Source organism: Chelmon rostratus, chromosome 7, assembly GCF_017976325.1.
Source record: "Chelmon rostratus isolate fCheRos1 chromosome 7, fCheRos1.pri, whole genome shotgun sequence".
NCBI lineage: Eukaryota > Metazoa > Chordata > Actinopteri > Chaetodontiformes > Chaetodontidae > Chelmon > Chelmon rostratus.
The window spans coordinates 6,357,537-6,427,550 of record NC_055664.1 but is presented as its reverse complement, the minus strand read 5'-3'; the positions used below and the strand labels follow the sequence as shown (position 1 = coordinate 6,427,550).

The following is a 70,014-nucleotide window of genomic DNA, read 5'->3' as shown; positions in this document are numbered from 1 at the left end:
AAGCAGAGTAGATTATTAATAATATAGGACCTGAGTGTGACACTGAATTAACTGTGTGTCTCATGTGATGGAAAATGTTTTAAACTTTACGTTTAGGATCATAAATCATAGCCAGACTGCATATTATGTGCTAGCAATAAAATCATCTTCTTCTTTTAGGTTGTGGACCTGGAGTCTCTAAGCGGCAGACATGATGGTGGGTGTAAATTCACTAAATGATTGGAAAGTCCTTCCTTCTGTCCTTTAGGGTGTGAACAACATCCTTTGTGACGAGAGAGGAAATATTGCCCTCCCACAGTTGCACAGCAACACTCACAACTGTCTCCTATCAGCAGATTTTTCTATGAAGACTCTGGTTTGATGTTTTGTAAAATGAACTAAGTGAAATATTTTCATACATTACCGATTTCTACAAACACTTTTCACGCTCCAGGATAATTTCTCAACAATATCTTGGTCTTTTAAAGAATTCTCATGTGAAATAAAGTGATGACATTAATATCTGGATCCGGTCCTGCACCTTTCCTCTGAACCAGGCCGACAGAGCTCCAGAGTACGAGCCTCCAAAGCTGATCCAGGTGTTCCTGTGGCTCAGGTTGAAGCTTTGGCTGATGTACTGGTGGAATACAGCCAAGTCAGCAAGCCTGGACAAAAAACACACACACACACACACACAAAAAAAAACCCTGTTTAACTATTTTCACCAAGTTTGGAAACTTCTGACACACACACTGTAGATTAGTGTTGTACAGTATGTTCAGTTGTACCAAGGTTGTACCAAGGCAAGGCCTGATGCAAGATGACACATGCAACGATGGCGTGAAAGGCACACATTTTCAATGATACATGTATACACACACACAAACACACACACACACAGACACTGACGCTTGCTGGCTGCTCAGGTCTGCCAGGTTCTCCGTTTTCAGGCCGTCAGGGTTGATGCTGTCACCATAGAAACGATGCTCCAGAGCCAATAGCAGAGCCCCATGCTCTTCAGCCATTTCAACATGGTGACCTGGGAAAGCATGGTCAGAGCAGATATGATTCAGTGTGTACCAAAGTCTAATACTTTTTAACAAGAAATACCAGCACAGTATGAGGGATTAAACGTTTTAAATGAGGTCAAACGTGTGAACACTATCAACCTGCTACAGGTATGTAAAAGTCATTTTTCCCCATTTGGACAGAGAGTTGTAAATAGTTTTCATTGATAATCTGACTGTAATGTTGTTACAAAAAGTGATTTCTGAGTGTATATAATTATGCTGCACTACAGGCTAGAAATCTTGCAGAGCACAAAAATGGCATGAAGACGTATGAAGCACTTATCCGGCAGGAAGACTGTGAAGAAAGCAAGCGCTGCAGTTCAAAACTGAAAACATGAAAAAGATGTGAGGATGATGAAGATGGTGTGAGATTTGATATTTAGTACCAGCAGAGCACAGCACAGTGCAGGAATGATAAAGTAAAGGTGAAAAATATGCTGGCAAACAAGAGTCATCTTACTGACACACAATATGATGCTTCGCTCATTATTTCCACTTTCACTCAAACATTTCATTTGTTTGACCAATCTGCTGTTTGACGGTGTGTGAAGAAGGTGAGGACATGTGATGCATACTACTGTACCTGCCAGAACATCAAAGTCAAAGATGGGCCCTTCTCCTCCGATGAAGAGGAACACTGGTCCATCAGGCGGCTGCCAGTACACCTCGTTCACAAAGAACCTCTGCAAGAAAGTCAGGCAGGCAGTTTTTTTAATGCTGCAAGTTGGACACATTAGCACACTAACCTCCTCAGATGAGCTAAACGGAGCTGAACATTTTAATACATGTTGTCAGGAAACGTCGCCTCGTCAGTGCCTGGTCGAGCTGCTCAGTTTAGTTTTTGTCTTTCGACTTTTGCTCCACAGCAGCACAGGTCAGTGGGACAGCTGTAGCTCTATTTTCTGATTCATGCTGACAAGACCGCTGTTTTATTAGCTTTGCTGCTTTGGATAAACATTGACTAATTCTCGGAAATAGCACATGATGGCATCTTATTTGATTCATAGAATAGAACATTTGTAGTCGTATGCTTTACTGTATTAGAAATATAATAATAATAATAATAATAATAATAATAATAATAATAATAAACTAACAACTAATTCTGCAATACTTAAAGTGGTATATCAAAGTACTTATGAAAAGTCTACTTTATTGTGTGTATTAAGTGTACTTTTAAAAAGTGTACTAAATAACAGATACATTTGATAGTAATAAAATATATAAATAAATAGTAAAGAATACTTATTTTAAAGTCCTTTACACTATTAGCCTGCTTAATTAAAGAACACTTTAATTTCACTTTATTTTAAGTACATTTAAGTATATTTCCAACACATTGGTGATATCTTACAGTTGTACAGCAATTGTGTTCTGAATGCTCGTGAATCCTGATTGTCTCTGGTAAACTTCAGAACACTTAAAAAAGTTTGCAACTGTTTACACATCAAGTACACTCAAGCATTACTCCAGTGGTGCTCAAGGACTACATGAGTACACTTAAATATACTTGAAGGTGACAAAAATAGCAAGCGTAAACTTTGTAAACTTAGTACACTCTTCAAAAAGTATTATTGAAATATCATACTTTCTCACCTGGGCAGACTTATAAATGTGTGAATATTTAATGCATTGTCTGCTCTTTCTCTACCTGAGGGAAGCTGCTAACATCTTGCCGGCTAAAGTGGTCCAGCTGCTGGTGAATCCTGCCCTCCCTCACGTGTTGGAGAGGCTGACGACCGCTGGCTACGCGCGTCAGGAGATGCAGCTTGGCTTTCTGCAGCTGGAGATTACGCACACGCTCCTTGATCTTCGACAGAATCCGTCCTGACGTTCAAGAAAGAAACCGAGTGGCAGGGAAAAGAGAGAAAGACACTTGAGCACAGTCATTTTCTGATGAATTGCTCAGGCTGAACAGCAATCTTAATCCTGTGTGATGAGGCCATTACAGCAGCCCGGCTGACCTGCTGGCCTTCATGCAGTACCAGAGCTGAGGCGATCCAACCTGCTCAAAGAAGCCTCCTCTGTGGCTCTATCAGCCGTAGTTAATCTGTTAACATTTCACCTCTGTGTTTTTGTTCATGTCACTGATGTGATGGGCGACAAAAATACTTAAAACTCTACCAACAAACTCTGTGATCTATTTCAGGAACAGTCCAAATTAGTTTCTCAAAGGATTCACTGTCATCACCAGCATCTCTTTTGTTTGTAATTGCAGCCCAAATCCGACAACTGCAAGCATCAATATACTCTCCCCGCAATGATGAGCAAAGAATCACCTTGATCACCTCAGCTTTCTAATATTTGAGCTAGAAGTATCATTTCCGGGCAAACCTGAAATATCTGAATCACTGTAATTTTGTCTATCATCAGACTGTCAAGTCATACGACAGTGAATAAAATCAAAGATAGATAGATGGAGTAAACCCATTATCACATTCAGTGGCACATTCAGCAACTCACCAGCATGAATGAAACTCAGTAGAAGTAGAAGGATGAGACAGCGGGCTGGTGAAAAAAGCATTGTCAATACCAGATCACTATTTATAAAGCTAAATTGAATGCGTGTCCACTCCAACAGGGCTCAGGAGGATCTCCACCAATCATCAGCTCCCTATATAGACCCTGGAGGAGGCTGCAGAGATGAGGTGATCCCTGAAAAAAGACTGTGGAAACGGTGATTTGACCTGTGCATTATTATGATCTGCATTTATCATGAGAACACAGTGTGTGAGAGTGTGTGTCTGTGTGTGTGTGTGTGTGTGTGTGTGTGTGTGTGTGAGTGTGTGAGTGTGTGTATCTGCCATATATAAACTGCTCAGCAAAATAGAGCGTCAGCTCAGTGATGTAATGAGAGATGTTTGCCTTGTAATGGCATTTTTTGGAGTGGTTGAGTTATAGGAGCGCAACACACACACACACACACACACACATACACACACATACACACACACACACTCTGACATGCACACGTTAGGTTTCCATCAATTTATAGATTTATATTAATTTCCTGGAGACTTACTGTAATTATAACCATAACCACTACTTGCCTAACCGTAGCCCAAATCTTCACTCTGAAACTGTATAACTTACTTTATGGGAACATGCATTTTGTCCCCACACGTAAGGCAAGTGCCCACAATGTAAACAGATTTGTGTCCCAACAACACTGTCATCAAGTGTTTACACACAAATACTGGTACTGGAGACACAATGACCACAACATGAAACTCATGCAAAACACTACAAACAATTCTCTGCATTTGGCACAATTTTCATAAAGAAAATCTCTTTTTTTCACAAGGAACAAACTGTCAATCAAATTTCTAAAGTTAATAGCCCTACTATGCACACTAACTCATCACATGGGCAAACACCTGTACAATTAGCAATCAGAGCTTTAGCATAAAAGAGCAACAGGTGAGCGCTTTTGTTTTGGAGCAATGGAGGCCAGCATTGGAAACAGAGCCAGAGCCAGAGGAGTGAGAGTAAGAGGACAAGGGCGAGGACGAGGAAGGCCAAAACATTTTAGCTGGTATTTGAGCAAAACACTTGCTTAAATCTCAAATAAATAATATAAAGCTATAATAAACTCTTTATTATCTCAGTAATCTCACAGCTGAACGTTTTGGCTAATTTAGCATAGTGGATCATTTAGCTGCTAAAGAGGCAGATGCTATTCTCAGGAGTGGTGGGAAGCAAAGGAGAGCTAAAACATGTCTCCAAAAAATCTGCTGGATTTGTCTGGAAACTGTTCCCTGAAAAGTTTGCCATAGAGTGATAATATGTCAGTGTTGTGTTTACAGCTTGTTTTCGCTGCTCCAACGTTGCCAAAAAACATATTTGACACATCACCTCATAAAGTTGTTCTGGTGAATGTGTTTGCAAACAGCTGCCTGTTTACACATTCAGCAGACGTCTGCACATAGAGCAACATTAGGATTCTATGTCATGTGATCCATTATTGAGATAAAAATATTGATAAATCCAGCCAGCGTATACCAATAATAATAATAAAAAAAATACAGCGTGTTGATTAGGGAACTTTGGAGATGTGGGCTGTCAGAGCTTAATGCTATGCTAAGCTATGCTATTCTGGACTGTAGCTTCATTTGTAGTGCACAACCAGGAGACTGTCTCTCCTCAAGAAAACGAACAATTTCACAAAAACTCAACTGAAAACAGTACAAAGACAATATATGTAATGTTTCATCTCATCGGCTTCACTGATTTGTGCAAATATCTGCTTATTCTGAGTTTGATGCAACATGTTTCAAACAAAAGACTGGGAAAGTTGTGGAACGCTCCAAAAACACCTGTTTGGAACATCCCACAGGTAGCTGGTATTTGAGCAAAACACTTGTTTAAATCTCAAATAAATAATATAAAACTATAATAAACTCTTTATTATCTCAGTAATCTCACAGCTGAACGTTTTGGCTAATTTAGCATAGTGGATCATTTAGCTGCTAAAGAGGCAGATGCTATTCTCAGGAGTGGTGGGAAGCAAAGGAGAGCTAAAACATGTCTCCAAAAAATCTGCTGGATTTGTCTGGAAACTGTTCCCTGAAAAGTTTGCCATAGAGTGATAATATGTCAGTGTTGTGTTTACAGCTTGTTTTCGCTGCTCCAACGTTGCCAAAAAACATATTTGACACATCACCTCATAAAGTTGTTCTGGTGAATGTGTTTGCAAACAGCTGCCTGTTTACACATTCAGCAGACGTCTGCACATAGAGCAACATTAGGATTCTATGTCATGTGATCCATTATTGAGATAAAAATATTGATAAATCCAGCCAGCGTATACCAATAATAATAATAAAAAAAATACAGCGTGTTGATTAGGGAACTTTGGAGATGTGGGCTGTCAGAGCTTAATGCTATGCTAAGCTATGCTATTCTGGACTGTAGCTTCATTTGTAGTGCACAACCAGGAGACTGTCTCTCCTCAAGAAAACGAACAATTTCACAAAAACTCAACTGAAAACAGTACAAAGACAATATATGTAATGTTTCATCTCATCGGCTTCACTGATTTGTGCAAATATCTGCTTATTCTGAGTTTGATGCAACATGTTTCAAACAAAAGACTGGGAAAGTTGTGGAACGCTCCAAAAACACCTGTTTGGAACATCCCACAGGTAAGCAGGTTGATCGGTAACAGGTGATAGTATCATGATTGGGTATGAAAGGAGCATCCTGGAAAGGCTCAGTCGCTCACAAGCGAGGATGGAGCGAAGTTCACCACTTTGTGAACACATGATTGTATAAAGGATGTTACCACGTGGGCTCAGGAACACTTTGCATATGATTGCATTCTGTTCTTATACATGTTTTACACAGCGTCCCATTTCTCAGCAATCTGGGTTGTAGCGTCATCCCTTTCTCATCATATTGTTTGTTTTATGTAATAGCACCGTTTGACTCATATGCATTCTGTATGTTATAAATATTTTGGTGAGACGCTAGCTTCTGTCGTCTTTAGCTTCTCAGTCACGCAGCCAGCAGCTCTGGAGTCCTAAGCCTCACCAGATGGAAGGGTATCAGTATAAGCCTATAGCAGACCGCAAGGATCTAGATGAAGTCATCTAGAGATTAGAAATGATCCAGAAGTGATAGCTGCAAATGCAATAAGCCAGTCGGAACTGGCAGTGGTCTACACCAACTGGCTTTGTTTCAATATAATATTACACACTACCCTGTCAAACGAGGCAACTGATGAAACACAAGCTTATCTGTTTAATATCCAACCCTGTCACATATCAAGAGTGGAAATCCATAAAATAATTATCTCAATATCATAATTTCTTGTTGCCTCTGCAGCAGATGAGTGTGATGCAAGAGCTTACATTTTTTTACGATTGCTTAAGCACGATTTTGAAAACAGTGTTCATTTTTTCAAAACACTACACACAATTCACAAAACCACACTCAAGCAGCAGAACGCCTCAGGTCTTTTGCAAAATTAAAACACTTCAATCAAAACTACAATAATAACTGAATACTAATCATAATTTATAAAAACCCAATTTGTCACCATATGGCACACACATGGTTTATATGATGTGATTCTGTTTGAACCAGTTTCACACTGCTGTGATAAATCTAAAACAATTTGAACATTTCTACTTTTCTTATAATTTAGTCTGGGTTTGAGTTTTTTCAGAGATATTGTCAGAGTGAAGTACATGAACATATTGACCAAACACAACACACACATCCAGCACTGCACACTGATGAAAATGTGTATTTCTCTCCACATTGTAAAATCAGTCAGTACATTCATGCATTTCCAAAGGCTGGAAATCAGAACAGAACAGATTCTAAATGCAGTAGAATAAAGTGCACAAACACAGCAAAAACATTTGTGGAGACAAAATGAAAACCCTCAGCATCATCTCTTGGCCCAGCTGGGTCTGACCAAAGCACTTCGTCCACATCACAGCGACAGCGAGGGAAGAGTCCTCCTGGATGGTGAATCTAGCCTTGCACAGATCTGCATCACTTTGGTCACAGGCCTCCACCATGGCTTGAAGTGGGTTTAAGGAGGGAGGGTATGGTGGGAGGTGTTAGAGTGAAAAATGTGGATGCTGAAGAAACCAGTTTTGGATCAGAGCAGATCAGTGGAAAGATATATTGTCCCAGGTGACAACGTATCTCATCTGCTCTGCATCCATTTGGCCTTCTGCTGTGACATCTAAAAATGTGAGTAGGTGGGCTGTGTTGTTAGGACCTAAGTTGGCATGGCGGTGGAGGACCCCATTCTGCGTGATTGCACATTGTGATGTTACCACCACGCTGACCCGGGACGTTCAAAATAGCTCTGTGGCCAATGAGGTTTCTCCCTCTTACTGCAAGGTTGCATCCATTTTTGTCGAAGACAGGTGTACCCACCTGTTACCTTTGTATAGTGCTTATGGTGGTTGGTGTGTTTAAAATTAAGCGCCTGAGCATCCGTACACCTGACAGCTGTGTTTGATCAGCTGGTTCATAGGTGTGGTATAGGAAGTGCCTTCATGTTAGATTTCAGTGTCTAATGTAGAGAAGTGTGTGTCGTGTTTTGCAAAGTGTGATGCTGAGAATGAGCTTATATTTGTGCAGATCTGGGCTGAGGTTCTGCTCTTTGACTGTCAGGTTTCATGAACTGTGTTATTTTTCATTTTAGCGTGTAAGCAATTGTAAAAAAAAAAAAAAAACTGTAAAAGGCTGGAAGATGGTAAATTTCACCACAGCTCTGCTAGTGGCCCACTTGCCTGCTGGTGATACAGGCCCCTCTACAGCGCCGGCTCCAGTGCGGTTGCTCACACTGCACTGTCTTTAGCTGTGCTCGTGCTCCCAACAAAATCCTCTGTGCCAGTCATTCCCAACCAGGGTGACATGAGGGGATTCTGCTGCCATTGCCTGCGGCTGCAGCTTCACTAATTACGTTTAACTCAACTAAAAATCAAAATCAAAGTCGTGAAGCAACTTAATGAGATTAAGACAGCTCAGTTTCGCCCTTTGACTCTGTTGCTGCTCAAATCTCACGTGCTTCAAGGAGGTTTAAGTTAGAATGTAGCCAGGAGGTAAAAAGCTGCATCACATGATCCTTTTTTCTGTATTTGTAAGGAACCATGTGCAGTATGAAACAGAAATGTTGCTGTTTAAATTAATGTAATAATAAGTGAAATCTTGTAATGAGTCAGGCTTTGGGTCACGAGGTGGAGGTTACTCAGGCCTCTAAGATGATGATGATGATGGTGTCTTTTAGCCCACCGCATAATTTCCAACATGCTCTGATCAAAGGATTCACGCCAACATGTGCTGACCGATGTTACTGTAAATAAAACCACTGCCAAATCATCAAATCATGAGGTCATCCAGTGCACTAAGGCATGTTCGAGTGTTTTATAACGCTTGTGACTGCAGCAAATGATGCTGATACTGTAGGTCTGTGGATTTTTATCTATGTATTTATTTTTTGCACAACCCTGAAATGTCAGCAGTGATCAATGTGGGCATGTTGCAGATATCAAACTTCGAAAAGTCAAAAAACATCAGTGCAGAAATGCCAAAAATTGACAGGTTTCTTTTTATTGAACTGTAGGATGTTCTGCTCATTGCATGTCTTGGTTACATTTCTTTGGAGAATGCAGTTTCACCAAAAACCAAACACAAACAGTGTTTCATATCTGTGTAGAATCCAGTGTGGGCTCGTCTCTAACGGTGACATTAAATACCTGGCTACAGCGCCAACAGGAATTCACTTCAATAAAATCTATTTTAACAACAATGATCACATGTATTTACCAAACTGGCCTGTTTTGGGACACGACTGGGTCACTTGCACACGTGTCTTGAATGTGGCACCAGATGAGCTCATTTGATTGGACCAACAAAGTGGTAAAGTCATCAGTAATGACCTTTGGGAAGAAGCCTCAGAGCCTCCCAGTTCTGCTCTGGAGCTGAATGTAAGTGCAAGAAGAAGGTCGAAAGGCTGAAACAACTTTATAACCGTCATTGATTCACATTCATTTCTTCATATACTGTTTTCAATTGAGACACTTTTTTAAAACATTGTCATCAAAGCAATGGAGTGCAATGATGTCACAGCATCCCATCTGTATGGGTATATCGCAGAGAGCTGCAAGAAACCCTGAACGCCTCTTTTCATCCGAGTCTTCACACGTTCAACCTGATCACTTTCAGAGATGGAACCAATGAGCGACTTTAGTGAAGCAATGGCATGTAAATTGACTTTGTTTTGTCAAGTCTAGTCTTAATAGCAAGTCATCCTTAAATGTTGACTGACAGTTCATTTGCAAAAGAGCTCAATCAACGATCAAGCAGCCGTTGGATTGATGCACCAAAACAAAGGGACTGTGGAAAAAAATCCAAAAGGAGAAATGTTTTTGAAAATGAAGCCCTCAGTTTTAGCCAGCTCTAAAACTGAGGGCTTGAGCCTAGCCTGCTTCCATTTCAGTCACATGTATTGACAGAAACAATACGAGTGGAAATACACATGGACGTTTTTTTTTTTTTTTAGCTTTAATTCAACTGTCATCTCCATATATTTTATACAGTGATAAAATTTATTTTCTTTATTTGGTTTTTGCAAATATTTCAATATTATCTAGCTTTATTTCATTGTTTAAGGTGAAATGACAAGTCATTCAAATATCCAAACCTTTTCTTTTCTAAGGAGGGGGAAAGAAGTTACTGCTGTGATGCCAGCAACGTCCACCTGTGTGTGCAAAACCCAATAAGTACATCCCAACACCCACACCGGACACTGTGAGACCGTGACTCCGATGTGATACAGGTGAGTCCAGCAGACAGAGTGCACCAAAAAAACATTCATCCTTAAGGAACAAATAACAAAGAAAATTATTTCTATGGAATACATCAATCTATCTGTCTATATAAATAGATATAAGTGTGTGTGTGTGTGTGTGTGTGTGTGTGTGTAAACATGCAAACAACACCCAACAAAAATTCGTCATCGTCTTAAATAGCTGATTTTTCTACAGTTGTGTGGTTATATATTTGTGATAGATGGGCAGATAGCATCAGTGTAACTTCATGTGTGGCAGAAGTCGGCTGCATCATCGAGCAGGTGCTTACAATGTCCAGTCGCCGGCAACACGACGGAAAATGTCACATCTGCAAAAACAAAAGTGTCTTTTTAGTGAGAAGGAAGTTCTCACTATACTGACATGTATGATTCCAGTGAATAACTTTTAGTGGAAAACAAGCTGTCTTCACGTAGAGACTATATTTCCAGACGAGTACAGTGGACTGATAGAGAGCTTCATCACATGGTGCAACGACAATCACCTGACGCTCAATATCAGCAGAACCAATAAGCTTGTGGTGGACTACAATGCTTCAAATATGGATGCTGCTGCAGAGAAGCTACACATTTTAAAACGTCACCAATTCAGTATCTGACCAAATGTGAAATATTGTCACAATCTATCCTTCTGCTCCTGAGTTATGATGTTGAATAATGGCCAGAAAGGTGTCTCTGCAGAACATTATGACGTCACAGTGAAGCTGACCTTTGGGATGTAAAATATCATGACTTCATATCATGATCATTTTATCCTGAGAGACATCTGTGTGAGGTTTTGTTACAATGAGTGTATGAATTCTTGAATCCCAGTGACATTTGACCACCAAAATCAAATCATTCAAGTTCACCCTTGAGTATAAGTGAACATTTGTGCCGAATTTGAGGAAATTCCCTCTGGGTGTTCCTGAGATGTCATATTCGTGAGAATGGGATGGACGGACAGACAGGCGACCCGAAAACTGGGTCATATTGCAGGAGGTTTGGAGGGGTCTAAAAATCAATGAAGCATTAACAGTTACCTAGTTATTTTCACTACTTTATTCACAGACAGATTTCATCTGCAGACAAAATATACAGATCAAGGTTGGTTTTGTTTAACTAACATACCAGATAATATGCTCCCTTTCAGCAGTATTGACTTTAGTCCAGTCTCTGACTCTGGACTAAGGCTTTAATCGTTGTTTTACAAAACATTCTAACAGTGCTGCTTTTCTCTTATAGATAACACATGCAAGGGGAAACAAAGACATCATTTCAAAAGGACTCATAAAGGCATTGATGAAGAGTGTGCAAACAAAACCTATGACAATAAAAGAGAAAAGCTGCAGACGGATGAGGATCAAAAATAAATATGGTCACCAGTTTTAATTATGATGGAGTATTATCCAAAAAAAAAGTGAATGCAGTCTAATGCCCAATGACACTGCTCTAACTTCTACTGTGTGACTGTTGAAGAAGAAACTTTGAAGCAGAACGGGGAGCAAGGAAGCAACAGGCAGGCAAGAGGTTATATATGCAAGCAAGCAACTAGTTCTCAACAGTTACATGTTTACATTACAGAGAACATGAGAAAAGAAGATAATAATTGAAATATATATGGACAATGTTTGCTCAGGAAAGCAAGGCTTCATGCTTTGCAAAGATGACTGTTGGTAGAACTAAGAGACACAAAGTAACCTCCAGGGCAGGGGGGGAGGGGGGTCACCTTGACAACACATGGAGACAGTCATCTCCCCCAACAACAGTAACCATCAAATCCCCAGAGGAAGAGGAGAGGTCTTGAAATTAGAATTCATTATTGTCTGACAGACTTTGCTACAAGGAAAATCCTATGAAAGCACCAACAGCTGCATATTGCACCACATATTGGAAATAGAAAAAAAAAAGACAGGTAGCAAAAAAAAAACAAACAAACTAAACGCCTTTTACAAAGGACTTCAACCAAATTCACAAGTAAAGTGCAACTCAGACATGATCAGATCCACAGGAGGATGCTACAGTGGCTGGGGTGGGGACTGGAGATGTGCATTTGGGCGGGCTGGATGACACGGAGGGCCGTCGCGTTTACGCTTCATCGCAGATAACCGTCTCCACCACGAATGTGTTCTCAAAGTGACGGATGTGGTGGCAGTCCTTCGTCTCGCGCTTGTTGATGCCTGAGAGGGAAACAGGGCGAGACACGGAGAGGGGATAAGCGATGTGACTTTGTTCGGTGTGCGCCGAACCCCAGATCTCATCACAACAGATTAGAGCAACAATGCTCCTTCTATCCCTTTAACAAAAACACAGACTGTATCAACATCTGCAGGGTGTCTAATGAGCTTTTTAATATTTCCACCGACCCCTCCTTTAAGCCCAACTTACGTCTGTGGGTGACACGGCGGTTCAGACGGTACGTGTCCTTTCCATTACACAGGCGGTAGATGAAGGGTCCCAGCTGACGCATGTTGTGCACCTTGCCAGTCACCACCATCTCTTCATGGATGATGTAGGTCTGAGGCAAGTATGTTCCCTTCTGCAAGACGCACAGGGACAAAAACAACGAGCTCACAGGGGCATGTTTTCCAACAGAAAACACTACAGGGCCGAACAGTCCAGAAGCAGAGCACACTGGGTGTCCGCACAATAACTTGACAGTGCTGACCTTACAGGGAAAGCAGAACTGGAGAGTCCAAAATAAGGGCCACCACATGGCTAACTTACAGAATTAGCCCCGCCGCTCCTTCCACTTTTATTTAACTCTCTTCTGTCAAAGCTGTCAAGCATTTTTCCCCTCTTTAATTACACAGAATTTAATTAATACAAGCTGAGAATAAGGTGCTCAGTTAATAGAAAGAAGATTAAAGACGTCTTGAGGCAGACTAGTGCTAGCATCTTCCAGGCTTGCTAGCAAGGTAGCCGTTAGCTTGGTAGCTACTGCAGTTCAGCGACTAGGCCTGCGAGGAGTCACTACGTCTCACAGCCTTTAGCGCACGCCATCACGCAGAGATGCTTGGATGAATTTCACTGTGCCGCTTTTCTGCTGTGGGCAGATTATTACTGTTGAGACCGGAGCTTAGCATTTGTTTTTGAGGCTTTTCACCTTAACCCGTATTAGAGAGGCTAAAAATAAAGCCACGATGTTGTTACCTTCACGTTGATTAGAAGCTCCCAAAGGTTGCGTGGAGGCATCACGATGGTGGTGTTGAGCTCAATAACGTAGCACTTGTCCAGGGCAATATCATGGTATGCAGTCAGTCCCTGGAAAATAAGGCAGCAAATGGTTCAATGCTTGTTATCTGTTGGCAGTCCCTTATAGTTAAATGTGAATAATTTCATGTAGCGCCAACATAAAATCAAACTGCTAATTAGCTAATGCTAGCATGCAAGCACATAAAATATCGTCATTGCGAGCGAATTAGCACACGTTAGCTTTAAGCTCAAAGCACTGCCTCAAAGAGCTGTTAGCATGGCTGCAGACTGTGGTCTTGTTTTATATGTGATTTTTCTTTGCATATTAATTATTAATTTTCTTTTCCTGTCATTGTATTGTATAGTATAATTTCATTCTGTTATATTTTTAATTGCTTTACAAATATTTTTATTGCATGTTGGTTTATTTTATTTTATTGTAGTTATCTTAATTTTATTCTTTCTAGTCTTATCTTTCTTACTATCTGTTCCTTACATGGGGGTTGCAATGAAAATTTCATTGACATGCTCAATGACAATAAAGACTCTTGAATCTTGAATTGGTTTGAAATGGGCTGTAAAACACACTGTACTGAGTTACGCGTGGCAAAGATTTAACTGCGTGTGTGAGCACTGTGTGTTCCCTGCGGCAAATGTGTGTGTTTGCCCTCACTCTGTGGAAGTCATGAATTATATCAGCGGGGTCGCTGCCTCCGAAGTGCGGCACGGGCACAGTGATCTTCTCATAGTTGTCGGCCAAGTAGATGCCGACATTTTCCTCCAGCTCCTGACGCCCACGCAGCGGAGCGTACACAGAGTCTTCATAGAGCACCCTGCAGTGGAACAGGTTCTCCTCTGGGATCTGCGCGCACACACACACACACACACCCAGATCACCATCTTCATCAACAGACGTGCTGGAACACTTGGAAACAAGTCTGTAGCAAGAATATCCCTCTTATATGTGAGTGACTTCAATAAAAAAAACTAAGGACATCCCCATTTGATGCAAAGACCAACCTGAGACACATGCAGCACACAACACACTAGAATCAGGTCTTACATGAGGTATGAAGTAGTAGCGGTAGACGTAGATGGAGGCCAGGACCAGACCGGCCATGAACACAACCAGGCCAAATGTCAGGCAGCACAGGCCATTGAGGGGCGACTTTTTGGGCCGCAGTGGCAGGACCAGCTCCTCCTCATCCTGGAAAGCACACACACACACACACACACACAAACCTACATGTTAATACAGAAACGCATTTCCAGCAGCTCCAATCCAACTTTCAGCCTACTCATCTTCACCGTGACAAGCAGCTGAAAATGACCCAAATTAACTGACTGCTAAAATAGGAGCTCGCATAAATGGCGACGCCGCATTTCAAGCAGGAATTAGCAGCACCGAGCGCGGCCAGAGGAAGGGATGACGGGGCGCTTGGTAATGAAAACCTGACTGGAGATGGTGAGTAATCTTCTCAGACGCCTCCAGTCTCACAGCCCATCTGCCAGCGCCACGCGGCCAACCTGTGCCGGCAGGGTGGCACTACACACACATAGTAGCCGCTCAGTGCGTGCTTCCACTTCCACAGAGGATGACTGTAGCCGTGGAGCCGAGTGGCTGCGGCAGGTGAAATCACCTTCTGAGAAAGTGGCTGCATAAAGGAACAACAGTGGCTGCTATTCTTATCTGGAGCCGTGAAGGCAAAAAATGAAAAAAAAAAAAAAAAAAGGACTGTGTGCACGGATGCGACGGTTGAGCTTCAGAGAAAGATGCTGCCAATCCTGTTTGAGCATCATTTTAAAAAGGAGAGGACGCAAAAAAGCTGCCTCTGATTGTGATCATTCATTTCAGTTCTGTACGCCGTTCTCTGCTGAAGCGTTTGGAAAGAGAGGGTGCGTGAGGACAAGGCGACAACTGTGCATGTGTGAACAGACACTTCTGTGAAACTTTGTGTTCTCCCACCCCGCTGAGAGAGACAGAGCCTCTTTCACACCAGCTGAGAGCATCGCACCACGAGGCCTGTCTGTCTCCTGCTCAATGCATTTGGGTGAACGGGTCTCAGAATCACACAGCCGCTCCGGCATCCGTGCTTTTGCAATATTCACTTTATATGCATGCCTGATGTCCTATCTATATTCCATTATGGCTCTTCGTCTCCAGGGCTCGGTCATGTTTCTTTGATAAGGGTTGAGGAGGTGCCGGGATGCTGCCAGAGCAAAGTTAAGGACTCCGCTGCTCTGCCTAGCTGCGAAAAATCATCTTGCATGCGCTGCGAGCCACAGCAACCCAACTGCCATTTTGTCAGGCAAAGCTCGTGGATTTCTTGCATTTTCAGCTGGGGAGTTGTGTATTTAGACCTGCACTGAAGGAAAAAACACGGTGAGAGGCCACGCCACTTATAAAGCAAACCCAATTCAAAGCCTTTCCAATGTTAAATTGCTTTTTGCTTGTATTCCCCTACACAGTCCCAAATACAGAGCATGCATTTGCACATTATGATAACTTGCATCAAGGCTGCATAAAGCGCACTGGTGCAGAGGAAACCATCACAGCAATGACATGTTTTGTCTCCAACCAAATGGCGTTAGATGCTGTCACAACCCCTCTGCTGTTCGTGGCTGTGCAGGTGCAGGCTGCCCTGCGCACCGGCCCGGATGGAGAGCCCGGTCACAGCGGGATCACACGAGACCAGCGCCGTGTTAGGACGACAATGACGAGCATTATTAGAAAGAGGCACAACAAAGCGCGACGCGCTCCTCACCATCGGATGGGGAATGAGGATTTCGGTCTTGTCGCCATCACTGTCCTTCTCCACTTTCTGTCCCGCCACGGACTGGAAGCTGATCTTCACCATGGCTCGGAGTGTCTGCCGGTCTGCAGGAGCCTTCACTCTTCGTCGGCGTTAACGGTAGCTGCCCACCTTTCGGAAACAAATCCCCTCACCGCGTCGACGGGCCGTCCTCTTCTCACCGCTGGGCTGCTCCGCTGTCTGTTTTTGTCCTGCTCTACCGGAAGTGTGCTGTTTTTTTTGGTGTTTTTTTTTTTAAATCGTCCCTTAAAGGAGCAGTCCGCCGCGCAGTGGCGCTGTAAAGAGGACCAAGTCCATTCAGAAAACACACTATTGTTTCAGCTCAGGTAATGTCACAGCAAAATCTCTCATCAATAACCAGTTATTCTCCACAGGTTTTTATATTATTATACAACGGAAGCTCAGAGATACTAAGCCATAATTACCAGATGCTTTTTCATAATGATGAGAAACTTATGACGACAAAAACATTTAATAATAGATTTTTTTTTCATGTGTCTTGCAACTGCAGCAACAGCAACTGAAATGTTTTATGCTGATCTGTTTGCTTTTTTTTTCTTTGTATTGTAGTGATAAACTCATGGAAACTAAGGAGGAACATTCAGTAAAGCTAAAGTAAAAGTATTTCCATTATGGTACTTAGTACTTCTACTCCATTACAAGTCAGAGGGAAATATTGTACTGATTAACTCTTTACTCCACTACATCTATCTGACAGGTAGTTACTTTGCAGATGAACATTTTTCATCCAAAATATAGAGCTTCGAAAATGGGATGCATAACCTTGGCCCCAGTGCGAGGAGCTACAACACTAAAACGACAGGTACTACCTTTTCATGACCTATATTATTTAGATTTATATGTTAGTCGAAGGTATTAATTGGATAACTTCTGAGTGACAAAGTTGTAAAAGAGAAGGTGTGAGATATTCTGCTCTGCAAGGAGCTGATCTGCACGATGATATGATGATCACTTATTCTTGAGAACAAAGTACATTGTGCTGGTAACACCCGTGTTTTCTGACTTATGGAAATGTTTTGAAAGCAGCACTTTCATGTATAATACAGTAAATCTTCCATCACACTTCAATATACCAAGCTGATGTACATACGACAATGTTAACACACATTTGACAGGGGAGTTGTTAAAAATGACCACAGCTTTATTTTATTCCAAATGTTTTTTTGTTTTTTCTTTATTTCGATTGTAGGGCCCAGGCCTTTGACACTTCTGAAAGCACCCACACGCTCTATGCTGAAACTGGAGTCAAAGTCAGCATACAGCCAAGAGTTCAATTTGACATTGCAATGTTGTTAAATACTTGGAAAAAAGAAACAATTCCAGTACAACATCTTTAGTATAGCATCATGCACAGCCAGTGGAGGAACATGCATGTTCGATGCGTATGGAGGAACTGCGGGCTATCTGAGTAGTGCTGTTGTCTGCACTGAGATGGTTTCTTATTTGCCTGGTCGAATGTCTGCCTCATTACATGGACCACGTTGTTCGCTGGAAATTAACAAATCTGTGGTTTCATCAGTTTTGCAGAGTGCCATGACAATCCAAAATGCCCAAAGTACTCTGCTACCCACAATGCTTTACACTCACAATTGTACTGGAATTATAAACCCTCAGAAAGGAAAAGCTCAAACATGAGAAGGAGGGGGCAAAGCAAGAAACGATGTGCTGAGTTGCAAAAGTCTTGATGAGCTCACCCCTGAAGCACACTCACTGTGAGGCCACACAGCACTCCCTCGCCACTGGCAGAGTGGTCAGAATGTGGGAAAAGCAAGTTAATGAAATTGAGGAGGGGGGGGGGGGATCCCTGCTATCCTCGACTCCAGTTAGGGGATGTTGATCACTCAGCACCTCACGAAGTGCACAAACACACAGGCTTTAATGTTTCAGTTAATGCTCTCCAACTCCCCTCCCTCCCCTCCTGCACTGCTCACACCCCCCTGCAGGTTTTTAGCAGTCTGACAGATACTCAAAATGTAGATGGAGAATAAAAGGAGGATTAACAGATCCAGAGCTAATACCATGACATTCCTCTGCTGTACAAATTGTTAATATCCTATGGGTTAGTTAAACGTGAGCTGGCCCTTTAAGTTATGTACAAAGAAACCCACCAGCAACCATTTCAGCAGTAAAATGAAATGCAAGAACAATGTCGCTTTGCTTGTTTCTTTTACGGTTTAGAAAGTAATTTGATTACAATTAACCAAAAACGTGAAGTTTAAGGTAATATATATATATATATATAATATATATTCATATGTCAAGGTTAAACAAAAATCTACAAAGCAAAAAAAAGGCATATGTACATGTTCACCCTGTCCCAGAAAACAATAAAGAGACCCAAATCTTGGGCTTCACCAAATTCATACCTTACATCCCTCCCTCCTTTCCTCATGTGCTTCAAGTGCTGTGTCGTAACAAAGCACACGGGAGGTAAACGGTTCTGTGTGATGGCATCTGAGAGCTCGTCCCCATGAATCGCTACAATGAACCTCTGCTTTGTCGGATGAAGGCATAGATACGAACTGTAGCGGTTGCTGTGATGTGCGTGCATTTCTGAGTCTGTGGCACTGAACACGGGAACCAGGCTGGGCAGGCCATCAGAGAGCCGACGCTGGATACAGCCATGGAATCTGTCACATTTCAAGGCATGCAACAAACATACCAATGTTCAACTTGCTCGTACCATTTCCATCACAAGGTTTTAGCTGATATTCTTGCAGTATGTGTGCATGTTTTTTATGTAATACATATATGCGTGTAAACGTGTCTACTTTTGTTCCTTTGAGTGTGTGTGTTCGGTGTGTGTGTGTGTCAGGAAGTCTGCCTTACTTTGAATGCACAGACATTTTCTGTCACTAGGTTTGATGGACTGTTGTGTCATTATAATACACCTTACATGTCTCAATGTGCAAGAAAGCAGCAGCATCTATTATTTTCTCTTATTTCTTCTGAAGGAAAAAGACTGAAAAAAGAAGAAAAAAAAATCAAATGTTCACTGAGGAGCAGAGGAGCTGGCAACTTCCTGATGACTTGATATGGGTACGTTGGTTTTTCATTTGTTTCCTCAATTTTTGTTCAGAAACCAGAACAGCAGCTGCTGATGGGTCCGTTAAGCAGAAGTTGTCTGGATGGTGTACAGACATGGTCCTGGTGGCTCCTCCCCCCACCTCTGCACCCTCCTCAGGCCTCCTGGGGGGCAGGCCTCTTGAGGTCCCTGATCTGTTTGACCAGGTAAGTCTTTTCATCATTGAACTGTTCGTCCTCTGTTCTGTCATTCTGGAACTTGCTGAGAAACTCGATGAGTTTGGTCTGGTTCTTCAGCAGGATGTCCAGGATGGGCTGCGTCTTGTTGGGGTTGGCCACAAACACCTGATGGTGCAGGAAAGATGACAAGGATGATAACATATACAGCAATTATGTGTTGCCTTTATTGTTCACCACATCTTTGAATTTTTACCTTAAAAACATGGAAAGCCTCAAACTGGATGTTGCGGCTCTTGTCCCGTAGCAGGTTCATCATTAGTTTGAGATTCTCTGGCTTGCTGATGTATTTCGTCATTATGGTGAAATTGTGCCGGTCAAGAAGCAACTCCCCCAGTAACTGGATCATGTCAGAGTGAGAAACAGAGAGAAATACTTATTTCAATAATTTCTTTTAAAATCTACAGAAAATTGCAGATTCATCAAATTGACATATTGATTGCTTAAGATATAATTACTGCATTAAAATTTTAAATATAGGACTGTTTTACTCCTTTATGTACAAACATGTGTTAAGTGTTAAACCTTAAAGAGCATCAATTATAAACTGTGAGAGATAGCAGGTTTCAATCTTGTGTAATAATTTGTCAGTGGGGGATTTGTTTACATTTGGATTAATAATTAATGACATTAAGGTAAAAGTAGGTACTAAATGTAGTCAAAAATCACCAGGCAAGTCAAGACAAACACTTTCAATTAAAGTGGGCTTCAGAAGATATTTCCAACATATACACACACACACACACACACACACACCAGTAGACGGCGGTGCCGACAAGGTGATGGAGATGGAATGGTTTAGAGAAACTCAACACTCCGATGAGTCCCCATCTTTAAATAGCTCTCTGAAAAGAGTTGCACCAGACCTGTTTACTGGCACGACGCAGGGTCCTTACCTTGAGGGACTGCCTTTTAGTCACGTAGTTTTCTGAGTGGAGTAACTTCTCATATTCACTAAAGAACTAGAGAGAGGGGAAGAAGCAGTGACAGAAAGAGAAGACAGAAAAAATAGAAGGGGTCGGGGGTGAGAGACAGCGACAGTCATCTAAATGCGTAAAGTAGTGGTTTTCACAATTGCATCTGTGTCTTGTATCAAAACACAATGAGAGGAAAATTATATTTCCAATCACATACTGACAGCTACTTTGTGTTCACAGCCTGCAAATGATGTCCTAAATCGCTGGTTTGATGCCGTTAGGAAAGACACTTCCAGCATGCCCAGACTGCCAGTTTTAATTTACATGTAAACTGCTAAAAAGAAAACATTGAAGCTCATCTAAAATTTTTAGAAATAGTAACCTCAAATGTCTTGAAGCTTATCACAACCAATGAATGGAACCATGAATCATTCACCACTTAACAGGTGCACCAGTCATTTGAAGCTTTTAGGCCTTTAGCTGCCAATAAACATTAGTGGTAAGAATATATACTTTTTTCACTCTGTGATATCATGGCCACACTTGACGTACATACCACTTTAAAGCCTTTCTATCCTACAAAATACGAGGTTTCACTTCAGTGGGGACTTACTCTGTCGTAATGTTGCTCCAGAAACTCAGCACTCAGTAGCTTGTGTCTTGTGAGGAGGTCCTGGGAATACAGAATGCAAACTATGAGAAATAAATTCAGACTTAATGGTTATGACTGGTCCCGTTTGTCTCCTTTTCGGACAATGCGGGTGCAACAAACTGAAGCGCATATGGAAATAATTGGATACTTGGATATGTACAGCAATTTCACCAAAAAAACTGAAAAACGCCAACCTAAAATTATCCAAAAAAAAACTTCATTCAGAAGTCTGAATAACTGGCAAACTAATAGTGGTTTAAATGATAGCATGACTCAATATAAACAACAGTAGGGAGATTTTTGGCACAGTTTCCCAACAGCCACAATGGCTTTCTGTTTGGAAAATTATAGGCAGATTCATGAACACTCAAGTGGTGCGTTCAGGTCTCTAAATCCTGGTCTTATAAACCTTGTTTTTCTCAACATAAATGCCACTGTTGGCTCTAAATCTATTAATGTGTCTTTGCATTATCAGCAGCAGCTGTCCAATTAGCTACAATGTTTCAAATTACATAATGTAAACAAACCACAGTCAAGGAAGCAGCAGGAAGTAGGAAACGGGGATGCTGAGGAGTCGTCATGACACTGTGAAAAGCATCTCTGCTAATCACTAACACTACGTCAATGCGTTGCTTTTGAAAAGCTTTTGAATTCTGTAGCAAAGGAGTCAGAGATGGTTCAGAAAACTTGCTCAGCCCTAAGAGCTGACCAAGTGAGCTGACTTACTTTGAAAGTGGCAAATGCATCTGAGGCGATGTCGAATGTGGACATCTCAACATATCTGAAGAAGTCATAAAACTGCTCTGACCACAGTGTGATTTTGGCCAGTGGTTCATGTCTGATGCACTCCCTCAACATGATACCACAGTTTAGGGCAATCTCTGGAGACTCATAACTAAAGAAAACAACAACACAGGACAAATAAAAAATAGGTCATTAATGCAGCCAATTGATTTATTACTTAGAATTTAGTACAATAACACAATAACAGCATTTCTTTAAAACACACAGTTACAAAGTGCCTCCCACACTCAAGGAAAACATTCTGCAAATTAGATTACTTCAGAGTTTGAGCTAAAAAGAACCTTCTGTACATTTCTGGGCACGAAATAAGTCCAAATGTTGACTTATCAGTTGTTTTTGTGTCATTTTCTTGTCAAGCACAGGAACCACTGATGAAGATAACCACTAAACTTGTATCATAGAAAGCTAGACAGGCACAGTCAGACCATTTGAAAACACGTGGTCTCACTTCCCTTCATGTTAGGAAGTTACTTGGGAAGTTAGTATGTCTTTTAAATAATGTGATAATGTGTTGTTTCAACAATATTCATTAGCAAAGAACTTCTTTTTAATGAACAAGGGGAGCATAATTACTCTTGTGTGTTTGTGCCTCCTTACCCTTTAAGCAACATGAAGAGGATATTTTGCTGGGTGCAGAGGTACTCCACCGTGGGCGTCCGAGTGCCAATCTGACGCCTAAGTATGTTGTTGAAGATCTGAGCCACGTCTTTCTTGCCCTGGTGGTACCAAATAAAGAATACATAAAGGTTTGACAAAGCAGAAGTTTATGCGTGCAATGCAACAGAGGATACATGACACAAATAGGTTTGACAACACACCAACAACAATCAGGAGCATATCAGGGTGGAAAGCAAAGATTCAGCACTTAACATGAAGTGTGCTGTTTTGTAAAATGTGACACATGTCAAAAAAATCTGATAATTATTTCTGATATAATACTGCATTTTTATGCTGTTACAATGAACTTGTTTTTCTTTTTTTTTATTTTGTGTGTTTATGCATAGGGAAAGATAACTGTCCTCTTATTATAATAACAGATATTGAGAAAAATCTCCAAGAAAAAGTTGTCATACTGGTGCAAATTCAACATACACCAAATGTGGGCACAACATTCTAAAATGTTGAAGCAATGACATGTTTATATGTTGGATGCTTGTGATTTACAATTCTTCACCAGCGTTTTCTTTTGAACAGAGAGGGAGGATGAAAGAGGGTAAAAGAGGAAGAGAGATCACACAACACAATGAGTCATGCTATGATAGGGTGAGTCAGGGAAGCCTGCAGCAGTCACCACACAGCACCAGTCTGACCTACTGCAGGAGGCAGGGTCTGAAAATAACTTTTTTGGCTGACACTGTGGCAGACGAGTTTGTTTATTTATTTTTTTCATTTTGCAATCAGAAATTTTATCAGCTACTTTCAAACTCTATTTGATGGGGAGGGGGGCTGTCACTTTCCCCTTGCTGCAGCACCTCCTACAACCAGGCATTATAAAAACTGATAAAAAAGAGTAAACTTAGAGTTAAAGCTATAGTTACTCCTTTGTTAGGATTTGCTTTGTTTTGTCTCTGTTTAGTATCAAATGTTACTCCATTATTACATTCCTTGTCATGTAAACCCTATCACACTCAAAAACACTGAGGTGTTTTAGAGGAAGCTTTTCCAAGTGTCCCACTGAATCCAAGTACAGGCATCAAGGTCAGACAGACCCCTTGATTCTCTACTACATGTCTTGTATATAAAATAGTTGTAGCATCACTACATTTTTAGAAACTATTATAATCTGGCCAAGGGTCACCACTCTGTCTAGGAGCTGTCTCAGTCCCTTTTCCTTTCAGTTGAGCAGCAACAACAACTGCATATGTGTTGAGGAAGTGGATCAGATGACTGATCACTGAATGTTTTGTTTTAATAGAGCCTGCACCACAAGGAATCTAATAATGGAGTAATACATATGATAATAAACAGAAAATACAAAGCAACCCATGTTTCCCATCGCCTTATATATCAGTTGCGAGTGACATTCAAATGTGTAGCTCTATCCAATCATATACTAACCTTATAAATGTGACCTTCTGTTGTGTGTGGTTGTGTGTGGTTGTGTGTGTGTGTGTGTGTGTGTGGTGGATGGCTTAACACTTTTATCTGCCACTGCCAACAGTTTACCCACATTTGGCAGGTACCAATTTCAGAGCATGACAAGAGGACATTAGTATGGCCACATATCAAGATAGACATGTTTGTCACAAATACACAACTCACTACATGAATGTACATTTTCAAAACATATGCATCCCTTTCTCATGTTCGTAAGGCACAATCGTCGTGTGTGTACATACCTCAGATAAATGTCACCTATAGTGTTAAATGTTTGCCACTTCAGTTTCATTCATTAAACAATTTCCTGCCTCAGTCCTACAAAAGACTCAAAGTCTCACCTCAAAGTCAATGAGCTGCAGGTCTGCTATCAGGGTGCTGAGCAGGCCACTGTTGTAGAGCTCCTGGGCTAGCTGGGCCACTGCTTCTGTTTGAGGCTCTTTCTCATTAGTTCCATACAGGATCTCCTTCATCGCCACCAGGCTTTTTGATACCTCCTCTGTAGCCTGAATCAAATACACACATTACATACAGGTACATAGCATAAAGGAGACATTACACTATCTCAAGCTTCCAAAGGCTACTTAAGACTCACTGTTCCCCATCAAAATCCTACATGGTTAACAAAATAACTTTTATGGCTCCCATTGACATTTGAGAGGTTATGAATCCCACAAGTCAAATTGGAGAAAAAGTGAATTTAGGTAAGATTCACCAACCTTCTCAGCCTTTTTGTCAGAAATGTCATGTTTCTCAAGCACTGTCATGCTGTCCTTAAGGTTCTTGACGATGTCCGCCGGTGACTTGTGGGACTTGCCAAAGGGGAAAGGCATGGCGGAGAGTTACCACGAGGTACCAGGGAGCGGACTGTCCACCTGAGGAATTATTGTAAAATTGAATCAGGGCCTGTAAAGATGGAGGGACTGCTGAGAAGAAAACTAGGAGAATGTGAAGCGCACCAAAGGGGCAGAGACAGACCTAAATTAATGGTGGTACAATGGTACAAAATAAAATGTTAACTAACAGAAGACCAACAAATCTTAAGGTTCCAGTCTTTCCAGACAGTATCTATATAATACTCTGCTGAAACTAGTAAGTTGTTAATAGAAAAGTACAAGTGTAGTCACTAAAGAAGCAGAAGAAATACAGTATACAGCCATGCTATATATGTGGTGCTCCTAAATTTTCTGCAGGGGGCACCAGTGTTACTTGAGTGAAAAGTATTATATGTTGATGTTTGAACAAATGGGAGAGTGTTCAGTCTGCTATGTCTCTGTGTTAAAATTATTCCATTAGAACTGAATGCTGATCATAAGAATCAAAAACAACAGACAGCGAGATAGAAGCAGGTAGTGCTGATTGTTGGTGGGCCAAGTCTAGTTTCCACAACTTAAGTGCATCTTTCAGGCCTAGTCTAGTTGTTGTTCTGGTATGTACACAGGTGCAGTCATACATGCCAATGAAATGCACCATTAGCTCTTGCTGTAAAAATAACTACAGTGCAAACTAGTCCTTATGGCAAACTTTGAGTTTGAGCATTGCTGGTATTTAATGCTAATAAAGTTCCACACCAGGTAAATGTTGAATTAACAAATACAACAGAGGAAGAGGGCGTATTTTTTTGGAACTTGTGAACATCATATCTAGATTTGACCTTTACTGGTTCATTGAGCAATCACACAATTTTGTGAATCTTCTTCAGTAAATGATTAACTACACAGTGTTTACTATGACACAGGGCTCATTTCACCATGACATATCCTAAGACCTTTGTATGGTCCACTCCCTGAACAGTGACTTACAAATACACAGTAAGCACATGGTAACATTACTTAACAGCCTTCGTATACCAAGGCCTCTAACCCTAAAACTAAAAAATGCTACGAACACCACAGCAAAGACATGGGCAATGCAACTGACAGATGTGACAACCAGATCTCACTGCTGCTCTTACTTAACTGGGTTACTTAACAAGGACCCTTATCTACACAGTTCCCTGACACACCCAACCACCTTACATATACTGTGGGGCTAAAGCCAAAGTTTTCTGAATAGACAATAAGTGTAAAAGAGTATAAATAATGCAAAAAAAACAGCAAAAATGTGCCTCTTTACTCATAGAGTGGGTCATGCAGGATGACACCACTACCTATTACAAGATCCGTAAACAGAAACACATATCAATCAAACATTATCCCAGTTTGATGATATTTAGATTTTATATTTTAAAAAAGTTAATTAGACATGCTGCACTTTGAGACTTACATTTCCAACGTGACACCAAGATTTGCCACAAAACTTTAACACTTGCCATTTAGCCACTCAGAGGTAAACTTGAAACACTAAAAGGCACTGGTCTAACAATCAGACACCAACCTGTTGTCTTGCCAGGATCCTCTAAAGTCTGAATACAAACCCTGAAGCTGTCAAACTCTTCCTCTTATGTCTTGGCAGGGAGTCCACATTTAGAAAGCACCGCCGCGGCCAGGAATATAAACCAAGCAGCACCTAAGTGGGGAGGTGCAGTGAGTCCACCGTTCATACATGATGTGTCATGTGTGACTGAACTGAAATCTAAAACTTGTCTCAGGGTTCAGTGGTGACCCGAGCACTTAAGCTGTGCTTGCTTACATGTTTGTTAACCCAGAGACACCTCAACTTTGCCAGATGTCCAAAGCCGTCTTTCGCACAGACTAATGCTCGTTAATGTAGCCAGCAGGCAGCAGAACCGCTTCAGTGTTAGTGACGCAAATAGGAAGGAAACACATATGGCAAAATCAGCCGGTCACCGCAACCCTGCAAAGACTCTTTCTAATCAGGTATAGTGTGCAGGAGTGGCGTTAATGTTAGGCCAACAAACGTCAGAGGTGCTGTGGGGTTGACTTTTCCTTCAAACAGCCCCAACATGGCGTTAAAGACAACCTCTGCTGACTATTTCAAATGAAATTACCGTCATGTTAGCCAGATCAGACTTTACATATCCATGATTACGAAAGTCTGTGCAGCGCTAAGTATAGCTACCATTCAGAAAACAAACAAAAGAGTGTCTGAGGACCGCTCAAACGTCACCCCCCACCCTCCAGCCCAGACACCAGCAGATGCTCTGCTATCATCTGACAGTAAGCTAGTGTCCACTGCGCGCTGCTAGCTAAAGCCAGCCCTGTCACCTGGCCACCAAATCTACACGTGAAACACACTATCCCAACGCTTTTTCTGCCGCACTGCTTATCTCATGTAAAGACTATAAGTCAAACAAGTTGCAAACCCGCGGCCCAGTAAGCTGGCCAACATGAAGCTGACAGTGAGCACCGCCCCTCTGTTATCCATGCCTGGTTTGTGATGGTGTGAAGCCTGCCAACTTTGCGCAATGCTAACAAAATGGATACTTGCTCACGGTGTAATTCTGTGTCCAGCAAAGACAACTTAAACGTAAAGCCGCAGTAAGAGACGTGACACAGTTATCTTTACCCGTTTCTTGATTGCTAACTTCGTACCTGTTCGTAAGATAACGTGGCCTGTAAGATTTCAATCACTGTCCACCAAACAACAGTACAACTGCTTGCTTGTTTAAGTGTGTGTGTTGTCGACACACAGAAGGCCTCGGCAGGCCTAATGCTTACAAGCCTTTCTTAGCTGCTTTAACTTAACTTTAAATAGCTAAGAGTGTACGAAGTGACTAAATGTACGATCCAACCAGTTTTGTCAAGTAATGTTAGTAACGTCAGCTAGGTAGCTAGCTAGCTTAGCATAACGTTAGCCAGGCCTGGCAGTGGCTTCTCGGGTTAGTGCTATCATGCCCATGCTTGACTTTAGCAAATCGTCAACAGCAGGCTAGGTGCAGCTAAGACGTTTGGGCAAGCCGAGAGCTGTCCAGCAAGCTAACATTAGCGAATGTACAACAGTTACTTCGTTAACTAGCTAATGGTTAACTTCAGTGCAACCGTTGTTAGCTACAGTAGCCTTACACCTCAATGCTTGTAAATACTAATTCACAACATTCTGGTTAAATGCAACTTACTGCGTTTTCACTAGCTTCCACCGATTTGTCAAGACAGCAAAAGGCAATTCAAGTGCTCCTTGGAACAAAAACTGCTTTGTTTTCCTTGTTCGTCGCCTCCCCTCGTTCGTAACTTGCTGTAGTTCTCCTAATTGTGCGGCCCCTGTTTCCGAGTTCTTTCTCTGAGCCCGACTGGGCTAGCAGCGGAGCTGTTGTCACTGCAGCAGCGTCTAGCGCCTCCTCTGGCTGCCTCGTGTCATGACAGCACTGGTGGTTCCACTCCGCGAGGATGCCTGCGGACCGCACGGGGGCCCGCTCACCCCGCGGACAAGTCATCAGATGTACGATGTGACTGCAGGCTGCTGCTGCTTCAGTCATGTTCTGATGGTGTATGTTGGTGAGCACAGGAGGAACAGTGCTCGCTCAAATAAAGGCATGGCAAGGTTATGGTGATGGAAAGCAAGTTAGCCGATAGGTTGAAATTTGAGGTTGGCTTACTTGAACTTTAGTTGAGTAAGCCTACTAATTTTATTAATATCACACAACAAACTACTTTAATGGCAAACTGTCAGCATATAAGGCCTCTGGCGGTCACAATACCAGAGCCAGCTCCGGTCTTGACGACCTCGACTGCCCTCTGGACACCATTGAGGAGGTGGGTAAGGAGGTGGGTGAGAGGTGGATGTTCGCCAAGCTGATGTCAATCATGGACAATCCCTCTCTGCCGAAGCAGCTCCCTCAGCATCAGACTGCTGAATCCACTGAGAGAAGAAACGCTACTGCGGGTCCTTCCAGCAGCTGTCAGACTGTTTGACTCCAGCATCATTTAATGCGGCACTGCCTTGATGTTGTTTCACATCACAACACCACACACCTTCTTTTTTCACTTCTCCATTACATCTGTACATCTGTGCAACTTATCCTGTGCAGTATATATAAAGTATTGTATGTGTGTGCATATGTGTGTGTGTGTGTGGTGGGGGTGGGGTTGTACATGATTGGAACTACTCACCAAAACTGTTTTTTTTTATTTCTTTTTTTTCATAATCAAGCAGTAAGAATTCATATCATGCATGTTACAAAGCCCCACATTTATTTATTTTTTTGTGGCGCCCTCTGGTGGGTACATCCGGCAATACCTCAACCACTGCACCCTAAACTTATGTAGCCCAATTTTTTACTGAACCAGTTTCGACGTTGTTAACTCAGCTTGCAATTTAACTTTAAAGGGCCAGTGTGTAGGATTCAGTGGCTTCTAGTGGTGAGGTTCCAAATTGCAGACAGCTGAATATCCTCACCTCACTCTCCCCTACGATGGCTGCTAAAATATACCAAAAATGCAAAAGACCCTCTCTAGGACCAGTGTTTGGCTTGTCTACTCTAGGCTGTTGTTGAAACATTTCAGTGCAACATGGGGCACTCCTTGGAAGAAGACCCGCTCCTCTAGACATAAAGAACTCATTCTAAGGTAACGACAACACAACAATACTTATTTTCAGGAGATTATACACAAATGGTAATAATAAAAATAAAAATTATTAACACTTATTTGGACAGCACTTATCAAAACCAGTGTTACCAGGGGCTATACAACAATGTTTCTTTGGTTTTTGTTAGTCACACTGCTGCATTTAGTAGAACATAGAGTCTGTTAATTGATTTGTGATTTGTACCTGTTAAAAGGTCATTACTACAGTCCAACCGCGAGGCAGTAAAAACATAAATGATAGTTTGAGTCATTAATACTCAACATTGATCTTATCCCCCTAAATCCTACACCATGGAATAGCTAAAAAAAAAAACAAACAAACAGTAATTAAAGACAAATTACTGAGACTGTCTTTGAGAAATGGTATACACTGAGCCCTACTCATGGCCTGATTAACTTGTTTTGGGGCCGCTATTAACCCCCCACTCTCTGTGCACTATGTAATTTATAACTGGCCCCAGGTTTGCTGTGAGGTAATTCAATTAAATATACATCATGTTAGCACAATAACATAATGTCAGCTAAATTGATTGTCTGTTCCTAAACAAAGTTGCAGTAAATCAAATGACCACAAACCAAATGGTGAACAGTGAACCTGAGACGTTTGAGACATTTGGCCCCTGGAGCCTGGGCCCCAGGGCAGCTGCCCACTTCACCCGACTGATAATCGAGACATGTTCATTCCCTCTGTAGCAACGCCATTATCTCTATACATACATCTGCATGCAGTCCTGTAGCCCCTTGGTAGCCTTGATTTTTACTTTGAATTTTTATTTTTTAATCAGTATGTAGTTGTAACCTAATCATTTTCATTTTTTATTTTCAACATGTGTTGACTTCACTATTTTTCACCCTCTGCATGCTGGTATAGGCCCCAGCTTCCCATAACCGTGACTAAGATGAGTGGATGTACAAAAGTGATGATGCATCATGATGAAGGACTACTAGCTGTATGTTTGTTTGTTTTTTTTAGTCTTCTTGTGAAAAGAAAAAAAGAAAATACTATTTGTAAACTTTTTTATTTTACAGTCAGATTTTACTGCTCAAAACTCACTTTGTCATAAAAATGTGATTCCACGAGATTACTTTTTGTAAGTTCAGAGTGACAAATACTGATGCTTTGTTACGCCCCTCGATGACTCATACAGACGCACAAGGTACCCTTTAGTTCACCAGGCTTTCAACTGACTCCACTGTAAACCCATCTGTGACAATATTAGACGCTCAGAACAATATACTGTTCTGGCCATCCAACACGTTCTCATCCCAGAGACGCACAAAGCCTGTCTGCCAGAAAACCTTTCTAACATCTGGTTAATGTTGTGAAACAGTCACAGTTTGGTCAGGCTAAGGCACCAAAAACTTTCTTATTGGGTTAAGACCTCAAAAGTACATGATTAGGTGAGGGAAAAGATCATTCCCTTTTGGTTTCACTTTTGGGTTTCTCACATAACACAAGCCCTGGTCTCCAGGGTGAAAGCCATGTGTTGTGTAGCAGATGTGGGAAGATCTCCCTCTTTCTCATCAGCTGCAATGGTGGGATCAGAAGCACTGCGATGCTCAACCTGGCCACGAGTCTTATTTGTCTGACCTGCTGCTGCGGTGCAGACTTGCATCTGGCACATTTTGCCTTCCCCTGTTGAATTAACAGGCCCAGGTAGGTCGTCACTTTGGACCAGTTACAGCTGCATTCTCTCAGGATCCTTTCATCGCTCATCATTGTAATGTCATCGTTACTCTGCTATCGGTCCTGATAATTCCACTTTCCAACGGTGCCATTGTACTGGCTGCAGGGTCATCAAAGAACATATGTAATCAAAAGAATTAACAGTTTTCTCTCAACAATGGTTCAGTGATGTAACTGTTCAACAACAGTAGTACACTGTCAGATTTGCATAATTGTCTTGACCTATAAAGGCATTGTTTACATGACATGGCTTCTTTTGTCATGGAGCTTATCATATGGCATCATCACAGATACTTACGGGATTCGATTTTACTAGTCAAATAATTTCCAAGCTAAGAGAAAAGCATTGCTTCAGGGGTGTTATTGGTGTCTCCAGCTAACAGTCTCATAACCTCTCCATTAGCTTTGACAAAAGGATGTGGCAGTCTGAGGAAATCTGACTTGAGAACATTTTGTATTGTACTGCACTGTACTTGATCCTTTCTGCCAATGCACACTGCAGGACTGAAGTGACAGAAAGATCCATTCTTTCACACAAGCAGGGTAAGGCATTATGCATTATGCATGGTCTGTTTTTTTTTTTCTCAGAACAAGACATGACATAATTTGCTTATTTTGTTCCAAAGATATTTTTTGGAAACCAAAGTCTTACAGCTGCTGAAGTTGTTGTCTGATTTTGCTGACAAGCTGCAACGTTGTGCAACATGGACAAGAACACGGTTATTTTCATGGTCTTACTGGGTAAGTGTAATTCAGATGTTTTTATTCTGGTTTCTTTTAAAAATCATAACTGAATATTTCAATCAGGTTTACTGCTTTAGTTGTTTTGCACTGTACCATGCATGAAATCCAATATCTTTATCACGATTACACCGCATTTGCCCTCTTTCGCCCAAAGCTGTCTGACGCACATCTACTCTGACTGTGGCTTTGTGATAGGGCAAAAAAAAAATACATTATACATACATTTATCCATTTAGATAAATAAATTCATGTGTTCTTTTAAAATGATGCTCCAACTCTTCCATGAAAGTGAACGTTATCACGTCATTTTTTGTCGTTATCGTGATCACAGGGCTCCATGTCCTCCCCTCATGCTCTCCTCAACGTTACCACACGTTTAAAGATGCAAAGACCTGGACTGAAGCCCAGAGTTACTGCAGGGAGAAGTACACAGACCTGGTCACCATAAACAGCGAGGAAGACATGGTCAGGCTGAGCCACGTGTTATGGAGTGAGCACGATGAAGTCTGGATCGGCCTGTATGGTGATTTTAACAACTGGAAGTGGTCTCTGGAAAGAGAGGGGTTTTATGAAGAGGGTGAGGCTGAGTTCAGGAACTGGTTTCACGCAGAGCCCAATACCAATGTTGGGCCCTTTGTCTGCGTCAACATAGCAACCTCTGGAGTATGGTCGGATTATTGGTGCCAGAATGCGCTCTCATTTGTCTGCTACAATGGTAAGAGAAGAGCAACAAAATGAGTACAAGTATTGATTGTGATTATCATCATGTTATTAGCTCAGATCTAAATCATGATCTTTATTTTAAAGAATTTTCAAAGACCAGATACGTCTATGTGAAAACAGCAATGAACTGGACAGATGCTCAGACGTACTGCAGGAAGCACTACACAGACCTTGCCAGCGTGAGGAGCAGCGCAGAGAACGAGGAGATCAAGAATCTCGTGGAGAGCTTTTCATGGATCGGCCTGTACAGAGAGTCCTGGAAGTGGTCCGATGGTCAGCTCATGCGTATGGCTTCATTCAGCAACTGGGATGACAACCAGCCTAACAAAATCAAAGACTCCTGTGTGACGACAACTCAACGCAAATGGAAGGCACAGCTTTGTGAGGCTAAATATGCTTTTGTCTGCAGCGGTGAGTTATGATCTGCGATTATGTTCTGCCTGTGACATGGCTTTCAGTTTTAGAGTTTACTGCATTACCATAATCATCATTACAAAATTACCATCCCAGAAGTTACAGCGAGGAGGCAGGTGGTGAAGTTGATGCTGACAAAATCAGACTCCTCTGTGGACCTGGAGGAGATGCAGGACACCCTCTTGCAGCAGGTAATGATGTTTGGGTGAAGATTATTTGCTATTTTCATTTCTATGTGTGCAGATCAAACAGAACACATACCTGCAAAACATTCCCACTGTGCATGCTAGTATGCTGATGTCAGTACTCAAAGGCTCAAGGCACCGCTGTGCCTCAGTACAGCCCATGGTCCAGCCTCACAGAGCTGCCAGTGTGACTGCTGACCAGTCTCGTTGATGCCACCTTTGGATGGTGCCATACTCTGACAGTTTCAAATCCTACACTTTGCACCCATATATAGTAACAATACATGTTTCTGTTCAGTTCCAGCACAGATTGAAGGAGCACAGCCTGGGTGAACAGGTCAAACTGAAATGGATAAAGCAACCCGATGGAAAGATCTTCCATTTAAAAGAAAGAGAACAGGGAGAGAACACTGAGGAGAAAAGCTGCATCCTAAATTGACGGTTTTTGTATTTATTTCATTTTTGATTATGTTTTTGTTGTGATTTCACAACAAAGAATGTCAGCGTGCCTCAGGAAAATTTCACAGGGATCCTTAACCCATATGCAGATCTGGATTAGGAAGATTCTCATTTTACCTTCAGCAGAGTTGGACTTTTTTCATCTAATGACTTCTGTCGTAATCATTCAAGTGTGTTGATTTTAGATTTATTAATGGTCGACTGCAACAGCAGTGGCAGTTAATTATGAATGATTTATAATATCTTTTAGTTTCAGGTGTTTTTGAATTATTTTTGAGGTGAGCAAATTTCACATCATATATTTCATTTTCTGTTTGAATCGTTTGCTTTTTTATTCATTATAACTTCTTATGTTTGATGTCAGATTTCGGTTTCATGCAAAGTTACTGTTTAACGGATAAATAATAGCAGAGGGGGGACAGGGAGAGATGAGCACTGAGCTGAGATGATGGCGAGCTGGGCAGAGTGCAGTGGATGGAACGATGTGGCGAAGACTGGAGTAAAAACTGGAGTTGCCACACTGTTGCAGGTGATGGGATGAAAACCTGCAACATAGATGCCCTATAACAAAAGATTACCTATTACAAGGTGCACCAATAGCATGAAATGTTATGCACTTTGTTCAAGAATCTCAAGCTTGAACGTCAATTCCGTGAGACCAGGAGTGGTTGGAGAGATTTACCTGTCAGTGAAGAGGAGGTTATATCAGGGCAGGGTCTGCTCTTATCCTTTGTTTCTTTGTGTGAGGCCATGCTATCACACCAGTAAGTTTGTTTGAAATGCTTCTGCCCCTGAGTAAGGTGGGATTGTTTGGAAGCAGATCACTTACTGTGTTGGAGCCAGTTATTATACTTACCTGTGAGATAAAGTTGAGACCTGTAAGTAAAGCAAACTGTTTCAATGTAGAGGAGAAAGTGATTGTATATTTTGTTATCCTGCACTGTGATTTCTATAAATAGGATCCATGAAGGCTTGAAAAATCCTTCTTAACCTTATTGGATGCATTAATAACCCTATCTTACATTTGTTTATTATTCTTAGTTATGGTATGCATGGTGATATACTGATTTATATTTGCTTATTGTACAGAAGAATCAACCATTTGTCCATCTCCCCACTCCTTCACTCAATAAATGATCATTTGGTTCTGAAATCCTTGTTTTCGAATGGAAACTAAATTCATTAAATAGCTTTTGGTGCTCACATGCTGCTATGGAAACTTAGGGGCTAGGAGCAAAAGTAAGCTCCCACATCCGGCGAGATATTATGGAACCCCCAGAGGTGGTGGAGTCGTACACCACACGCAGCAGGAGGAGAAACTCCCCTCAGGAAGACGACATCAGAGCAATGAGAAACATCCTGAAGCAATCTTTCACTCCATCCTGTCATCTTACTAAACAAATGACCGTTTATCAGATATTAGTGTCTGCTGAGACAGGGTTGATCCAAGATATTTATTCGTTTTTATTATTTAAGCACTTTAACCCCAACTGTTTGTTATTACAGGCCCATTTATTTATTGTTTTTATCTCGCGTATTCTAACCCACAGCAGAGGTAAGTCTAATCTGAGCTGTCGTCATCATGTCCCTTTGTTTTCATATCTTCACACCATGTGCTTTGCTTAGAAGCCAGTGATAAATTTCCACATGAGTGGACAATGAAGATGTCCTCAGCAGGATGAACTTTGATTTTGTTTATCCCCGCCTCGCAGCACTGTCTGGCCACACTTTCCCCTCATACGCCCTGTTTTGGCCACCTGTTGCATGGAGGACTTTAATTTGTACATGAACTTGACATGAAAGGCAGACTGTTGTAGTGAGTGTTGTCAAATTCTTGCTTGTTATAGTTATCAACAATAATGTCATCATACAAAAAATGATGGCAGGTAGGGGTGACATACCAGCCGGAGAACAAACTGTATTAATCTAATGAGGTGTGGGTGTGTGTGTGCATGGAGAGGGCATTTTCTCCATATTGTCACCAGGATGTGTGTGTCAGTAAATCCATCAACATGAAAACCCTTGGACACATGCAAATAAAACACAAAGACTGACAGAACCTTGTCATTTTTGTTAATTATAGTTAATGTTGTTCCCATGGCAACGGCTGCAAAAAGGAAGCTGACATTGAAAATGACTGATGCTTTTGTGAAATTGGGATCGAACTATTTGATTTAGCCATATCTTTGCGGTAGCTTATATTATATGCATTACACCTAGCTATGGGTCATCCACTGGTCACCTGCCAAAGCCTCCTCCTCTTCCTCCTCTTCCTCCTCCTCTTCCTCCTCCTCTTCCTCCTCCTCCTCGGCCGGACTGTCCACCCTCTCTGCAGGTCATTACGCTCTTCATGCTGATTAGGTTTGAATGAATAGGGGCCTTTGTTCGGCTCCGGTTCCCACGACCCTGCATTCGCCTGGCAGTCGCGTGGCTCTAAAACAGGGGCCCTCACTTTAAGGGACCAAAGGTGGGTGGGTGGGGGCAGGGGGGGTTGGTCAATCCGACATCTGCTCGCTAACAGTTAACAGCAGATGTCTGACATTTGAAAACACAGAGAGTGATCAAAGCTGGCTAAATACGCTGCAAGGGTGTTGCTCTTGAAAGACAAGTCCTTATTTCACATGAAGAAGAGATGCGTGTGTGTGTGTGTGTGTGTGTGTGTGTGTATGTTTCACAAGGCCTATTAGTCTGGGTCTCCTGTAGCAGCCAGCTGCTATTAAGCAGAGGTAATGTTAAGATTAGGGATTAAAATGCACTTCTTATATGACAAATGATTTGAGAACTTCAACTGTATAAGTGAAGCGTGAAGTGAAGCGTCCTCCATGGGCCCACAGGCAAGCCTGTGCTGTACAGGGGCAGATATATTCTCAGCTGATTTGTCAGTCTATTGTCTCTTCCTGTGAGCTTGGAGGGAACAGGTTGGGCCTTTTTGCAGGTAGTGTAATGTTGCTTCTGAAAAGAATAAGCGAGGGGCTCTCTGGAGTAAAGCACGGTAACTGCACACTCTTGTTCATCCTGGGAGAAGAGGAAACTGTGTTTTGTTTTGTTTTTTGGGTGGAGAGCTTGCGGGGCGGGGGTGCGTGGGCTGGAGGGGTAGTGCATGGTTTCAGGCTGGACATCTGTCGCTTGTGAGTAATTTTTTTTTTTTTTTTTTCTAGGCCGGGTCTCTCGGTTTTTGAATGGAGCCAGTGACCTGTCAGTCTTGACTGATGGGAGCCCGTGTGTGGGAAAATCCCACAGCCAAAGAGCTGGAGCATTCACATGCTAATTGAGGCCGATAAATAAGAGGGCCGTGCCGCGCCGAGGGCCCTAGAGACGCGCTGAGATTCAGAGTAGAGGAGGCACAGGCGCACAGACACCCGAGAAGAAACATGACTGCTTCATCCATGGCGCACAACGTGGCGAAACATCCCAGTGCCAAGGAGGAGAGAAAGGTATTTTACTCTTGGATGTGCTGTAGATCGATTTCTCCTTTAGGACACAGGTATACACGCAGTCCTCTGAGCTCCAGCGTGGTGCCTCACCATCCTGGCTGCCTTTCACCGTGACTTTTATTTTTTTTTTTATCTCTCTTTTTTAATCCTTACAGCTGAGGAAGCCGCTCATTGAGAGGAAACGGCGAGAGAGGATAAACAATTGTTTGGATCAGCTGAAAGAGACTGTGATCGGAGCGTTCAGACTCGATGTGAGTATCCCCCCCCCTCCACGTGTCTCATCCCTTCCACAACAATGGAGGAATTGGATTAAGTTAATTTCAAGGCCGCTCATCTCTCAACAGCAATCCAAGCTGGAAAAGGCCGACATTCTAGAGATGACAGTGAAGCATCTGCAAAACATCCAGAGTAATAAACTCAACGGTAAGGGACATAAAGCAGCTCTGTGGGTGCACTTGTCTCTGTGGGTCACAGGCCATGTGGGGTGTGATGCATCGCTTTGATTACTTTGGATTGTAGTTTTTATTGCTTATAATCCTGGCTCTTATCCCTTGGGTCAGCAATTGGGCAATTCCAACTGAAACATGCAATAGCTTGAGATCCCTTGACCTATCTGACATTAGGCAGCAGAGATCATCACAGCACAGATGCTGTTAGATGCTGTACATCTCACATATTGTATTCAGCTGGTCTTATTTTGTTTTATAGTTAAGCTAAATTGTGAAAGATTTAGTATTTTAGAGCAGGCTCCTGTTAAGAGACAGCATCAGTTGAAGCTGTTGCATGTTGCGCTGTCACCACCAGGGGTTGCTATAGCCTCACACCTCCTCCCTTTTCTCTTTCAGACCCCACACTAGGCCTGGAGGCCCAGCAGAAATACAGCACAGGGTACATCCAGTGCATGCACGAGGTCCACAACATGCTCCTCACCTGCGACTGGATGGACAAAACTCTGGGCTCCCGCCTGCTCAACCACCTCCTCAAGTCCCTGCCAAGGTCCACCGATGAGCACCCCCTCCAGCCCACACCCAGGCAAGACGGCCCTCCTCCAGCTGGCCAAGACACGGGGCTCCCCGGCACACCCCTAAGAGGAGACCCCCTGGCCGGCAGGCAGCTCCAGAGAGAAGGGTCCACCTGCCACGTGGCTGGGCACAGAGAGAGACCGGCACTCCACAGCTCCCACCTGGGGATGCTGGAGATGTGGAGGCCCTGGTGAACTGGTGGATTAATGATCTTGGTTGTTAATTTTCTTAGACCATCCTCTGTTATGTATCTTATAGATATGCTGCTCAGAAGACAAACGTGGGGCAGTTTTGTTCCAGTGATTATTATTGTAGGTGTGCTATAATGATTCTATACAGACCTTTTCTCAGTACTTCCCTTCAGAAGTCGACTTCTTGTAGCCTGCATTATAGAAGGCTCTTATTAATCTTTCATGTATTTATTGTATTAACAGCTTTATTTATTTGATATTATAAGGCATGACTTTGCTTCTTAGGCCATTTGCTTGGCATTGCATAGATTTTTATGTCTTCTTCCTTCGCTGTATAATTAACCCAAACATTGATTATAATAAAGCTTATTGTACACTCTTGAGCTTTTATTCAGCTTTCAGTCTTGTTCATTACAGTTTCTCTTGTCTATTATGTTTTGACATAACAGCTCCCCTTGGTCTGACAAGGAGACCCAAACTGTTTACACTGTTTTACTGTTATATAATCAGCAAATGAGTCCTTTGACACGGCAAAGTATACAACCTCTCTTTATAGCCTCTTTTAGCTTTTGTTTTAATGACTGGCTGCAGCATATTGATCAATTCAGTCTCACTACATTTGCGACAGTAGCAGCAGCAGGCAGGTGCTTTGTGTAAATAAACTCAGATATTCACACTACCTGCCCAGCAACAAATGTCAGACAGACAAAGTTAGAAGCTAACTACGTGTTAGCTCAACCAAACAGCACATATTTTGACTGCCACAGTAGGAAAAGCATGTGTTAGTGATAACTGTGATAAAAACATTAATTCTGCTCTGTTCAAGTGTCCCAAACTGTGACAGAGTAATACACAACAACACGTCCCTGAAACCAAAGCAGCTAAGTGGAATTCAGCCAATGTTAATTTTATCATTTACACCCATGCTTTACGTCTGGGATGCCAAAATGCCTTCTGTCAAAAAGATGATGCTACAACACATTAGTGTGTTGTCAATATGTCAGATAACATGTTTAGGAGTTTTTTTCTCCATAGTGCAGCTTTAATTAAAGGGATGGTTCGCCTAAATCATAAAGCAACATGTTTTCTAACATCTTACCTGTGGTGCTATCAATAGTTTCACGTTTATGCAAGCCCAGTGAACACAAGTGAGGTGAACAGATCATATGTCATTTTCACAGACAAGACACCAAGAAAAGCACAGAAAATACAATAAAATGAACAATGGCTTAGTTCCACTCTGTTGTTTTGAATAGAACAGAAACCTTGTTAATATTACCTATAACACCTGTGCTTTTCTTACTATGACAACTTCCACAGGGACTAATTCTAGGTGGTAGAAGATAGTTCCAATAAAAAGCATTCACAGTGTTCTATAGATTATCCCGAGTGACCAGGACACTGTTGCTGCAGAGAAATGCTGCATTTGAAATGGCAAATTTCATCTTCAGATACATTTAGCACCACAAAAGAGGTGGTGTATGGCTAGTTGACTGCAAGGTAGGTGAAATATGGTTTTTAATGACTGGGGTAACTGAGGCTTTAATCCCACGGCCTGCCAACATGAGTGTTTGCATGTAAGTATTAATTATTGAGAATTAAATTATAACTATAGATCGTATGCGTTTTGTGACCGAGAGGACAAGGCACCCATTCTAAGGCTGACCTAAATGAATAATGAGTTTAGTGTGGGTGTGCGTGTGTGTTTGTGTTTGTGTGGGACTAGATTGTGCAGAAAGTTTCTATATGACACTGACGCTCTACTTTACTGGTTTCATTTGGCCTGTGCTAGACTGTCAAATTAAAAACAAGTTAGATAATCAGATAAAGGATCCAGTGAAACGGGGATTTGGGAGAACTTGAAAGCATCACAGCCATCAATCAGGGCGCACAAAAACGTCAGGATGTAGCCTAAGTATACAGTCAAAGCGAGTGTTCTGGTACATTTGCGCTTTGATAAGGATATAATTCATCATTGGGTTTTGAAAAGTAGAAAAGTGCATATGGCCCATTCTCCCGCTATTATTGCCGTTATGATTGGACGCCACATGGCGGCGGGTCTGAAGAAGGAGAGAGAGAGAGAGAGGAGGGGGGGACGCCTGGTCCCTCAGCGGAGCCCTCCAACAAAAGCGAGCCGAGACAGCTGCTCTCTCCACAGTCCACACCATTAAAGATCTGGAACAGGGATCTGGGGGTGGCGAGGTGCCAAGAACTCCTCCACTTGAAAGGTCTGAAACTCTTCCTTCATTTGGGGCACTTGAGTTTAATGGTGCTTTTTGCGGAAATGATGCGCAATTGAGGCGTAACCGTGCGTAAAAGAGCACCTGAAAACACACCACTGCATCTACCTGGAGGGTGGCACAGATGACTGCCTGTTCTCTTTTCGAGTAGACAGAGCTGCTTTATTGTGAGAGCAATTTACATGACAATGCCGTGTACAAAATGTGCATAATCACGAGGACAGAGGGTTGAGCGCGCCTATTAGACAGAAACAAACTGAAATTGAGCGCAACCAGCACATTCAAACGCAGAAAGTCCAACACTGATCCCACATGTACCAGCATCATTTAATTCTCCACAGTCCAAATGTTGTCTAAGGGATGACAGCTTCAGAATTTGCATTTTTGTACAATCACCGCATTACAGTAAAGATGCCATGCAACAGGAAAGGTGTCACCTGAGAAATCAACCACATATTATGGACTCTCTCGCAGCAGAGCGGACAACGTGAGAATGCGGTGGCACACACATCAGAAGTCACCAAAACAACGGGGAGAACAAACGAGGCGCAGGGCAACACCTGTCGCTTTCTTTGGAGAAGGGCCCTTAATTCCCCCGGCTGATTCAGTTCGGGCCGAGGGGCCGCCGGCAGCAGCTGCCAACTGAAGGCATCGCGTTACATCCGCCAAACAGCCGGGTCAATCTGCTGAGGCTCGGACATAAAGGCCAGCAGAACGATGAACGGGTAGGGCGGAAAACAGACAGAGCAGATACTCAATGGCCCAGGTGCTATGATGCTCTGACGCGTAAAAGTGGTCAGATTTGACTAATGTCACCAAAGCAGGCCATATTTTCTATACTCTGAACGTGTGCCACAACCCAGGATTAATTAATGGGTTCATAAAAAGCTAAATTTAATTTCAATTTAATTCATGAAAACATCTATCACATAGTGTTATTGAAAAATAAAAGTGTAACTGACAGCCTGCTGCCTCTGATAATGACTTGTGTGCAGCTGAATGGATGCACACACTGTTGATTAGTAGCGGCAGCGGGGGGAAAAACAGAGCGGCCGGTCCCCAAACCCAACAAACTGTGTGAGGACAGGCAGTGCAGCTCCTCGGGGCGCAGACCGGGGCTGGCCGCACACAAAGGGAGTGGGCGCTCATTGGCTCCGGCCGTGTGCGCTCTGTTGTCCCACAGCGAGAGGAGCTCAGCCCCCATTCACATGTTAATAAGCCCGTATAAATACTAACAACAGCCACTCAGCGCCAGCAGCACGTCGCACTAGGGCTGTACAATAAACACAGGGCGAGTCTGTCGATTTTTTTTCCCTGAAACCGGTTCCGTTTGCCAGCTGCCCCCTTTTACTGACGACTCGGGAGGAAAAAGCAGCAGAAGGAGAAGCCACAGAAGCGGCGATCCAACCAACATGGCCCCGTCGGCTCGGCCCAGCAACACCGTGCTTGATATGGAGGAAGATGAGTCCTACTACGGGGTTCAGAAAGCGGACAGAAAGGTACCCACAGCGGGGCTGGTGAGGGGGTAGCACGCTCCCTCTGGGCGCACTTGGCAGCGACGCACTTGTCGCGCCTGCGGCAGTCTGTCCTGAGCAGCGGTGGCCGTATCCACCGCAGTGAGTTTCTAATATGTGATGAAGTGTGATCTTTGTGTCCCTGCAGACGCGGAAACCTCTGGTGGAGAAGAAGAGGCGAGCGCGCATCAATGAGAGTTTGCAGGAGCTGCGGACTTTGCTGGCAGACACAGACGTGAGTACGGTGCGCACACCCTCCACCCCAGCTCACCTGTTCCCGTGAGACTGTTCGGTTCTGATGGAGCTCTCCTGGTTGTTTCCACAGTTTCACTCCAAGATGGAGAACGCCGAGGTGCTGGAGGTGACGGTGAAAAAGGTGGAGGACATACTGAAGAACCGAACCCAAGGTCTGCATAAGTCTTCACACCTACGCCTACGAAGCTAGGGAATTTAATCCTAAAATGAATCTGAAAATGACAGTGGGAAAGGCTGCGTTACTTTTCATTTATGCCCTGACAACAAGGGTTTGCATCCTCAGATCTCAGTGATCCAGTGTTGCAAGGTTCTTGCCATCTTTTTTTTTTGGCTAAATATACTAATATGTATGGGAAAAAAATGTCATTATTAGTGTGGCTATGTGAGCAAACAGGTGTTCATTTAACTCAACTACACTAATTCACCAAATTTCCATCTTAAAACTAATTAAGCTACTGAGAAAAGGTCAATTTTAAAGGTATATCACCATGTTTTGATTCAAGATCCCTGCTGATCTCTGCTCTTATTATTATGACACTGACTTTTTTCCTCCCAAACAGTACAAACACTTTGAGTAGATAGACTCATCCAAGTTTTGGATAAGGGAACAAAATCACGGGGTGTTAAAGTGTATGTACTGTATGCTCGAGCTTCAACCTAAACTTTAGAGCAGTGGCCCCCAGCCTCTGGGTCCAGACATCCACAAGGGGCCATGAGATGTTTAAGAGAAAAGGAAAAATGGGGGGTAAAAAAAAAAAAAAAAAAAAATTATATTAACAAATTATGCTTTTTTCCAAGAGGTTACCTTGATTTTTCAAGGTTTTTTTTGTTAAATTACTGGATCATTTTACTTATTCTGGAAAATTATTCAAAACACGGGGAGAAAAGATCACTGTGGGTGAACTGGTCACAGCTGGTGGGCATATGGAACAGTCAGAGAGGGATCACAAGACAACAACATTTGCGGCCACTGATCTAGAAGCAACAAAAGCCATTTTGTGGTATTTTATCAAAAATGTAATCTGATTACTCATGAGAAATGAAAACCACCCAACTGATAATGTCTCGGCTGGGACCACAGGCAGTCCAAGTGCAATAATGTACAGTCATTTCACAGTCTGCCTCTCTCCTCCCACAGAAACAGCAGCACTCAACCGGGAAGCCAGCGAGAGGTTTGCGGCCGGCTACATCCAGTGCATGCACGAGGTCCACATGTTTGTGTCCAGCTGTCCTGGGATAGATGCAACAGTGGCAGCGGAGCTCCTCAACCATCTTCTGGAGTGCATGCCCCTGAACGAGGATCACCTCCAGGATGTGCTCATGGATCTAATCACTGACACGTCTGGGAGTAACGGCAGCACTTGGCACGGAGGCGGCGAGGCGCTCTGCTCGACTCTGGCTTCGCCTGGAGGAAGGAGCCTGTCCAGCGGCTCGTCCTCGGCCCTCTCCCCGGCCCCCTCCACCACGTCCAGCGAGGACCTGTGCTCCGACCTGGACGAGACAGACAGCGAGCACAACCAGAGCTCCAGTGAGGGCTTGGAGAACAGGGAGGCTCTGAGCATGCCCACCATGACCTACCCACGGTCAATGTGGAGACCCTGGTAGGGGTCTGGGGTGCAGTTGGGATATGTTGGAGCAGGGTTTGTGGGATTTCTTTTAAGATGTGACTTTGGGCCTCTTACTGGAAGGAAGAATTCCACTCTACAACACGTGAACTCTTTAAAAAAACAAAACAAACATGGTGTACCTTGCATGACAGGGCTCATTTATCACTGCAGATAACTGGCCACATGTATGGATGTTTTTCTGGATTCCCTACATTCAAGTTCAATAATCAAATCTGTCCTAGAAGACAAAGAAGAGACCAATTTGTCCACTCAGCTGGTCAGAATGCAGTGCAGCTGCGTTTTGTGGAGGGACCATGAATGTGGCTAGACTCTTCAGCCACAATGGAATGCAGCAGCTTTACAGCCTTCCCTTGGCATTCTGGGAAATGTAGGATATAACTCAATGAAGAAGAAACTGACAGTGAAAGCTGATGGAACATCAGTTCAGCTGAAAAAAAGAAAACTCTCCTAAAGTGCTTTGGATATCAGAGAAACACTGAAGAATTTTGAAGGGTGGAGATTTCCTTTATTTCATTAGAGGGGCCCTTCCTCTCAAGGGCCCCTACAGCTCGGGGCTCCCCCTTCTCCTTTTCAGGCATCACTCCCCTGGCTTTTAGTCCTATGCTATGGTTTTTCTTTACACCTGGAGCAAGATGAAGCCTTCCCTCTCAACACTCACTTACAACCCAACAAAGGACAGACGTGGAACAGTTCCAGTTCACACTTTTTGTGTCGGTGACTCTGTGTATATAGGATTTGTATGTGGAGAAAAGCTCTTTTAGAAACCGAGAAGTTTGGCAATGCCTCTGATTAATATAAATATTTCTATTGTATCGAATAAGACCCGTAGCTTATTGGACCAGTAGCCTCTTTCAGAATGACCACTTTATGTTGTAATGTTTAGAAATGTCTGAATTTGTTGAATAAAATAATGTAATTGAAAAGCTTTTGCCTGACTGGACTCAGTGTTTGGTAGCAGGAAACAGGAAAAGAACTTATAATGATTATGCGACTCATGCTTCAAATCATGCTTTTGTCTGGGGACTCCAGGCTTAAAAGCTATGGACTGAGGTTTGGTTGCATGGCCCATTCAACCACAAGCACATTTTGACATTGAATAGAAACAAGGAACACTGCCTGGTTAATGCATGTTGCTGGCTGACAGTTTGATATGTATCATTTACAGTCTTTGGTGACATCGGCTAAAAGTCCATGTTCATGAGCAAGACATTCAGCTCTTGTCCTCAGAAGTCTGCGCGCTCCTCTCCCTCTACTGAAATACCTCCGTGCGTCCTCGCCACGGGGACGCGCGGTGCGTGTGCGCACATGAAAGAGTCGCACCTCTCCAAGTGTCTTCACTCTCACCTCACACACAATGAGCGCGCTGACATCGGACTGTTACATCCTGGCTGCACTAGAGATCATCCTGCAGCGACGCCCCCGCAGCGGCCCCACGAGACGGCCCCCATCAGTCCCACCCGGAGGATAAGATCATCAGAACATACTCCAGGTCTAATACTGGGTGAACATCTCGCATGGTTTGTGCTGTTCGCCGCCTGTTGTCAGATCTGCTGAATGGAGCCTTGAAGCAATAATGAACAACCCCGGGTGGAGGCGGAGGTGGGGTCGGGTGGAGGCTGGGTGTGAACGTTGGAGGAAACACATTGAAATGGGAGCGGACGAGAAACGGTGATCAAAGCTGCGACCATTTGACAGAGGAGCGTCAAATGGTCGCAGCTATAGAGGACAAGAGGACATGAGCTGGACCGCATTCTTCAAAGGGTCCAACCACACACACACACAGACACACACACACACACAAACACACACACACTTGATCACCCAGACGCCTAAAGACTAACAGGGATACAGTGATGGAAAAAGCGTCCAGGTCGTTAACTTTTAATAGCTGACTGTCTCTGGGTCGGTGTGAAATACTCCGACTACAAGCACTGTGTACAAACTTCTACAGACTTTGGCTCACTGTGAAAGCAGTAAGTCAAACTAATGGCTCCCTACAAAGATTTGCGTTTTTACAACCTGGAAACACAGAAGTTGCTCCTGATTATTTTTGCTTGTGATTAATCTAGAATGCCTTAATAAACAATTTGATAATGAAGCACTTCAAGTTTCCTTTATTATCTCTCATAATTTACTCTTGTAGCTGGTATGGGTGGAGCTACTTCATGGAGTATTGCTTCCATCTTTAACAATGCGTATGTTCTAATTAGGCTATATTTTTGTATTTTGAATATTACAGGATTACTTCATATTTTGGGAAATATGGTTGTTTGCTTCCGTTTGAGAGTTAGATGAGAATATGTAAAATCATACCTGTCCAGTACATATAAGGCTGCAGCCAACAGCTGATGAGCTCAGCACACATACTGGAATTTCCTTAGCTGTAACAGAGGTGTATTTCAGTTCAACAGGGCTCTCACATCTACATGTTCTTGCACCGATCTTGGATGCACCCCTGATGAAATGAGAAGTTCTCATCAGTTTTCCTACTCAGCTATCACCAGAGTTCACCAGCAGTTCCTACTTTAACATCCACAGGACAGCTGTCTTTTACTGGAACAATTACATCTTGGGCCATTCTATTTCTGGCCTTTTGTAAAGCCAAACCCTTTTTCAGACAGACTAAGTTAAAATACAGTAGACAATATCCGTTAGTCCCCAAGCACACCAGGCATTGTAGTCTTGGAACACTGTGTTGTTGGAAACACTTTAGTGTGCATGTTTGGGTATATAAAAGGAAGCAGGTGTGTGAATGGGTGGGGATGTTGCTTTTAAGGACACTCAGAAAATTTATTTACACTCACACTCCTTTCTGTCTGGTCAAACTAACACATGACTGAACAGAAACCTTGACTAAAGCTGAACCTGACCCTTAAAAAAATCCTAGTGTTACAAGACATAGGGAATCATTTTTAGGATACTCTATAAAATGATGTGCTTTTGGCATGAAATTCATGACTGTGGGAATACTTCCCACCATCAGACCCCTGCAGATCACCACAATCTGCCAACTGAAAGTGGCAGATGACAGGCGGAGCACGTAACCAGATTTAGTTTTAAAGGGGGAAAAAGGTGAAAAAATCAGGCAGGAGGGAGGTCCGAATGCATCAGCTGCGGGTTTGTGAGCGTGCATATGAATTCTGAGGTTAAAGGTCAGTGCGGTGCAACAGTTGGCGTGAGAGCGATTCAACGGCGGAGGCGAGCATATGGTCCTGAAACAGATCCCCGGGGGAACCCCCGCCATCCCATCTCAACTGTCTTTGACTGTGAGAGAACCGTCACTTCCCATTGGGCGGCGGCAGCAGCAGCTTTATGTGTCATTCAATGCACTTTAAAATAACGTATAGCTGAGATGATAGATTCATTAATTAGAGAATTTCTTAGTAAAAAAATGCATATCAACTGAAGGGAAACCAGTTTAATACATAACGGTCAGTTTACACCTGGGGAGTGCGACCAGGCCTGTGAGAACAGTTGTGTAAAGTCTAGTTTGAAGTGGTTTGAATCATTAACTGCAACAAAGTAAAATCACTCAAGTATAGCATGAGTTGTTTTGCCTTTGCTAATCCTCTCATATTTACCAATGCATGTGGTGAAATCTGAAAAAACAAATCCTCATCCCTCCTTCCTGTCCTATTCCTAAGCACATTATGTTTTTTATGTCATTTGGCTTCCCAATCAGGCATTATATCTACAGCTGCTTAGAACGAACCCTGGCCTGATGAGCAGCTTCAGCTGCCGAGCCACTGCCTGTTCATTTATAGAGCTGCGATCATTACAGATTTTCTCAGTTGTTTACACACAAATACTGGTGCTGGAGACACAATGACCACAACATGTAACTCGTGCACCAACCCCCTGACACAATCCTGCCAAACTACAAGCACAATTCCTGCTTTACATTCAATTTGCAGTTCTAAAACACACCTTTTCTAAACACTACACACAGTTCTCATGCTACGTGATATTTCCCCTGCTGCTTGGCCAGGGAAAACACAAGACAGGATGCAGCATAGTGTTTTTACTGTAGCTGTATGCTGTAAATCCGTTTTGTATGTAGACCACCGTATGTGCAACTTTGTGTTGGCTGGGATTTACACTGTGTAATTTTTTTTTTTGTAGGAAAACAAGATGTATTGGTTATCGTGTATTTGTGTGTTCTGAGTATAAAAACAGTTTTCTAAAATATTTTACAACACACTTATGTTTGTACTGTATGTAGTAAATGTAACACCGAACAAAGGAAGGCCTAAGTCATTATGATGAATGGAGAAGAAGTGTTTACCATCAGTGTTCAACTGGTTCTGATAAATGTCTGTTCATATGATGGTTTGTGTGTGTCATTTGAAAACAAAACACCATTTTGAAGAAATGACATTGTTCTGAATGCAAAGTTTTATTTTGCTGGAGAATTGAGGGGTTTTGCACGTTGTGTATGTGTGTTTTTTTGATTTGTGTGTAGAGTTCTGAGAGCGTGAGGCATGCTTGCAGAAAATGTGTGTAAACAATCGAGAAAAACTGTAAGTCTGTATTTGATCACGTTGTTTTTGTCTCTCTCTCTCTCTAAAACACACTCACACATGCGCTGCTTCAGCTGTGCACCGGAGCCGTATCCAGGTTCACTGCCTGCTGCAGATGCTGCTCAGATATGAATGTAACTAAAAACAGACAGTACAGACCTCCACATGTGGACTGATGTTCTGTTCAAATTCACTGTGGCGATATGAAGGGAAAAGAGGGAGAGAATGAGAGGAGACGAGATACAGACTTAATGTCTCTGAAGGATTACTTGTTTTGCTGTTGTTCAGCAATGAAGAGCAAATCTGTAACAATTTGATGTCACACGTAAACCTTCCCATCAGTGTGTGTGGGGAAGAAACAGCAGCACTCTGACAGGATCTGCTCCAGTACCAGGATCAGCCTGTTGGAGAGCAGGAAGCAGATTGCAGCGCCGTCCTGACAGTCGTGCTGATTTTTGTGCTGCTGTGATACATCAAGTTGGTGATTTGCAGGTGGGGTCGGGTGCAGGTGTTGATTACTGCACAACTATAGGCTCATTCTCAGCATCACAAACAAAACAAAGCAAAGCAAAACACGACACACACTTCTCTGCATTAGACACTGAAATCTAACTGAAGGCACTTCCTCGCCATTTCAAGGCACCGCCTTTCAAAATACCACAGCTATGAACCAGCTGATCAAACACAGCGGTCAGGTGTATGGATGCTCAGGTGCTTAATTTTAAACACACCAACCACCATAAGCACGATACAAAGGTAACAGGTGAGTACACCTGTCTTCAACAAAAATGGACGCAACCTTGCAGTAAGAGGGAGAAACCTCATTGGCCACAGAGCTTTTTGAATGTCCTGGGTCAGCGTGATGGTAACATCACAATGTGCAATCACGCAGAATGGGGTCCGCCATGCCAACTTAGGTCCTAACAACACAGCCCACCTACTCACATTTTTAGATAGACTACACAACGATACACTCTCACCTGGGACAATATATCTTTCCACTGATCTGCTCTGGTCAACTGGTTTCATCGGCATTCCACAATTTTCACTTCAACACCTCCCACCATACCCTCCTTCCTTAACCCCACTGAGGAGTGTTTTTTTAGCAGGTTTATGATCTCCAGCCCTATGTCAGGACACCCCTCATTCAAGCCATGGAGGAGGCCTGTGACCAAAGTGATGCGGGTCTGTGCAAGGCTGGATTCACCATCCAGGAGGACTCTTCCCTCGCTGTCAGAGAGGATGCAGCCTGTGATGTGTACGAAGTGCTTTGGTCAGACCGAGCTGGGCCAAGAGATGATGCTGAGGGTTTTCATTTTGTCTCCACAAATGTTTTTGCTGTGTTTGTGGACTTTATTCTACTGTATTTAGAACCTGTTCTGTTCTGATTTTCAGCCTTTGGAAATGCATGAATGTACTGACTGATTTTACAATGTGGAGAGAAATAAACATTTTGATTGTGCAGTGTGGACTTGGTGTTGTGTTAGGTCAAAATATTCATGTACTTCACTCTGACATGCCTGTGAATATTCTCATTCATCCAGGTCATTGTAAGCTTTAGGGCATTCAATCGTTCGCAACTGGACCTCGTCAGTTTGTCTTAGAAGTTTTAGTTTCTAAGACAAACTGACGAGGTCCAGTTGCGAACTGAATTGAATGCCCTAAAGCTTCACTCTGACAATATCTCTGAAAAAACTCAAACCCAGACTAAATTATTAGAAAAGTACGTAAGGTTCTCAAATGTGGGAATTTGCTGTTGGTCTTCGATTATGTGCTGTGAGAGGTACAATAGATTAGTGTAAACACAAGCATTAAAATGCAAAGGGACCTGTTATTATTATTGTTTCACTTATTTCCCCATGCTTTCGTTCTTCTTCCAGCCAGCAGTGAACAGCCCTAAAACTCTGAGCAGTGAGCAGGAAAAAAAGTCCAGAGCCACAGGTTAGATTTCTGTAGTTTTATTACAACATTGCTTGTCTCAAATGTCTCAAACACATCTTCTTACCTACAAAAATACACTGAGCCGTGCTAGTTTAACATACTACAGACTCAAACAGTGGCAATGAAACAAATTTACATGACCGTGCACAGCATCATATGCCAGTACCGTGTACGCATTTACAGATCAGGGTGCTGCCAACAGCCCACCGGTGTGTAACTCACTCAGAAATGGTTTCGCTTGACAGGAAAGGTAAGGCTTTGACACGAGTGCAGCATCTTTCTCTGGCTTACTCAGCAGCATTCAGAGCAGCTTGTTTTCACATTTCGGTTTCCAAATGAATAAACAACATTCTTGCATTCTGAGTGGTTTACACACAGGTGAGTGCTGGGAACGCCCCTGGAGATATTCTGCACAGAGAAGAAACAAAAGACAAAGATTGACTGTAGTTGCTAAAGGTGGTGACAGGCGCCTGTCCTCCCTGTGCATTCATTCATTCAGAGACAGATAACACACAGGAGGAATCCACAAACCTCTGCTAGTTGCTTACCGGAATCACTGAAGTATCTGACCATTCCGTCCATTGTGCTTAGCCCACACGTGTAGACATTCTATGTTCCGCTCACAGTAACGTGACCTGGGATTTATTAGAGGTAGGATCCGTCCCCAACGACACCAAAAGCTCGTACTTTCGTCAAACAAATAAGATACATAAGAGAAAAAAAATAGAAAAATAGAAAAGTTCTGACGAGTTAACGAGAAATTTAAAAAAAAGAAACCAAACGAAAAAAACAAACAGGCAGCATGAAAATCATGGAAACAAAGCCAGTGAGATGCTCTTGGTCCAGTCTGTGTTACATTCACAAGCCCGACAGTTTCTCTGCTGTAGCACCAGAGTTGTTCCCAGTTCTCCTACCGATTACCTCGACTTCATGGCTGGATCACAGCTTCCTTAACACTTCATGTTAGATGATGAGGGGCTTGCATGGCTGCTCAGCATGCACGTCACCATTTCCTACGCAACTTTTCCACGGAAGGTCACTCAGGCAACATGGTCCCCGTATTTGCTACAACTGTAATGCTGTTTACCCAACATAATCCACAGTATATTTCAGTGCTGATGCTTAGTATCGACCTCTGGTTTGAACACGGTATCACACGACGCTTCGACCAAAGCTTTTAAATTACTGAGGGATCTGAACTGCTGCACACACACCTGCTCAGACTTTCTGGTGGGTCATGAAACATGCCAGTATAGTAAAAAAAAAAACTTTCTTGGTGATGTATGTATTTGTACTTTGTAATCCATAAAAATAGATGTGAGAAAATGAGCAAAGGAAATGTCTCTGAAAAGCAAGCGCAAGTAGAGACAAATCAGCTTTCATAATGTATAAATTCCTTAAAAACAGTGCGTCATATAAAGGTAGAAATTGGAGGTGAGGGGGAACTGCTCATCCCACGGATACGGCTGGTCTGTATGTTCTTTCAGACTCTTCTTTTCATGCATGGATTTTCTGATGTTGACTGTTTTCTATAAGAAAAAATATTTCAGCATCTTCCTTGTCTGCGCTGGTTCCCTTTTCGTCAGAGCACTGTTTGAAGGTAAGCTTACAACTCTTTCGGGTTAATCTGTGAAATGGACGAACTGGCTCCAGCTTTTAGTTCTCAGAGTAAACTGACTTTGAATATACTGCGGAGGTAATGGTCAGCGCCTGTAAAATGTTCATATGCAAGTGTTGTGTGTGTCTTTTAGCTGAACATATTTGGCTTTGGCTTAAAAATCCTACTCTAGATATATTATCTGGGAATAAATAAATAAGATACTTGATTAAGGGAATATCTTGCACCATGTATCAGATTGTCACTGTTCTGTAAAGTTATGCTCGGCCTTCTGTTGGCTATCGAGTCAGGTTCTATCACTGCTGTGTGCCTGGATACTGCAAATACTCAGGACCTAGAAGACCAGTGAGTAAAAACTCACCCATGACACAAAAGCAGGAGTCCCTGCCCTTTGACTGGGACTTCATCATCCAATAAGCACCACAAAATTCTACATAGTTTCTAACGGGGAAACAAGGGAAATCCTGTGGTTTGAAAGACTTGAATGGGACCATGTGGCAAAAAAAGAAAATGCAAACATTTCGAGCTCTTAAACAGCAATGCTGGGCTCTTTGTTAATAACATCTTTAAACTGTTTCATGACAATTATTTTGTCAGTATATATAGATTTTTTAAATCAAATATATTCATAAGATGTCCATTAACTATTAAATTTGTCTTTTTTTAGTATAACTGTTCATGTTGCCGTAAAGCTCTGCCTATTGACAAAGCAGATGGGAAACAATTAAATAAAAAAAATATATATATATATGTGGGAGGCCGAAGGTCACCCAACACACAGGCTGGGTCCAGTTCATGTCAATGAGAACCTCTGTGAGCTGGCAAAAGTGCTGTATGAGGGTCATGCACACAAAGACCCTCATAAAACATTAGCGCCCCCTGTGTGGGCACCGTAAGAACTTCAGCAGCAGTCCTCTGCACAGCACACATGAACACACACACGAACGCATGAGCAGCACACATTCTCATATTCACCACAATGGCAACACAGAGTTTTGCTTGAGTTCATGTTGTGTGTGTTTGTCCCACATCCATGTCGTGTGTGTGTGTGAGTGTGTGTGTGTGGGTGCATCATCAGGGTCCATGGCTGGTCGAATGTGTCCCCCTGCTGGCAGTTTGTCTGTTCAGGAGCCAGTGTCTGGCTGAGGCTGAGATTCCTCTGATTGGCTCTGGGTGTTCCGGCTCTCTTGGCTCAGGTCCTCACCCAGCTCGCTCATGTCCATGTCTGGCAGGTCCTCCTCGATGGGAGCTGCCGCTGAATTCTCGCAGTACACACACTCCTAAACACACACACAAAGCTGATATTAAATAAAATTACATTTGACTATTTTCTAAGTAAGCTAGTAAGCTAAGCTAACAGATACAGGACTGGACTGGATAGCAGCTGTCTAGCAGCACCTCTAATACTAATACGAAAGCAAATGTGTAAAACTGACAATTTTCTGGACTGTCTCATGGCTGGGAGCCGAGACTTGTGTGGTCCTGACCTTCACATTGATGGCAGCAGGTAGACCTCCCCTCCTCATCCACGGGTGTTCCTCCACTAGCTCTCGTCGCTGGTCTGAGGAGAAGTGAGGCTGGCTCTTCTGCATCTGTTTCAGCCTCTCCTTGTCGTCTCGCAGAACCTTCTGAATGTCCCTGAGGGTCAGGAAACACACACGTCACAGCTTACAAACTGGCTGATACATATCATACATACAAATCTGCACACTAACATAAAAGAAGGATGTGTCACACACATCTTCAACCCAGCAGCACAGAAGATCTAAACAGTCACCTCAGCTTTAAGGTGGAGACCCAAGTTTAGAGTCTTGTATAGTAACTATCGGCCCTTCTGTTCCTGAGTTATGGTGTTGAATGACCAGAAAAGTGGTTTTGCAGAGCATTATGGTGTCACAGTCAAGTTGACCTTTGACTATTTAGATAGAATATTCAACTTCACTATTTTATCCTATGAGACATTTTTTTGTGAAATGTTGTCATAATTAGAGTATAAATTATTGAGTTATGGTCAAAAACATGTTTTGTTTGGTCTTTTTGTTTGACCTTTGACCATCAAGCTCTGGCCAATTCATCAGTGAGTCAAAGGGAACATTTTTACCAAATTTGAAGAAATTCCCTCAAGTTGTCTCTAAGATATTGTGTTCACGTGAATGGGGCAGAGAGATGTAACGACAACTCGGAAACGTAACGCCTTTAGCTGTCACCAGCACGGTGATAATAAAACCTAATTCCAGTCAGTGTCTTACCTGGATGGCATTTGGTATGTCATCATGACCTTGTCGTCAGCGTTGGCCATCAGCAGCCAGAGGGGCTCCTGGAGAACATACTTGATGAAATGCTCTCCCTCCCCTTGGGCTGAGATTTTGGCTTGCAACTGGCTGCCTTCAGAGCCTCCTGCGTCTCTCATCTTGGCTTTGGCTTTGGCCTTGGGGTCGTGTTCCAAGGAGTCAACACTGCCAAAGTATTTACTGGTGTTGCTGCTCCCTATATGCAATTTTAGAGAGATAGGAAACTTTAAAGTATGTGTGTAAAATGAAATGTTTCATACCAACCAATCAGAAACTAGCAATATTGTGAAGTAGCATAAATAAAAGTTTGCCCAGTGGGTACAAATGCTCTTGTCAAGCCTGCACGTTTCCCTACTGACCTGTTCTACTACCAGAAGCTCCACTTGCTGATCGACCACAGCCTGAGCCCGATCCTGACCCCGATCCAGAGCCCGATCCTGAGCCCAATCCTGAGCCCATGGAGCCAGACGTGGCTGATCCAGTGCCAGAGTGGGAGTCCTCCTGCTCCTGCAGCAGGATGTCCAGCAAGTCACAGGACGAGGAGTTACCGTCGCTGTGAGCCCCATCTCCTGGAGAGTCCACCTGAGACACAACGCAGCAAAACATAAGAAATAAACCCTCACACTTCAGTGAGTCACAGACAGGTTTCATCAAAGATACCGTCTGTCTCTATCACCCAGTTGATTGTCTCTCACCTGTTGGTGGTTTTCACTTTTATGTGCGCCTCTGTTCTTCTCTCCTACTGCTCCAGCTGTTGTACTGTTGTTGCCTCCAGCAGAGGGCGCTGTGCTGTCCTGCCGTTCCACTGAGCGCTGTCCCTCCTCCATGCTCAGCAGGTTGAGCTGCAGGGGTGAGCTGCACCGTGACTCAAACAGCGGTGGTGATGTGGTGGGCTCCCTCGCTCCAGAGGCTGGGGTAGAGGAGCGTGATGCGGCCCCCTCTCGGGCCAGGGCTTTGGGGGGCTCGGAGGCTAGACTGTAAGAGAAGGGCTGAGCTGGATATGGGCCTTGGGCCACAAACTGAGTCTGCACTGGGAAAGAAGGCTGGGCAGCGAAGGGCTGCTGGGCAGTGTAGGCAGTCTGAGGGGCCTGGAAAGGCTGCTGGGTAGTGTAGGCAGTCTGAGGGGCCTGGAAAGGCTGCTGGGTAGTGAAGGTGGTCTGAGCCGTTTGGAATGGCTGCTGGGTGGCAAAGGCAGTCTGCACGGTGAACGGCTGTTGGCTGGTGAAGGGGGGTTGTGTTTGCATGGTGAACGCCGGCTGTGGGGGCTGAAAGGGCTGCTGGGCAGTGTATGCAGGCTGTGTCTGGGTCTGCTCAGGGAAAAACCTCGGTCTAGGAGCAGCCCCCAGCTGCCCTATCTGGCCTAACTGTCCTACTTGGGAGAAGAGGTAATTGGGCAGCACCAGAGCCACCACAGGTGTAACAATGGGTGCGGTAAATGGTGTGGCAGAAGTCTGGGCTTGGGTGCTCTGCCCATCTCCAAAGCCTGCGGAAAGGGAGGGGTCAGGGACGGGGGCCTGAGCCGGAGCCGCGGGTGCTGTGGGGTAGAGCGGGTAGGCAGGCACCATGGCTGGGTAGGACACATTAAAAGCTGACTGAGATGCTTCTGATGGGGACCACGACGTTTGGTTGAGACCCTGGAGAGGGGGCCGGGGTTTGCGGTTTGACACAGCGCTGTCTGAAGAGTCAGGATGCTTCGTCCGTGGCTTCTTGGACTTCCTGCTGCGGATGCCCTTCCTGGCGGTGGTCTCGGGCCTGGTGGTGCCCTGTTTGGCTGCTCCTCGCAGACCAGATGATTCTGAGACGGCACATAAAGACGTAGTTGATTTTCAGTTATGGTTTAAAGACATTTGTGGACAGAAAACTTGGCTCAACAACAAAGAGAGTGGTTGCTGTTAAACCTTGTGTACCTTCAGCGTTGGCTGGCCCTCTCTGCTTGTGCAGATATGTGGAACAGTTCCTCTGGAAGGTCTTGGCATTGTGGATGTCTCTGCAGCGGGTGAGGAAGGCCTGCTCTTCTTTCTGGGTGTGTGCAGCCAGCACCTGTTTGGTCAATCCCAGACGCTTGTAGGCCTCCTTCTCCTGGCTGGGCGGAGACACCACGCTGACAGGAAGAGCCGGGGGTGCGGGGCTCTCTGCCACATCCTCAATAATCTCTGTAGAAGGAATTGGGACCATAATCGAAAGTCAAACAGAGACACTCAAGGTTTTTTCTGCACCTGACTGTTCAACATCTCTTCTTTTTAAAAATGGCCAACACTCACCAGACTCTGGCTGGGGCTTCTTGTCTCCCACATGGACGATGGTGCTGCTGTAGCTGCACTGTGACGTGATGGACACCACGCTCTCAGCCTTACTGGGCAGGGTGAGGGGTGCCAAGGGGCCTCCCACCACAGCAGCGGCTCCAGAGGGAGGCTTCTTTGGTACTTTCATGTTTGACAGGCCTGGCTGGGCTTCGAGCATCAAAGGGTCTGGACGGGGAGAGAGAAATCCTCTGTTAGCTGCAAGCCACAGGTGATCACAGTCTGCGGCAACAATGACGATGAACCTCACAAAGGGGGTCTCTTGGTAAAATTTTGAATAAGCACAAAGAGAGTGAATCTAATATCCAGGTGGTGTTTGACATGTCTACGTGTACATGATGTGTACATGCCTGGGTTTGTATCTTGAGGCACTTGGATGCCATCCTCTGAGCCCTTCTTGTCATCTTCTGAGTTGGAGGAGGTGGTGTTGGAAGAGAACTGGTACTTCCTCTTCACTGTGATGGGGATGTTACAACTCTCCAGGTACCTGGGAAAAGGAAATTGATTTAATAAAATACTGCACACTTCACAGAAATTACCTTTTATGATGGTATCTACTGGCAGTGATCGAAATGCGTCCGCTGGTAGAGAATTGGCATTACTGTTTCCACTGTGGGAACTATTACTTCAGCCATATTTGCACACCTGCTACAGAGAGTGTAGCTGCTTCATACTCTTTTCTGCTTGCCTATATATTGCTTTCCACTCTTTCATTGGCATGTCCAAATATATGTAGCATTAATCATAACAGATGAGTCCTCTAACTAGCACCACCCCTCACCTAAACCAAACAGAGCAGCTCCAATAAGTGACGCATATGAGAATGTTGTTTCAGTTTGTATGGAAGTCATCACTGATGAACACAAACACCGGGCCTTACCTGATGACGCTGTCGAGGCAGCTGATCTGCTGGTAAGAGTGGACAGTTTGGTCTTTGCAGGGGAAGTCCTCCATGCTGGCTGCAGCACTGTCTCTGACCTGCAGATGGGACGTTGAGTCCTTCAGACGCACTGCTGGACTCCTCTGTGGTGGCACCGCTGCTGGAGAGGAAGGGATGAGAAAATGATCTATCTTTCTAAATGTTTTTGGTGTACAACTTTTTAGACCTATTGATGTTGATAAAGTCATTTGGGGCATTTTTAGATAGCTTGTTCAAGTCCTAGAGACATTACTTTCTACCAGTGTGATCTTCCACTTCAGTGCTATAGCACTGTAGCACTGATTTGCATTGACAGATGAGTATCTGTTGGTTTACGTTGTGTTTGTGTATAGCTCAAGGTTTAAAGTTTCACCCCCTGTCACCCATGATTGACGATGAGTGTTTGGTGATATTAAACTGAACTCACTGTCAGTGGTCTTCTTCTGCTCAGGCTTGAATGGCGATGGTGAGGGCGAAGAGGAGGGGGAGCGCAGGCAGACCTGGGAGTCCTGGTTCTTCAGCATGTGGACCCCTTTACAAATCTCCTGGAAGGTCCTGGGAGGCTTGGCCTTGCCTGTCTCTTCTGCTGCATTCCCTGTAGTGACGTTCCCATTGCTCTCACTGGATGAGCTGATGCTCACCAGCTGCTCATGTGAACCATTGCTGCCATGGCTACCATAACCGCTAGAGCCCATGTTGTGGATTGGCTGAAGAGAGAAAAGACTGTTACAGAAACTGACAGATGTGAAATATGAAAATGTGTATTTCAAAGTCCCATGAAATCAAAAGTTTTTTTAAATCACATATGTTTTGCGCTAATTGTTACTTATACACCAATGACAAAAATATTGTTTTTTGGGGTATTCTTAATAGTAGAGGTTTAGAGTTTGCAAACACACGTTCAGCACACTAGTGGCTACTGTAAATGGCAATCAGTATCTGTGACTAGTCCCTCCCTCGCCTCCTGTTCTTACAGGAAACATTTATGTGGAATCTGCTAGCTGCTTCATGGAAATCTTAAGTTGAGGGTGTGGGGGGTGGGGGGGTCAAGTGTGTGTGCATACTTGGAGTAGCAGCCTGTGGATCTGTTCACTGATTTCCTGGATGTCTGAGTCCATGATCTTCCCTCCATGGAAAGCAGGTGCTGCAAAAACATCTTCATTCACAGGACCCCTGAAAGACACACACACCACTGTCATCCAGCATGTTCAAAGTGAAATATATTCCAACATATCGCTTCTGATGTTAAGAAAACTTGAAGTAAAACAATACATTAGGTATACTCACATGCGGACTTTGTGCCTGCCAATGACAAAGGAGACCTTGCGGCTCCAGGGGTTGACAAAGCTGGACCAGCTGGTGTCGATGGTGACGTACTCGCCGTTTCTTGCACAGAAACGGATCGAGGAGTGATCGAACGGCTGACCTGCGCACTGCAGAACTGTTGGCAACAGAGGGTAGAGTGTGTGTGAGAGAGACAGCCGAGCAACATAAATGGTTTTGTGCACAAGTCAAATTTAGTTATTTTCTTTCTTTTCTTCTGTACATTAATAAAACCTAAAATCTAGACTCCAGCATAAACTGAATGCAATGCATGAAAGAAAGGGTTTCTTACTCTTGCGATGTACAGCTAGCATCAGGGGTCGGTCACTTGGGTGCAGATTAAGTAGCACAGGGGTCCCAATCAGGTCCTGAGGGAGGTAACCCAACAGAGGAACAGCCCTGATGGAAAAACAACAATGTGTTTAAGACATAATTAAAAACACTTTGACTCAATAAGCTGAGTCCTGCAGGGGTGGAGGCGCAGTCCACTCACCTCTCATCCACATCCTGGAATATACAGTTAGGTGTGTGTGTGGTGGTGAAGATACGCTTGTCAGGAGGGATTCTGGGTGCTGTGGAGAGACAAGAATTAAAAAAGTGAATTGGACTGTAAGACAAATAAGGAAATGGTGCTTATTTAACATGTACCATACTATGCTTATAGCCAATCACATTTAATGTTTGTACTATCTATAGATGGCCACAAAGTGTGTGTGTGTGTTATATGATTCAGTAAAGCAATGTAGTAACATGAAGAGTACCAATGTCTCTGAACGCACGAGAGCGTGGTCACAGGCCTCACCTTCATATCCAGAGTGCACCCTCTCAGCCAGCAGGAGGCAGCAGAACTGTTCTTCAGCCATCTCAGCATCCTGGACTTTCATCAGGTAGGGAGTCATACGGAAAGGATAGTACTGCAGATCCCCTTCACGCTCCTTATTACCACTGCAACACACACATTAAAATACTGTTTCAGAGAGTCATAGTATTATCTCAAGAGGCTTTCAAAATGCACCTCACAGTTTGCCTGAATTTGTAGGATTCTTCATAAGAACTGACAATTTCCTTAGATGTAAAGTAGGGCAAATCAGATTGAGCTTTAGCATATTGAATAGGGGAAGCTCATAAGGATTTTTATAGATTTGATTTCTAACATAATTCTGACTCATATCTAGTGAGTCACAGTACACTGGAGTGAATTGGTCTGACACATAAGCTCCTGAAAATTGTAACTGATTTAAATGTTTTAAAGTAATAATTATCTAATATGTAATTATGTAATTAAGGCTAATGAAAATGGAACTGGTTTAAACCCTCCTGCTTTTCATTGTTTACATACATTTAGATTAAATGCCATTTTTCTGGCAGTTAACAATAGATCTTGCACACAAACACTCTACAATAAATGATAACCTCCTGCTGTAAATGTCTTATTTAAGGGGAAGAAATTATCATGCTGCCTTTATTATATATCAATCTTGGACACGAATATTATCCTATTACAACATGATCACAGCATACTTTCACCTTTCATCTTAAACCATTGCTGTAACACCCCATTTGGCCACTAGATGGAGAAACAGCTTAAAAGCTCACAGCTGCTGACTTCCTCCCTCCTCTCAGTCGCCTCTCTCTCTGGCTTACCAAGTCTGTGTTGACTCAGAGCTTGTTTGAGCAGGAAACTATGGGTCAGAGAAGCTGCCGGCCACTGTCACTCACCTGATGCGGCAAAAGAAGGACTTCTCCTGCATGCACTCCGTGGGAGACGACTCTGAATAAGAGACAGGGAGAGGGTGGGATGAATGGATCACCAAATACATCAGATTGATTGAATGTAATATATATTCAAGGTACTACTAACAGCACCTGAGAAGTCTGTCTCTTTTCCAAAAACGAAAGAGGTACAGAGCAAGGAAGGCACTGTGTGAGTTTCCTACAATTATGCAACTGATGTTTGAAGATTCATTCAGTCAAAGCACTCTGGAAGTCCAGTGCAAAAAATACAGCTACTAAGCAATGATTTACAGCTTGAATTACTCCATGCTGCCTGCAGAGGCAGAGCAGCTATGAAATCCACAAATGACCACAAGCTTTTTAAGTGAGACTAAAGAATAAACTTCAGCGTTGAAAGTGGATTGACAATCAAGTGGCATTATAGGAAGAGTGGAAGGCCACAACCAGCTCGACAACTGAACGAACGATTACATAATTTACGCAGCTGTACACCTCTGAAAGTTGTCTTCAGTGGATTTTTGAGAACAGGAGAGAGTATTACAAACATCTATCAATATAAGGTAATCCAATTAGAGCACCAACACTAATAAAAATTGACGACGGACACCTGCCAACACCTCTAACACCCAGTGTCAAAAATAATTAAAGATTTGAAGCCTCAAAAAAGCAGGATTTATTTCTTCATTAGTGGTTTGCGTTACTATTTCTGCAGGTGTTCCTAATAAACCAGTCAGTCTCTGCTTCTGACTGCACCTACATTATGTCTTCAGCAAATATGTGGCAGGTGTGTGTGTAGGCGTGCATTCATTAATTTGTGTGATTGAGCATGTCAATGAAATATGTGCTATGTGTGTATGAGCATGTGTGTGTGGGGGTGGGTCATGCGAAGGAAATAGGCGCTTATGTGTGTGTGCAGGTGGTTGGGGTCGTGTTTCGTGTGGGGTTTCAACGTGCCCTTTGCGGGTGATGGAGATCTACCGCCCATGGCAACCATGTCCAAGGTGTGAGTTCAGAGACGGCTGGTACCTGCTCCAGTGCACATGCTCCATGAGGGCAGGCGGTAAGGTGTGGTGAAGCTGTAGAACACGCTGACGTCCTGAGGCGTCAGGAACTCCACGAACTTGGCATTCTTAAACACTTCCCACTTGCAGTTCAAGATAGACGCCGCCTGGTCCGAGATGTAAACAATCTTCCCTGTGATGAGCGAGACGGCTACAGCAAATATATCCTGAAACAAATCAGTTAATTAGGTGTCTTTCCATTTCAAGATGTTCAAAACTGTAACTGCAGTTGTGCTATATTCTTTTTGGGATGTTGCTTCTTTATTGTGAGTTGAAGATCAGAGGTGCTTACGGTGTTTTTGAGGGTGTATTCAGAGGTGATGCTGTTGATTTCCTCGATGGTGTAGGAGGAAACGTCGAACCCTGGTGGCTGACTGTCATTAATCATCATCATCTGGTAGTATTCCTCATTAGCTGCAAAGCGAAGGCGGATGAACACACTTTACATACAATACAAGGTCAGTAGAGGAGATACTTTTCTAAGCATCATGATTTATCTCATATCCATGAGATGTTTCTTTTTTTTAGCGACTGCTTTTCATGCAATGTTCACACCCAAAATCGTAGAATACCCAATGAGTCTATGTCCCAGATCGGTCCAAATTCGGTTTATTCACCAATGCAACAGTCGTCAACTTTGCTGTTGTACAATAAAACAATATGAATTCATGCATGAACACAAAAGCACCAACGGAAGCGCGTCTTACCTTTCACCTGCTTGACACATCGCAGCGCATATTTGAGCGTGTTGAGGGTGCTGGACTTGCCCTTGCTCCTCTTTTCCGACGGCAAGTGCATCTTCAGCTCCTTAAGGGTCTTGAAGAGCTCCTTCTGTGTCTTAGCTTTGGCGGACTGTTCGCTGCTGCAGGGCGTGCATGACACAGATACACGTGCATCAAAAAAAATGACAAGGTCTCACCCGTGCTGTCACATTTGAGACACACAGCTTTCTAGCATGTAGAGCAGAATGGGAGGGGGGAGCTTTCAGAATGTAACGGCCAATGGATGCGGTAAGAGGGGACTGACTGGCAGTGTGGGTCTGACTTTGAAAACATTTTACTGTGGCATGCAAATAAAAACTCTCACTGCAAACACACTTTACATTAAAGGAGGAATAATAAGTAATCTTCCACTGCCTTTGATTGTTTTCTGTCAAACTTTTGAAGTGCATCAAATGATAAGCGTTGCATGGCAATTCAAACCGAGTTGTGAAAGGTAAGACGTGCACGGACCTGCAGCCGCTGGTTGAAGGGTTGTCCTGCTCGGAGCTCACCAGACTGAAGGCGTTGGAGCTGCTTGGCGGCGAGGGACTGTGAGAGTTTGAGCTGTAACAATAAACAACATGTCACGCCATTGGAGGGATGCAGAAAGGCCACAAATCTGAGTGTTATGAGAGTTAGTGCACCAAAACAACAGGTCAGATTAAACACATTAAGTGAGTCAAGGACTTGTGTGGTGTGATAGGGTGTACCGCAAACATGCCATCAGTATCTCCTGTGCAAATAAGTCTGTGCAAATATGGACAAGAGCTAATGAGGGACGAACAATGGCACAGTTCAAGACAAGGACCTGGTGGTGCACCACGAAGGAGGATCATCTATAAATATAAAAATCTCTGTTGCTGTTGCTGCTTTTAAACTAGCGTACAAAAGTTGCCTGTCGTTAAAAGGTTAAAGCAACCTTAAGATTGAATTGCACCTCTAATTACGGTGAGGTGCCACAATGGGCTCCAAATGTGACCATAATAACTACTGGCAATAGAAGAATACAAAGCAAGCTCAGGTTACTTGTCACTTTTTATCCACTAAGCATCAAACAAGCCCAGAGAACAGCTGTGTGTCAGACAAATCAGAGAGCTTAGCAGAACACAATGTTGTGGAGATGTTGGGTTCAGGACAAGTTCATTAACTGCCTCCGCAAAGTCCACCACTGAACACTTCAGCCTCGAGAGATGCAAGATGCAAGGAAGGAAGAATCGAGGAAACACTATGATTGTTTGAGTTGAGCCATCACCTGACTAAATGTCAGTGTTAGATTTTATTTTACACAGATCATGTGATGCAATGTTCAAATATTAATTATAAGGGTAGCTCTTAATTAGAAAAATAGACCTGACCACTAAAGTTTGTTCTAAAATATGGCAGTCTGGCCGAGCATTAATTTAATAATGTTTTAATGGCCAGTACTCCCTGTGGGGAGCTAGAGAGGGCGCTCTGATGTGGTCGACACAGGGGGAGTGCGAGATTATTGTCAGAGGTGTCACTGCTTCTGCCTCTCCTTGGGTTGGATCGGGTGTCGGGGGTTAATTAACAAATGTGATGTGCAGCAACAACAACTGCCTCTGTTGTCTATTGAGGAAGTGGTTGATATGATTGATGTTTTCTTTTTTTTTTTGTAGCCGTGGCAGTCTGTTATATCAAAATGCTACAAGCAGACCTGCTGCTCCTGATGATTCACATGATGCTCATGTCTACTAAAAAGGTAGGCCTAAGTCACTGAGAAAGTAATACATTTGCTCGCCGTTGCACAGCAGGGTATACCTACAATCTCATACAATCCCATACGAAGATAAAGCCCTTCAATTTACATTTGGCTTTGTGTTGAGCTGTTGAATATGTACTCATTTTGGAGCCTGAAGTTGTGGCATTGTGGGGACTGCGTGTTGAAAAGCGTTCGCAGTATTTTCTCCACCTCACGGATGTAAATGGAGGTGGAGAGCTTGGTTATGTAACAGCCGACCTCCAGTAGCTGCGCCGTTTTCTTCAGGCAAGAGATGAAAATGATAGACAGATGTAGGGGGGCGTGTTGATGAAAGACTAGCATCTTTGAATGCACATGGTTCATCAACAAGCTTCAGGCCCCCAGCTATTTAGAATTACAACTGAAACCCACAATTCTTATCAAAGTCATGTAATGATTATCTTCTAATAATTATCTTTGAGAGGCCAGCATAGTGTTATTTGAGTGTGACACCATATGATTAATCTAATGATACCTACAAAACTGACTCTTTGTAGACAATGAACCAGCTGAACTGATGAGTCTGCCTCATGTTCTTCTTTCGTGCAGAGATGGTTTTCTTTTCAAGTCATTTCTAAATGAAACTGTGCTAACGTCATTGTCTCTTTGTTGTCTGTCTCATGATTAGGAATAAAATACCCTCTTGTGTCCTCAGTCTAAGAAAGTTGCTGGACTCCAACAATGACTCAGACCAACAATTACTCATACAGGAGAAAATGGCAATTCTATTACATTTTATGAACCGTACTTCCGTGACCTAGATGGTCCGCTCCCCCATGATGGAGGGAAAAAATTTCATTTGTCACAATTCAGTGCATTTGATGTGCTCTCACCTCTTGTTGCTCCCTGAAGACTCCAACAGAGCAGAATCTTTGCCATTGCCATTTGAGCTGCCCACAGATTCATTGCCATGGGACTCATTGCCATGCGACTCGTTACCATGGGATTCTGTCCCACTCCCACTCGAGCCGCTGCCACCCATCTCCACATCCTCGTGTAAGGGTGGGCGTGGCCGCTTCCTGTCGTCGTGCGGGGAGGCCGGCGATGCCGGGTGCTCATGGCTGCTGTCGCTGCCCTCGGAGGCCAATCCTAACTCGGCTTCCAGTTCGACCCCATCCTGCCCGCCACAACCCTCGCTGTAACTGCTGGCCATGCAGTGAAGTTGGCTAATGGAGCTACAGGGAGAGCGCCCCTCTTCCTCCACCTGGAAGCAGACCCTGTCGCGGTTCTGTTCGCGCCCGTCCAGGGTTGAGAACAGGTAGCGCTTTGGATCGCTGTCCTCAGACATTTGATGGACCAAAGGGTTAAAGATGGGGGATTAGGTTACCTTCCACATGGCAATGCCATGAAGTGCATAGCAGTGGGGTGTAAATTGGGTTGATGCCTCACTCAGGAGTGGGGATGCAGTCTAAAGGACAGAAATACACAGATGAAATTACTCAGATAAACCCTTTACAATACAGTGCACTTCTAAAGATAGCAAATCAATAGTGAAGAACCACAGTCCTAAAATAAGAAGCAATCAATTGGGATTAGAAGCAACCATCCATCAAAAGTACAGCAGCACACTTTGATCTGATCAGCCTGTGTAGCCTTGGATCTCAACATTTTTAAAAGTCAATGATAAAAAAAAGGGCACAGCCATACAGACAAACTGATCTTGTTGATGTTCACACACACACACACCGAGGCTTCAGCCAGCCATCCTTCAAATGGTCTGCATGGTAAATAGGCCGCCGTTTGGCCTTTCCAGGTAGACATAAGCCCCAGACCAGCTTGATCCAGTTCAGTTTTTCAAAAGAGCTTTTTCACATGAAAGGTGAGTCTGCACAGATGAAAGCACAGCTCTGAAAAACAACACAAACCAAAAGCCACGTCTGGAAAGAAAAAATGCTTTGAAATGATGTGTACTATTCACGTTGCCTCCTTCTGTCTACAGCCAACGACCTGACTCTTCACAAATTAACAAATAAACAGGTAGGAGGAAAAACTGACAACCAATCTCTGGGGAGAAAATGGCAAATTATAGCATTATCACCAATGCCAAGGATACTGGTCCCACACAGATGATAAACACATGCCCTGATGCATTGTCCATGTTCGCCGAGGTATAAATCAAATATACACAGCCTTATGTAACACAGTGCAGTGCCTCTGAAATGACGAACAACATAGAAGAGATGTACAGCATCCCTCATGTAACATTTACCCTGTATCACAACATCATATTCAGTAATTACACAAGTCACCTTAGACAACCTGAGCCAACTCTTTAATAGTAACATAAGCACCCACATTGTAAACACAGGCTGGATTTCACTTGCTTGTGGCAAAACCAAACAAAATAAGACCGTTTAGAAGCATTTGGGGGCATAAAAGTCTTATTTGCTATCTAAAATAAATGTGATAAAAATACAAAAGCAACAGTTTTCATCAGCTCTGCAGCCTCCTCCTCCTCCTACACTCTACTGCACAACAGCAGCAGCTAGAGCTATTTATGTCAGTTAAACCCATAATAGGAGATTTTGGCAACGGATACTGTAGCCAAACCCAGAATATTTCAGTGTTTTCCTGCTATCCAAGATCTCGTCGCAGCTATTTATGTAAGAGTGCTAATTCAGCAGCTTGTCTATTCTTCACTCTTTACATAAGCAGTTTTACATAACTTCTCAAAGTTTTAGGGAAGGGTTTTCGTGTTTTAAACATTTACAAAAAACATGCAGTTTCCAGCCACCCACATATCCTCTGCCACCTTAGAAAATGACCCGCTTGGAGTTTAACTGAGGTGGTGGCCAAGCTGCAGAGGGGACTTCCTATTGGCTACAGCAAATGACCTATCAGGAGAGAGGAAGGAGTGTCAACAGGTTAGAATGGTGTCAGCCAATCAGGGGGAAGTTTGGGTTGACTGCCGGTTGTAATCTGTCACTGGAAACATGGGCTTATTATTTCCCTTTGCAAAGAGAAAAAAAGACTAAAAACACCGGGATTAGCATCTTTAAGTTTATGGCATGGTGCTACATCACATTAACGATGTGTAAGCCAGCAAGTTATTTACTATTACTCAGTCGTTGGCTAGAAACAGTATTAACTGTATGCAGCAGCAACGGAGAGCAACAATAAAGCAACAATAAATGCTGCAAAAAGTAAGTGAACACAATGAAACCTTTGCCAAACACGAAATATATCAAGGTCTGCATCATAAGGAGGTTTGTCAACATTTTTCACATTAAAATCATGAAAATAATTAACACACTGAACTCCAAAACTTGTGCAAGCAGCCATGATATTGGTATGCCAGCAACCGTAACACAAAACAAAGCACATATCCCAATAAGCAACGCTGACCAATTTCCTGTGCTTCGAAATGACGTGCAACATGGATATGATCTTACCGGACACCCCGTCCTCCATGAGAAACACTTAACAGACGAGCAGGCGCGATTATACAAGTGTTTAATCACAAAATTCCTCTCCGGGTCTTCAAAACTCTTTGAGATCCTTGCACACAAACATGTCACTCTCAGGACAGAGCGGAAGAATGACATAATGAAACTGAACTCCCTCTGCTTCCAGCTCAGCCCTGTTTCAGCTAGAGCGCTGATCCACCCAACACACTAGCACAGATCTCAGGCATTATACAACGCTGCTCCAGTCACATGGATTTGGCTTTAGTGCAGCACAAAGCAGTGGTAGCCTTGTTTCATAAAACCACATGCTTACACTTGTTTCCAACCACAGGACTTTTGAAGTGAACCCTTGAATGAAATCTGAGACAGAATTTCCATGAGCATAGCTTAAGAATGTAAGATTGAAGATGTAAACTGTTGCTAATCATTTCCATAACCCAGCTAATCACAGGGCAAAACACTGGGCCGGCAGTGTTACTTGAACAAGATCAGATAGAAGACAGGATACCTGTAAAGGTATTAGTTAATAAAGTTTGTAATTAGTACGTCCATGTTCAGACCTCCTCCAGTATTTCATTAAAATGGCATAATCTCAATGAGTTACATCACAATCTCTGCCACTGTGCTACATGTTCCCAATGATTATATTTATCTTATTCCCCATGAATCATGACAAGAGCAAGGACACATCAGTAACACTGTAATAATAATAATAACAATATCTGATAGACGGCACCTATAGTTTTATATCACACAGTGCTGTGATACAAAGTACTTTCTCTGTAGCTGAAACAATGTGACCAAGCCACCATTTGTGTTAGGGGAAAACTCCCAGCTGCCTTCTGGGGGGTCATAAGGAGGCCACAAATTTGCCATAAATAGCAGTCAAAATCAGCTACAGATCTACCTGTGGTCATCTGAGGTCTAGCATTGATATCCAGATCATATTGTGTAATTGTAATGTGATTAACATGCCGACCTAATATTCACAGGTACAGGGCCAGTCTTATGTCTGTAGGCCTCTCAGAGGACCTTGAATATTAGTAAACCAGTAAGTAAACTAAATAGGTTGGAAATTCTAATACGTGTATTTTTAAACCACTTCCGGACAGTTACATTTGACATCAATCTACCCAGTTTACTAAAATAAAACCACTGTATCAGGTAATACATGTGAAAATAAGGCAATGTAGTGTTGCCAGTGTTTTCTGAGTCCTCAAAACTGAAAATTGACTGTAAGGTCAATTTAAACGTCAAGGAAAATATCACGACGTCTATCATATTCCATACATAGACGAGCGTTCACAAGAGAAAGGTTAAATTAAAGAAACTCGGATAAAAACTTGTTTAAAAGGGGAACAAACATCCCTTCCCCCCATCTAACTCCCATTGACCTGCTATTCAAAATCCACACACACGTTGACCTGCAATCCACAGCACGGTACACTGACACAGTTATGTAAAAGTAACGATATCGTTCAAAACCCGCCACAAAACAGCACCCGCTCGGCCGCTGAGGGGGCCACTTCATTGAAACCGACATTTTTCTTTCTCTTCGACGAAGCAGAAAACCTTGAACACCCATTTTTATGTTATAAAAGTACAATAAGTAGAGCGATCAGAATTTCGCGCATGCGCACAACGAATTTTGTTATGCAACTTATTTTTTGAGCTCGATTATTCATTCTTACTACAACGAAAAGGTGCAAATTAAGGAAACCAACCTGTGCTGCCAAAGTAAAAATCGCTCCTCCGATCGTCCTCGGTGTCGAATAAAAGAAAATCGAGCAGTGAATAACACATTTAGTTTAAACATCCAGCATTCGTCAATGGGAGACCGACTCAGACGGGTTGACACAGTAGTCGCCGGATCCTCCCCGGCTCTCTCCTACTCCAGCAAATCGGCGAGCTCGGCGCGCGACCTCATTTCAGACATCGCTTCCTAATTGGCTGGAAACTACGGGTTTCCATGGAGAACGTGACGGAATTGCAACAGAGTGTGGTCATTGGTCCAGAGCGCTGTCCGTCGTTTTATATAAACAAGTCATCCACTGCACGTGGAATCCCATGTTGTGTGTATCGTGCGGCGTGAGACGGGGATAGTTACGACTACACCAATACCAGAACAACGTATCGAGTGTCGACATTACATAAAAATAAGTCTGAGAATGAAACAACCAGGAAGCGAAGAATCACGCGAAATATCAGACAAAAATACATCGATTTTAGCCTAACTCTGCTCTAATGTGTCTCGCGCGAAACTGTTGGCAGGATAT

General features: G+C 43.2%; 6 protein-coding genes across 8 annotated transcripts in view; 2 read left to right on the top strand and 4 right to left on the bottom strand.

Moving 5' to 3' along the window:
• LOC121609147 (thymus-specific serine protease) overlaps positions 1–3,573 on the bottom strand; it is a 7,442-nt gene extending 3,869 nt beyond the window's left edge. The window contains exons 1-5 of the mRNA XM_041940708.1: positions 3,513–3,573; positions 2,701–2,876; positions 1,633–1,732; positions 889–1,018; positions 521–644 (exon numbers count right to left, since the gene is read on the bottom strand). Of these exons, the coding sequence (XP_041796642.1) occupies positions 521–644; positions 889–1,018; positions 1,633–1,732; positions 2,701–2,876; positions 3,513–3,573 (591 nt within the window). The remainder of the gene's footprint in view (positions 1–520; positions 645–888; positions 1,019–1,632; positions 1,733–2,700; positions 2,877–3,512) is intronic.
• Positions 3,574–12,290: 8,717 nt separating this feature from the next.
• On the bottom strand, positions 12,291–16,516 carry itm2ca (integral membrane protein 2Ca). The gene is made up of 6 exons (XM_041940988.1): positions 16,323–16,516; positions 14,621–14,764; positions 14,231–14,419; positions 13,516–13,626; positions 12,751–12,901; positions 12,291–12,542 (listed from the first exon to the last, which is right to left on the bottom strand). The coding sequence occupies exons 1-6, from the start codon at positions 16,413–16,415 to the stop codon at positions 12,451–12,453; spliced, it is 780 nt and encodes a 259-aa protein (XP_041796922.1). The 5' UTR covers positions 16,416–16,516; the 3' UTR covers positions 12,291–12,450.
• A 1,031-nt stretch (positions 16,517–17,547) lies between these two features.
• On the bottom strand, positions 17,548–28,294 carry cab39 (calcium binding protein 39). Of its 2 annotated transcripts, XM_041940358.1 has the most exons (10): positions 28,141–28,294; positions 26,499–26,630; positions 24,842–24,997; positions 24,464–24,628; positions 22,623–22,741; positions 21,948–22,116; positions 21,183–21,242; positions 20,549–20,614; positions 19,849–19,992; positions 17,548–19,760 (listed from the first exon to the last, which is right to left on the bottom strand). In XM_041940358.1, exons 3-10 carry the CDS (start codon positions 24,953–24,955, stop codon positions 19,572–19,574), a joined length of 1,026 nt encoding a protein of 341 aa, XP_041796292.1. In that variant the 5' UTR covers positions 24,956–24,997; positions 26,499–26,630; positions 28,141–28,294; the 3' UTR covers positions 17,548–19,571. The 2 variants fall into 2 exon arrangements, with proteins under 2 accessions (XP_041796292.1, XP_041796291.1); XM_041940357.1 differs by lacking the exon at positions 26,499–26,630.
• Positions 28,295–37,191: 8,897 nt separating this feature from the next.
• On the top strand, positions 37,192–38,470 carry her8.2 (hairy-related 8.2). The gene is made up of 4 exons (XM_041941378.1): positions 37,192–37,254; positions 37,410–37,505; positions 37,599–37,677; positions 38,100–38,470. Exons 1-4 carry the CDS (start codon positions 37,192–37,194, stop codon positions 38,468–38,470), a joined length of 609 nt encoding a protein of 202 aa, XP_041797312.1.
• Positions 38,471–42,085: 3,615 nt separating this feature from the next.
• her13 (hairy-related 13) lies at positions 42,086–44,081 on the top strand. Its single transcript, XM_041941281.1, has 4 exons — positions 42,086–42,206; positions 42,370–42,456; positions 42,547–42,628; positions 43,615–44,081. The coding sequence occupies exons 1-4, from the start codon at positions 42,120–42,122 to the stop codon at positions 44,079–44,081; spliced, it is 723 nt and encodes a 240-aa protein (XP_041797215.1). The 5' UTR covers positions 42,086–42,119.
• A 6,485-nt stretch (positions 44,082–50,566) lies between these two features.
• On the bottom strand, positions 50,567–69,602 carry LOC121609777 (period circadian protein homolog 2-like). Of its 2 annotated transcripts, none has more exons than XM_041941521.1 (22): positions 69,463–69,602; positions 65,165–65,739; positions 63,044–63,136; positions 62,519–62,673; positions 62,104–62,225; positions 61,777–61,978; positions 60,736–60,787; positions 59,819–59,961; positions 59,510–59,588; positions 59,309–59,415; positions 58,981–59,134; positions 58,758–58,866; positions 58,121–58,400; positions 57,655–57,814; positions 57,125–57,261; positions 56,736–56,942; positions 56,382–56,627; positions 55,170–56,269; positions 54,834–55,056; positions 54,433–54,670; positions 53,671–53,821; positions 50,567–53,463 (listed from the first exon to the last, which is right to left on the bottom strand). In XM_041941521.1, the coding sequence occupies exons 2-22, from the start codon at positions 65,617–65,619 to the stop codon at positions 53,308–53,310; spliced, it is 4,569 nt and encodes a 1,522-aa protein (XP_041797455.1). In that variant the 5' UTR covers positions 65,620–65,739; positions 69,463–69,602; the 3' UTR covers positions 50,567–53,307. The 2 variants fall into 2 exon arrangements, with proteins under 2 accessions (XP_041797455.1, XP_041797456.1); XM_041941522.1 differs by having other exon boundaries at positions 57,655–57,811.
• Between the last annotated feature and the right edge of the window lie 412 nt (positions 69,603–70,014).

Coding starts and splice junctions, on each gene's coding strand:
- itm2ca (XM_041940988.1), bottom strand. CDS start 16,415: ATGGTGAAGATCAGCTTCCAGTCCGTGGCGGGACAGAAAGTGGAGAAG. Junction 14,765..16,322: donor TCCTCATTCCCCATCCGATG/GTGAGGAGCGCG, acceptor TGTGCTTTCCAG/GATGAGGAGGAGCTGGTCCT. Junction 13,627..14,230: donor TAATTCATGACTTCCACAGA/GTGAGGGCAAAC, acceptor CTTATTTTCCAG/GGACTGACTGCATACCATGA.
- cab39 (XM_041940358.1), bottom strand. CDS start 24,955: ATGCCTTTCCCCTTTGGCAAGTCCCACAAGTCACCGGCGGACATCGTC. Junction 22,742..24,463: donor TGCAGCTCATTGACTTTGAG/GTGAGACTTTGA, acceptor TGGTACCACCAG/GGCAAGAAAGACGTGGCTCA. Junction 19,993..20,548: donor CTAAAAGGCAGTCCCTCAAG/GTAAGGACCCTG, acceptor GACATGATCCAG/TTACTGGGGGAGTTGCTTCT.
- her8.2 (XM_041941378.1), top strand. CDS start 37,192: ATGACTGCTTCATCCATGGCGCACAACGTGGCGAAACATCCCAGTGCC. Junction 37,255..37,409: donor GTGCCAAGGAGGAGAGAAAG/GTATTTTACTCT, acceptor TAATCCTTACAG/CTGAGGAAGCCGCTCATTGA. Junction 37,678..38,099: donor CCAGAGTAATAAACTCAACG/GTAAGGGACATA, acceptor TTTCTCTTTCAG/ACCCCACACTAGGCCTGGAG.
- her13 (XM_041941281.1), top strand. CDS start 42,120: ATGGCCCCGTCGGCTCGGCCCAGCAACACCGTGCTTGATATGGAGGAA. Junction 42,457..42,546: donor CTTTGCTGGCAGACACAGAC/GTGAGTACGGTG, acceptor TTGTTTCCACAG/TTTCACTCCAAGATGGAGAA. Junction 42,629..43,614: donor ACTGAAGAACCGAACCCAAG/GTCTGCATAAGT, acceptor CTCCTCCCACAG/AAACAGCAGCACTCAACCGG.
- LOC121609777 (XM_041941521.1), bottom strand. CDS start 65,619: ATGTCTGAGGACAGCGATCCAAAGCGCTACCTGTTCTCAACCCTGGAC. Junction 63,137..65,164: donor TCTTCAGGGAGCAACAAGAG/GTGAGAGCACAT, acceptor TTATTGTTACAG/CTCAAACTCTCACAGTCCCT. Junction 56,943..57,124: donor GCCTCAAGATACAAACCCAG/GCATGTACACAT, acceptor CTCCCCGTCCAG/ACCCTTTGATGCTCGAAGCC.